Here is a 72,089-nt window from a genome sequence, read left to right on the forward strand (position 1 = left end):
TATAATAGGGGACGACAATATACATAATAAAGGAGACTATGTAATATATATACATGTATGTGTGTGTGGCTATATATATACATATGGGTATATATATATATATATATATATATATACACACACACACACATGTAGCTTTGACACCATGAAAGGAGGGGGGCCCAGACACGGTTCTTGCACAGGGGCCCCAAGCTGTCAGTGTCCGCCCCCTGAACAGTAATATGACACAGGTGTGCACAAGGCACTAAACGTGGGAGTCCAGCAGTAAGTCTGAGAGTAAGCACACCATGTTTAATAAGGAAGTCCAGCTATATTATGAACTAGCTGAAGAGCCCAGTGCTGCCCGGGCATAGTAACTAACTACGGTTAGTTATAACAAATTATTATGATTATATCTATATATATAAAGCTGAGTGTAGAGCCCTGCCCACTCCGCATAGCCACATTCACTATAATATCCCACATCATCCTGTCAGCCAGAGCCACCGGACTACTACCCCTAATATCCCACATCATCCCGTCAGCCAGAGCCACCGGACTACTACCCCTAATATCCCACATTGTCCCGTCAGCCAGAGCCACCGGACTACTACCCCTAATATTCCACATCATCCCGTCAGAGCCACCAGACTACTACCCCTAATATCTCACATCATCCCGTCAGCCAGGGCCACCAGACAACTACCATTAATATCCCACATCATCCCGTCACAGACGCCGGACTAGTCCCCCTAATATCCCACATCATCCCATCAGCCAGAGCCACCGGACTAGTACCACTAAAATCCCACATCATCCCGTCAGCTAGAGCCACCGGACTACTCCCCCTAATATCCCACATCATCCTGTCAGCCAAAGCTACCGGACTACTACCACAAATATCCCACATCATTCTGTCAGCCAGAGCCACCGGACTACTACCACTAATATCCCACATCATCCCATCAGCCAGAACCACTGGACTACTACCCCTAATATTCCACATCATCCCGTCAGCCTGGGGTCAGAACCAGAGCGCTGAGTGGAACGGTCCTAACTTCCATAAGGATCCCTTTAAGAGAGGCCTGAGGTCAGAACCAAAGCGCTGAGTGGATTTGTCCTGACTTCCATACCAATGATCCCTTTAATAGAAGCCTGGGGTGAGAATCAGAGTGCTGAGGGATTTACCCTAACTTCCATACCGGAGATCCCTTTAAGAGAGGCCTGGGGTCAGTACCTAAGCGCAGAGTGGATTTGCCCTCACTTCCATACCGGGGATCCCTTTAAGAGACACTGGGATCAGAACCAGAGCGCTGAGTGGATTTGCCGTGACTTGCCTGGGGTCAAAACCAAAGCCCTGGATGGATTTGCTCTGACTTCCATTCCAATGATCCCTTTAAGAGGAAAGATGTTCCTACAGGATAGCGGATGTGTGATGGGGATATGGGCAGGGAGGGGTGGATTCATTTCTGTCATGTGCTCTCTGCTCCTTTCCGGGGGGCAGACAATGGCTGGGAGCTTATGTTCCCGAAGATGCTAGATTTCTCCCTCCATGTCAGTGTCTGCTGAGGTGTTGTCAAGTGGGAAAACTTGCTCATAGCAACCAATCACAGCTCAGCTGCTTTTAACCAGCTCTAGTGAAATGAGAGATGCTTAGTGATTGGTTGCAAGGAAAACTGTTGCTCATAGCAACCAATCACAGCTCAGCTTCTTTTGAACAGCTCTGGTAAAATGAAAGATGCTTCGTGATTGGTTGGTGATACACACATACATACATACATTCACTTTTATATATAGAGATGAGCACGCACACAGCACTAAAGTGTAGAAGTCCAGCAATCATATGGGTGGAAATTAGAGATGAGCGACTTTGCCTTTTTTAGGGCCGAGTCAGGTTTCATGAAACCCGACTTTCGCAAAATTCGGGACTAACGAATTCGGCCGACTATAGGGAAAAGTCGGAGGCCGACTGAAACATGAAACCCAATGCAAGTCAATGGGGAAGCAAAGTCGGCAAGGAGTGGAGGACAGTAAACACACCTACAGTGCCCATTTCAATGCCAAAAACATCAATTCTTATTACTGAAGCTTGTCAACCTTAATTTACTTCATAATAATAGTTACGCATTGAAAACTGGGGGTTATTTGGCTAAAGTTGTGGGGGAGTAGGGCTGGCTCTAGGTTTTCGTGTGCCCTGGGCCAAAGAGTGTCAGTGCGCCCCTTTAACACATACCACAACTCATGATGCTCCGATACGGCACAGAAATATAGGTATAGTACAATGACAAGTACTTCACTGCTTACATGACATGACTGATCTATTTTAAATTGTACAATAGCTCAAAAAAAGGACAGTATATTACTCCATACAGTATTATGGCAACCAAATTGTGCGCCATACAGAATAATGAGCCCCATATATTTCTCCATACAGAATAATTGGTCACATATAATGTTCCATACAGTATATGATGAGCTCCACATAATGCTAAAGTATATAATGGGCCTCATGGATGATGCTTCAGTGTATGATGGGCCCTAATAATGCTCCATATATAATGGGCTCCATTTCTAATTCTCCAGTGTATAATGGGCCCTCTAAATGCTGCTCCAGTGACTGATCTGCCCCAGTTATAATGCTCCAGTATATGATGGGCCTCTTGGATGATGCTCCAGTGTATGATAGGCCCAAATAATGCTCCATATATAATGGGCCCCATTTCTAATGCTCCAGTGTATAATGTGCCCCATAGATGCTGCTCCAGTGTTTGATCTGCCCCATTTATAATGCTCCAGTATATAATGGGCCTAATGGATGATGCTCCAGTGTATGATGGGCCCAAATAATGCTCCATATATAATGGGCCCCATTTCTAATGTTCCAGTGTATAATGGGCCCCATAAATGCTGCTCCAGTGTCTGATGTCCCCCATTTGGAATGCTTCAGTATATGATGGGCCTCATGGATGATGCTCCAGTGTATGATGGGCCCAAATAATGCTCCATATATAATAGGCCCCATTTCTAATTCTCCACTGTATAATGTGCCCCATAGATGCTGCTCCAGTGTCTGATCTGCCCCATTTATAATGCTCCAGTATATGATGGGCCTCATGGATGATGCTCTAGTGTATGATGGGCCCTAATAATGCTCCATATATAATGGTCTCCATTTCTAATGCTCCACTGTATAATGGACCCCATAAATGCTGCTCCAGTGTCTGATGTCCCCAATCTGGAATGATCCAGTATATGATGGGCCTCATGGATGATGTTCCAGTGTATGATGGGCCCTAATAATGCTCCATATATAATGGGCCCCATTTCTAATGCTCCAGTGTATAATGTGCCCCGTAAATGCTGCTCCAGTGTCTGATGTCCCCCATTTGGAATGCTCCAGTATATGATTGGCCCCATTTTAAATTAACCCAGGCATGGTATGTGAAAAGAGCTCCATGGAGTAATCTGAAGTGTGTGCTGCCGCATCCTTCACTTTTGGTGTGGGTGAAGGACACAAGGAAAGGGGTTGCTCCTGATCAGAAGCCTGCACTGACGACTCAGTGCTTGCATTTTTTTAAACTTCAGAAGAGGAAGCGATAGAGCTGGAGGCTGTTTCAGCAATGTAAGCCAAAAACAGTTACTGATGCTCCGGCTTTAAAAGCAGTCTACCTACTCCCAGAAAAGGGAGCCTTACAGGCCTTCCAAAGCTACACCATGATGCAGGCTCAACACCTCCTGCCTTAGCTGCTATTGTGTTTTTGGCACTACCAGCAGATGCACTACCACCACCATCAGTACCAGGTGGCCCCCCACGCCCATGTCTGCGTCCTCTTCGACCATACTTCCTCATGTTTTGGAAAATGGACCCAAGATACCTGCAGATATATGGTACTGTATGAGAAGCGTACAGCTCTATACAATCTAGGGATAACAGTAAATCTCCGTATATATTTCATGAGTCATACACAGATGCTCACAGGCTCAGTATGGATTACACAATAAAATAAAAAGTTGAAAAAGGGTACAGTATCACCAGATACAAGGTATATATAGTATAGTGTAAACATTATGAATCTCCATATATATATTTCAGGAGGCAGGCACAAACGCTCTCAGGCCCAGTATGGATTACACAAGAATATGAAAAGCTGTAAATGGGTAATGTAACAAAGCGTACAGCTGTATACAGTGTTGTGGTAATCTTAAATCTCCAAATATATTTCCAGAATAACAGACAGACATTCACAGGCTCATTATGGATTACACAAGAATCTAAATAGCAAAAAAGGTTACTGTATCAGAAGCATACAGCTGTATACAGTGTTGGCCAAATTTGAAATCTCAGTATATATTTCTGGAGTCATCCTCAGACGCTCACTCAGTCTGGGTTTGACCATAATAAAAAATGTTTTAAAAAAGGTACTGGATAACAAGATAGCAAGTATATATATTATAGGGTACAATTGAAATCTCCATATACATAGTCCCGTAGTCACTCTCAGACGCTTACCCAGTATGGATTTGACCGTAATACTAAATGTCGAACAAAGGTTCTGTATAATAACATACAAGCTGTATCGAGTATAGGATAAAAATTGGCATCTCCGATTCACCGTATATATAGAAGGCGTAAACCACACATGCCCACTCACTATGGATGATACTGTAATAAAAAATTTTGAACAAAGGTACTGTATCAGCACATACCAGGTGTATCCAGTCTAGGGGTAATTGTAAATTTCCGTCTATACTTCCAGAGTCAGACACAGACATTCACAAGCTCACTATGTATTACACCAGAATTTAAAAAGTAGAAAAAGGGAAAGGTATTCGAAGCGTACAACAGTATACAGTGTTGTGGTACTTTTAAATCTTCGTATATATTTCAATCTCAGTAAGCCAGTCCAGACTCTCCGCTACTGGAAACTACATGGATGCAAGTACAGACAGAAAGTCAAGTGTTAGCCGAAATTTGGGAATTACTCATTGCGGAAAACCTCCCGGTAGATGTTGCAGAGGTGATGCAGACCCTCAATTACTGTGTCTGTGGAGACAGCGAAAACGGTTCTTTGTGAAGAAAGGATTGCTTTATCGCAGTAGCGTGGATCACATCACCGTTACTCGTCTCCATCAAATTGTGATCACAGGGAGAGATGTAGACATGGTCCTCACTGCCTATCATGATGTGTCTGGTCATTTTGGATTGCAAAAGACAGAAGCCACAGGCTGTAGGCGATTCAATTGGATTGGCATGAGAGGAGACATTGAAAATTGGTGGCAGGAATGTCACACGTCTGTCACTATCACAACTGTGAAAGGTGATCATAAAGCACCACTGCATCCACTTGAAAGTTGACGTCCATTACAAATGGTAGCCATTGATCATCTGAAGGTAGAGACCAGCAGGACAGGCCATAGCTACATCTTAACCATCATCGATCAATACACCAAATTTCTAGTGGCCGTCCCTGTGAAGGATTTAACTGGCCAGACTACACAGCGGTGGAGCAGGAAGAGGTAAGTATTGCAACTTGCAAGTGCTGTAGCCATGACCAAGCAGGGGGGGCACACTTGTGGGCGACGGTACTGGCACAGGGCCCCTCATAGTACGCTGGTGTGTCTGACGGTGAGTGGGCCCCCCCACCGTCAGAGACACTGTATTGTCCTATGAGGGGCCCTGTGCCAGTGCCGTCGGCCATCAGTGGGCCCATCCACCTGTTCAGAGCAACGGCACTTGCCTGGGTGCACCAGGTGTTGACCCCAGCCCTTGGGGGGGTGGGCAGCCCAGTTAGGGAGTTTTAAACAATGGCATATGTTGATGTGTAGGCTGGACATTCAGCTGCTGCAAATGGCGAAATTGGGCAATTCCGAGGAAGAGGAGGACAAAAGACAGGCAGTTTTCTGGCAACCTATGTGTCATCAGGTGAAGGTGGGACAAAATCCTTTGAAACCCATGCATGGTTCATTTTAATGAAGGTTAGATCATCATCATTTTGGGTCGACAGCCGGGTCCTTTTTTCTGTCAGGATTGATCCAGCAGCCCTGAAGACTCTTTCAGATAACACACTAGCAGCAAGGCAAGCGAGCTCCAGTAAGGCATAGTGTGCCAATTCAGGCCAGGTGTCCAGTTTAGAGGTCCAATAGTCAAAGGGGAATGACCTGTGAGGGAGAACATCGATATGGGAGGAGAAGTAGTTTGTAACCATAGTTGACAACTGCTTTCTCCTGTCACTTGTAATGGATGCAGTGTTAGCAGTCGTGTGAGCGGTACTTAAGAAATCATACCATTACATGGTCATTAAACCCCTGTCTCCAACGCCACTTCAGCTGTGTGCACCACGAACACCTCTTCCATTGTGCCCACTATGGCTCGTGGGAGAACCAGCACCGCTGCTGTGTGATGGGAAAGCCTCAAACAAATGATTTACCAGCCAGTAGTCGTCATCCATCATTTTGGCAATGCGGGGGTCACTTTTTAGGATCCGCAATGCATAATCGCACATGTGAGCCAATGTTCCAGGTGTCAATAATGCACTGCCACTGCTGGGTGGAGGAGCACTTTCTGGCAAATCCACATCCCTACAGTCACGCACAAACACTGTACCTGACCTTGGAATGCCAACATTTTCTCTTGCCCCCTGAGAAGCATCCTCCTGCCCAAAATAATCATCCCCCTCATCCTCCTCCTCTTCCTCTTCTTCCTCCACCTCATCCAGGACAGTTCCCTGACCAGACAATGGCTAACTGTCAGCAAGGCTTCCCTCCTCCTCCTTCTCCTGTTCCTCCTCCGCTGCAGATCCTTAATGTGCGTCAAACTTTGCATGAGCAGACGCATAAGTGGGATGCTCATGCTTAGGCGTCATCTGCGCTTACCAGCCATGTGCATTCCTCAAAACACTGAAGAACTTTACAGAGGTCTTTCAGCTTCGACCACTGCACACCCGACAATTCCATGTCTTTCGTCAAACTGCCTGCCCGTCTATCCTCCCACAAATGCATTACAGCCTGCCTCTGTTCGCACAGCCTCTCAACCATGTGCAGGGTGGAGTTCCACCTTGTTGCAACGTCTATGATTAGGCGGTGCTTGGGGAGGTGGAGCAATCACTGCAGCTTCTGCATACGACTGGAGTGGATGTTTGAGCGACGGATGTGCGAGCACAGTCTTCGCACCTTATGGAGCAGGGATGTTAACTCTGGATAATTATTAAGGAAGCACTGCACTACCAGGTTCAAAGTGCGAGCCAGGCAAGGTATGTGTGTGAGTTTTGCATGGGCTATGGCTGCCACAAAATTACGGCCGTTATCACTGACTACCTTGCCTGGCTCAAGATGTAGACTGCCCAGCCATGACTCAGTTTGTCGCTGCAAGTAGTCGGCGAGTACCTCCGCGGTGTGTCTGTTGTCGCCCAAAGACATCATCTTTAACACAGCCTGCTGATGCTTACCACTAGCTGTTCCATAGTGGGACACCTTGTGTGCAACACTGCCAGCTGCGGATGGAGTGCTCGTGCGACTGCGCTCTGTGGACGAGCTTTCGCTTATGGAGGAGGAGGAGAAGGAGGGTCGAAAGCCTACAGCCAACTGTTTCCTATACCGTGGGTTAGGCAGCACTGTTCCACCGCCGCTGTCCCCTGTGGAGCCTGCATCCACCACATTAACCCAGTGCGCAGTGATAGACACGTAACGGCCCTGGCCTTGCCTACTGGACCATGCATCTGTTGTGAGGTGCACCTTTCCACTCACTGATTGCTTGAGTGCATGGACAATGCGGTCTTTCACATGCAGGTGGAGGGCTGGGATGGCTTTTCGAGAAAAGAAGTGCCGGCTGGGTAGGTCATAGCGTGGGACTGCTTAGGCTATGAGCTCGCGGAACGCTTCGCTTTCAACCAAACGATAGGGCATTTTCTCTAATTAGATTAGTTTGGCAATGTAGGCGTTCAAACACAGTGTACGCGGATGAGAGGATGAGTACTTTCTTGTCCTACTCAGAGTGTCTGGTAGGGTGAGCTGGACTGGAGAGCTGCATATGGGGGAAGTAGCGGTGGACCGGACGGAGTGAGAGGGGGTTGGCGATAGTATTGGTGGTGATGGCCTAGATTCAGTGTTGTGTTGCAAAACCATTGTGATTCCCTGAGTGCTTTGGCCTTGCAGTGACACCTCAACATTTAGTGATGGTGGTGTGCTTAATGGTGGCGGTGGTCTTACACAGAGGCGTATCTAAGCTTCCTGGCACCCGGGGCAAGAATTTTGTTCGGCGCCCCCCCCCACACACCAAGTACATATGCGACTTCCTCACTTAGCCATGTACCCACGAGCTGCTCTCCCTAATGCTCTCAATGTCTCAATGTTCAGTATAAAACTGAAAGCAGGAAGAGAAGCTCGTTGTCAAGTATGAAAATCGCATATGAGTGAAGTGTCCGTGTGATGACTACTGGAACCTGCAGAGCTGAATCCTGACATTGCAGCTTCTGAATTCTTACAACTAATGCACTGCACACTTTTAGGATTCTACCTTGCTGATGTACAGTCATGTCAGCACAAGCATGTGATTTATATACCTCTGGCCACACTCCGACTAGACGTGCCCGGCCTCGCTCCGTTCATTTTCATTGAGTGAGGCCACACATGTCTAGTCAGCATGTGACCGCATGTATGTAAATTACTGGCATGAGAGAATCCTGACAGTGTGCAGTGAGCACTGTGAGAATTCAGAAGTCTGCAGTCACATAGAATGACTGCAGACTCCGTACAAACCTGAAAAAACCCCTGTAATGCTCCTAACAAATAAAAACATGAGAATAAGTCAGAATCACAAATAACATTTCCATCCAGGTACCTTATAGATGACGTCGTCTCTGGAGTCGTTCTCCTTTTCTTCTTCTTGTCCAGACCTCATGATGAGTTTTCTCATCCACAGCCGTCTCTGTAGACTTCCATCTTCTCCGGTCTTCTGCAGCAAATCTCCACACGATGCCCTTAAAGATAGAAGTGTCATTATAATGCTCCTAAATAAAAATGTCTGCAATATACTGTCGCCTCACACTATTCCCCTCCTTCCTCATACTGTCTCATCTAACATCCCTCTGTTCACCATACTGTCTCTTCATATATTTACCCCCTCACTCTCTATACTGTCTGCTCACACATACCCCTGACTCCCCATACTGTGTCCACATACATTAACCCGTTCGCTCCCCATACTGTCTGCACCCATCCCCCATACTGTTTCCTCATACATAATCTGTGTCCTCAAATCTCCCCACACACATTAAATCCCCCCATCCCCACTCCAAATCCCTCACACACATTAAATACCCCCCCATCCACACTCCAAATCCCTCACACGCATTAAATAACCCCCTATCCCCACTCCCAAATCCCCCCCACACATTATGTACCCCCCACTCCAAATCCCCCACATATTAACCCCATCCCTACTCATTAACTCCCCCAAACAATAACCCCCATCCCCACTCATTAATTCCATCCCCACTCATTAACCCCCCGTCCATACTCCCAAATCCCCCAACACATTATGTACCCCCCCTCCAAATCCCACACACATTAACCCCCATCCCCACTCATTAACCCCTCACACATTAATTCCATCCCCACTCATTAACCCTCCACAAATTAATTCCATCCCCACTCAATAACCCCCATCCCCACTCATTAACTTGCCACACATTAACCGCCATCCCCACTCATTAACCCCACACACATTAACCCCCATCCCCACTGTTTACCCCCCACACAGTAACCCTCATCCCCACTCTTTACCCCCCCACACAGTAACCCCATCCCCACTTATTAACCCCCCCACTACACAGTAACCCCCATCCCCACTCTTTAACCCCCCCACACAGTAACCCCCATCCCCACTCTTTAACCCCCCCACACAGTAACCCTCATCCCCACTCTTTAACCCCCCACACAGTAACCCCCATCCCCACTTATTAACCCCACTACACATTAACCCCATCCCCACTCTTTAACCCCCCACACAGTAACCCCACTACACATTAACCCCATCCCCACTCATTAACCCCTCACACACATTAATCCCCATCCCCACATTAACCTTATCTCCACTCATTAACCCCCCCACGCATTAACCCCATCCCCACATTATCCCCATCTCCACTCATTAACCCCATCCCCACATTATCCCCATCTCCACTCATTAACCCCCATCCCCACACATTAACACCCCCATCTTCGGTGGTTTCTTCAGCTCCACATTGGAGCACACCACTAGCGCTGAGCGTTCACTGTGGACGCCGGGGAGTGACGTCAGCAGCGTGATCACTTGACCTGATCACGCTGCTGACATCGCTCTGGCCCGGCGGTCAGAGCTGCAATTGTACTGGCGTCTATACAGACGCCAGTACAATTGTTCCCTGGGAGCCGGCACGCGCACCTTCTCTGCGTCGGCTGTCAGCTTGACAGCTGATACAGAGAACTGCCGACTCTCAGGCCGGGGGGGGCGGCAGAACGCAGCCGCCAGGGTGGGACACTGCGGACCGCTGCATTAGGCGGCCCGACTGCGCCCCCCTGATGGCTGCGCCCGGGGCAACTGCCCCGGCTGCCCCCCCTAGATACGCCCCTGGTCTTACAGTGGGGGAAGCGATGGAGCGTTGCTGGCTACCTTCAGTCGGAGCAGGTGCACATGTGCTGCCTGAGGTTTTGTAGTCCGTCCACGCTTGCAAGTGCATATTGATTAAATGTCTACGCATGCAACTGGTATTCAAATTTCTCAGTTGATTACCTCGGCTAAAGGTCCTTCCGCAATTCTTACAGGTAACCTTTGCCTCATCAGTAGGATTTTGGACAAAAAAGTGCCACACTGCACTCTTCCTACTATGGTATACATTTTCTGGCCTTGCACGCTGTGTTAAGTTGACGGTCTGGCCAAGCTGTCCTGCAACTCTTTTAGTTTTTGGTCCACGTTTTATGACAGCTACGGGCCTGCCAGATAACCGCTGCTGCGAAGTCAATGCCTGCTGCGGATCCTTCTCCTTATCTGAACTATTGCCAGCGCCACCCTCCTCCCCCAATGGATGCCAATCTCGGTCAAGAACTGGGTCATCCATCACCTCCTCTTCAAAGTCATCTGCACCTTCCTCTTTACCTTCCTCTGTGTCACCGTGTAAGGTTGTATAGTATGCGGGAATGGGCACCTGAGTTTCATCAGGGTCAGATTCTGGCTCAGTAGACTGCGAGGGCAATGTAGTGCTCTGGGTCAATGTACCAGCAGAATCATCTAGCAGTGGCTGTGCATCAGTGCACTCCATGTCAGATTTATCTTGGACTGGGGAATTCAGGATTTGACTGGATAACCCTGGCATGGTATGTGAAAAGAGCTCCATAGAGTAATCTGAAGTGTGGGCTGCCGCATCCTTAACTTTTGGTGGGGGTGAAGAATACAAGGAAAGGTGTTTATCCTGACCAGAACCCTGCACTGATGACTCCGTGCTTGCAGCTTTCAAACGTTCAGAAGAGGAAGCAATAGAGCTGGTGGCTGTTTCGGCAATGTACGCCAAAACCTGTTCCTGATGCTCCGGCTTTAAAAGCGGTTTTCCTACTCCAAGAAAAAGGAACCTTACTGCCTTCTTGGGCCAGACGATGACGCAGGCTCCACACCTCCTGCCTTAGCTGCTATTGTGCTTTTGCCAGAACGAGCCGGTGCACCAACACCATCAGTACCAGCCGCGCCCCCCTGCCCACGTCCATGGCCTCTTCCACCATGCTTCCTCATGTTTGGGAAAATGTACCAAAAATACCAGCAGAGAGATGGTACTGTATGAGGAACGTCCAGTTGTGTAAGGTGTATTAAAAAAATTAAATCTACGTATATATTTTGTTAGTCACTGACGCTCTCCCATTATGTATTTGACCATAATCAACAAGCAGATATACGGAACTGTATCACAAGTGTACAGCTGTATACGCTTTTTGTGTAACTAACAATCTCCATATATGTATTTACGGAGTGTCACACACAGACGCTGACTCTGTATAGATGTGACTGTAATGCGAACGGCAGATATACAATACTGTTTGAGAATCGGACAGCTCTATATGGTGTCTGTATGGAAAATTGTCAGTCTCCGTCTATTTTTATACGGAGTGACACACGCTGTCTCTGTATAGTTTTGACCGTAATCAACAGCAGATATACGAAAGTGTTTGAAAAGCGGACAGCTGTCTAAGGTGTATGTCTAGAAAAATGGAAAATCTCCTCGATTTGTTTTTCCAGAGTCACACACAGATAGCTTGTATTTTTCCGTGATACCAGCCGGTACACGGTAGTGTGTGAGGAGCGTACACCGCTATACAGTGTCTGTATGGAAAATTGTCAATCTCCGTCTATTTTTATACGGAGTGACACACGCTGTCTCTGTATAGTTTTGACCGTCATCAAACAGCAAATATACGAAACTGTTTGAATAGTGGACAGCTCTATAAGGTGTAGGTCTGGAAAAATGGAAAATCTCCTCGGCTTGTTTTTCCAGAGTCACACACAGATAGCTTGTATTTGTCCGTGATACCAGCCAGTACATGGTAGTGTGTGATGAGCGTACACCGCTATACGGTGTGTGAAAAAATGAACGCTCGATAACTCACCAGAACAAAATAATAAAAGTTGGAGTGCTTTGAAAAAAGCAGTTTGAACACCAGTGAGCACACAGCAATGCAGCTATCAGGTAGCCTTAAAAGGCAGCCTAATCACCACCAGCGCTGCTACACACAACAAAAATCCTACCCTTTCACTGCACACTAACTGTACAGTGAAAATCGCTATCAGCAGAAGCAATTTTTTTTTCTTCTTCCCTGCCTAAAGCTCTCCCTTATTCAGAATCAGCAGCAGCACCTCTCCCTATTCTAAGATCGGCAGAAGATGGCAGTCGGCGGTCACGGCCTTTTACAGCCACTGTGACGCCACACAAAGCCAGCCAATCACTTCAATGCCCTTCACTAAGATGGAGGTGGCCGCTGCCATATCATCGCGTTGCCCACAGTGTGCATCCTCCATCATTGGCTGAGAAAAGGCGCTGGAAGCATTATTTGAAAGGCGACTTTGGCGCTCGGCGACCTCAAGGCTGACCTCTTGCTATGGTCGGGTTTCGATCGGCGAAACCCGACTTTAGCGAAAGTCTGCGATTTTTAAATTTGACCGACCCGTTTCGCTCAACTCTAGTGGAAATGTACACGGCACTTAAATGTAGAAGACCAGCATTATACGGGAGTTGCATTAACAGGAGAAGGTCACTATATGTACCTTTTTGGGCTGAAAGTCCTGCACAAGTCCAGCACCATAGGCCTAGAGGAGATGGTGATGTCTGGATTCTTTACAGGCCACAGCAGATCTAGAGGCAAATAGTGCCACACCAGAAGTCCAGACAGTAGTTAAGCACAGACAGCATCAGGGAGACGTACAGAGGACTGAAGACAGCATAACGTGGAGAGGCAGAGCACCGAGTAATGAGCAGCAGCAGCAGCAGGGAGTCCTCCAAGAGACAGGCAGGAGCTCAGGAGCCAACAGCAACAAAATACGCAGGCAAAGAGGACCACATGACCCAGACTTAAATAATCAGAACAGACAGGAAGTTCCATGACAAGGCAAGATACAAGACTTCAGTTTGGATAAAGGCGACCAGGCACAAAGGAAAGTCCAGAATCCCTACACAAGGAATGCAACACTTGTAGCCCATGTCCTGGAGATGTTTGTGTGTGGTGGCTCTTGAAGCAATGACTCCAGCAGCAGTCCACTCCTTGTGAATCTCCCCCAAATTTTTGAATGGCCTTTTCTTAACAGTCCTTTCAAGGCTGTGGTTATCCCTGTTGCTTGTGCACCTTTTTCTACCACACTTTTTCCTTACACCCAGCTCTCTGTTGATATGCTTGGATACAGCACTCTGTAAACAGCCAATTTCTTTAGTGTGATAAAACACTCCGGGATCGCCTTTGCTGGGGTCAAAGGTCACGTGCGTTCAGCATGAAACTCAGGCGCAGAGCTGGGATTCGGGTATAACTGACACTGGGTCAGGTTTATTAACGGTGAAAGCAATGCATAAAGAAATAAAACATAAAACAAATCCTTGTCTGTCCGGAACTAACTAAACAAGGTACAACCTAACTACCAACTGGCGGGATTCTCCCGTCCAGCCAAACCACAGTTGCAGTGGGCACTGCTTTCACTCTCGTGTGTCTCTCACACAGACAGGCTCTCTGTGTTCCCAGGCTGAGACACTCACACAACCACCTGGCATCCTTTTATATCCGCTTCCCATTATTCATTAGTAACCAGGTGCGATACTGACCAGACTAGGCCACATAGGAAAGATATCTGGGCGAGAAATACCTGCCCTCATCCACTATTCCCACATGATTCTCACATATCCCCCCCCTCTGCTCAGATCACTCCGGTCGAGCAATGACACCCGCCAAACAGTGCACTCGGGACAGGGCATCTGCATTCCCCATCTGTACCCCGGGGCGGTGCTCCACCGTAAAAGTGTAGGCCTGCAGGGCAAGGAACCACCGGGTCACCGGCTATTCCGTTCCTTGTGCAAGTGCATCCACTTGAGAGGGGCATGGTCAGTGATCAGCCTGAACTTTCAGCCCACCAGGTAATATTTGAGGGCCTCTAGAGCCCACTTAATGGCGAGGCACTCTTTTTCTACGACCGCATACCTTTGCTCGTGTTTATTCAGCTTCCTGCTGAGATAGAGGACTGGGTGTTCCACTCCGTCCCTCACTTGTGAGAGTACGGCCCCAATACCAGTATCAGAGGCATCCGTTTGTACCACAAACTCGCTGCAGAAGTCCGGAGTCACCAGTACTGGTTGAGAGCAAAGTGCCCGTTTTAGGCTATGGAAGGCTTCTTCAGCCGCTAAACTCCATTTAATCATGACGGAGTCTTTCCCTTTGGTAAGATCCGTCAGGGGGGTAGCGATGGCTGCAAAATTGGGTATGAACCGGCGATAATAGCCGGCGATCCCCAGAAAGGCTTGCACCTGCTTCTTGTTGACAGGTTGCGGCCAGTCCTGAACCGTCTGAATCTTATCGAGCTGGGGTTTAACAATACCCCTCCCAATTACATACCCCAAATACCGGGCTTCTTCTAGCCCGATGTGACATTTCTTGGGGTTCGCGGTTAGACCTGCCTCCCACAGGTCGTCAATCACAGCTTGTACTTTCTGGAGATGAGTCTCCCAGTCCAAGCTGTAAATGACAATGTCATCCAAATAGGCCGAAGCATACTGCCTATGTGGCCTCAGGACTCGATCCATCAGTCTCTGGAAGGTCGCCGGTGCCCCGTGCAATCCAAACGGCATATACACATACTGAAATAAACCTTCCGGCGTAGAAAATGCCGTCTTTTCTCTGGCAGCCTCCGCCAGAGGGATCTGCCAATACCCCTTTGTTAGGTCTAGGGTCGTAATATACCGGGTTTTTCCTAACCGATCTATTAACTCGTCGACCCGGGGCATAGGGTAGGCATCAAATTTTGAGACTGCATTCAGTTTCCTGAAGTCATTGCAGAACCGAATGGTGCCGTGCGGTTTAGGAATTAGCACAATCAGGCTGGACCAAGCACTGTGCGATTCCTCAATGACTCCTAACTCTAACATTGCCTTCACTTCTCGGGAAACGGCTTCACGGCGCGCTTCCGGGATTCGGTAGGGTTTTACGTGAACTGTGACACCAGGTTCCGTTACGATGTCATGTTTCATTAGCGTAGTCTGCCCGGGTTTTTCTGAGAAAAACTTTTGGTTGTGAAGTAGAAACTGCCTGACCTCAGTCTTTTGCCGCTCAGAGAGAGTCTCTGCAACCCGTACCTCCGGTACGGTATGCGAGCAGACGGGACGGGCCAGCTCCGCTGACAAGGCAGACCGATCTTTCCAGGGTTTTATCAGATTTACATGCTAAATCTGTTCAGGTTTCCGTTTACCTGCCTGGTATACTTTGTAGTTTACTTCACCAACTCTTTCCTTGATCTTACAGGGGCCCTGCCACTTTGCCAGGAACTTACTGTCCACCGTGGGGACCAGGATCAACACCCTATCTCCGGGTGCAAACGTACGGATCTTGGCGCCCCTATCATTGATTCTTTTTTGGGCTCCTTGAGCCTGCATCATGTGTTCTTTGACGATAGGCATAACAGCCGCAATACGGTCCTGCATTTGTGTGACGTGATCTATCACCGTTTTAAATGGAGTGACCTGACCCTCCCAGGTTTCTTTTGCAACGTCTAACAGTCCGCGAGGACGTCGGGCGTACAATAACTCGAAAGGCGAGAATCCCGTGGAAGACTGGGGAACTTCCCTGATGGCAAAAAGCAAATATGGAAGTAAATAGTCCCAGTTCTTCCCATCCTTGTCTATCACCTTTCTCAGCATCTGCTTCAGAGTTTTATTGAACCGTTCGACCAACCCGTCTGTTTGAGGGTGATACACGGATGTGCGTAACGGTTCGATTTGCAACAATCGGCAGAGTTCCTTCATTACCCTGGACATAAAGGGAGTCCCTGGTCGGTGAGTATCTGTTTTGGTATACCGACCCGACTAAACACATGCACCAGTTCCTTGGCAATCGTCTTGGTGGCCGTGTTACGCAAAGGGATGGCCTCCGGGTAACGCGTGGCATAATCCAAGATGACCAGGATATGTTGGTGTCCACGTGCAGACCGTGGAAGGGGCCCAACTAAATCCATCCCAATCCTCTCAAACGGGGCTTCAATAATAGGTAGGGGTACCAAAGGGCTACAGAACAGGGGCTTAGGTGCAGAGGCTTGGCAGTCAGGACAAGACTCACAATATACACGAATATCGTGATGCATGCCTGGCCAAACAAAACAGTGTAAAATCCTTTTGGTGGTTTTCTGGACTCCCAGGTGACCTCCCATCACATGTCCATGGGCCAGGTCCAGCACCTGCCGCCGGTAGGGTTTTGGCACAACTAATAGTTGCACCGTGTCTTCCCCCTTTTTCTCTATCTGATAGAGTAAATCATTCTCCAGAACCATGTAAGGATATGCCAGCCTAGAGCCAGGTTCTACGGGTACCCCATTTATCACTTTTACATTTGTCCTAGCCTGAGAAAGGGTAGGATCCTTTATTTGCTCGCTTTGGAAGTCATCTTTCTGATCTTCTAAATCCGGCAAACGGGGAGGTGGACGGCTGTCGGCCTCCTCCTCTTCCCCGGTCTCCTCCGTATCACCCGCCATGACTGAAAACGGGAACTTCAGGTCATTTCCAGCAGACTCTTCCCCCGAGTCTTCCGGGAGACCTCTTCCAGGGGTTCGGGACCCACACGCGCCCTGGAAGAAGAATCATGTACACTATTACCCTGGGGTATCAACTGATTCTCCCACAATTGCCAGAAGTGGGGAAAATCCCGGCCCAGGATAACATCATGCATAACGCCGGGATGAGTCCCACTTTATGTTGCACAGACCCATAGGAAGTAGTAATGCATATGACCGTGGTGAGGTACGAACAGGTGTCTCCATGCACACACGTTACAGAAAATTTGTCTGATGGTCCAGTCGGGGCTGACACCAGACTGGCCTTCACCAGAGTCACCACACTTCCCGAGTCTAACAATGCCACCACATTTTTTCCATCAACAGTTAAATCACACAAGAGTTTTTCCACATCCTTTTGACCAGCATTCACACTCACTACCCGTGCAACCATAGACATGCGTTTTTTAGAGTCTGTGACGTCGCACTGCATGGGTTCAGTAGTGAGCGGGCAGTTTGCAACAATGTGTCCCATCTCTTGGCAGCGGAAACACCTAACGGGCCCCTTGCTTAGACCATAGTTTGTTACTCTCAGCCTCGCATTGCGGGCAGTCCCGGTTTCCTCCCCCACTGTATTAGGGATTTTTCCTTCTCCCCTACTCCCTGGAACAGTCTTACCGGTTCCACATGGAGATGATGAAAAACGAGGAGGGGTAGCGTCGTCTTGGAGTCCTTCCGCCACGGAGTAACGTTCAACCAGATCCACCAGTTGATCTGCCGTCGTAGGATTTCCATGGCTTACCCACTTCCTCAGGGCTGGCGGTAGAGCTCTCAGGTACTTGTCCATGATGACTCTCTGGATTATCTCTGGCGCTGTCAGCACCTCGGGTTGTAGCCACTTCTTCGTCACGTGGATCAGGTCGAACATCTGTGACCGCGGTGGTTTATCCGGCTGATAAGTCCATTGATGCACTCTCTGTGTACGGACAGCGGTCGTCACTCCCAGCCGGGCCAAGATCTCGGCTTTCAGTTTGTCAAAGTCCTGTGCAGCTTCAGGCTCTAAGTCATAATAAGCCTTTTGGGCCTCACCGGAAAGAAACGGGGCAATCAGGCCGGCCCATCGTGCCTTCGGCCATTTTTCTCGCACCGCCGTCCGTTCAAACGTGGTCAGGTATGCCTCGACATCATCTTCGGTCGTCATCTTCTGCCAGTACCGACTCACGTGAATCACTCTCGACTCTGCTTCCAGGTTAACCTCAGGTAAGCTTTCCAGGCGCTGCGCCACCTGCTGGAGAAGCGAACGATCGGTAGCTGTCATGTCCACCAACTCCTTCAGCTGGGCCATCATCACCCGATTAGTTTCTTGCTGGACGGCGGTGGACAGTACCAGCGCTTTCACCATGTCCTCCATGCTCATGCTTCCAACGTGATGCCCGCATTCTCCACCACAATGTGATAAAACACTCCGGGATCGCCTTTGCTGGGGTCAAAGGTCACGTGCGTTCAGCATGAAACTCAGGCGCAGAGCTGGGATTCGGGTATAACTGACACTGGGTCAGGTTTATTAACGGTGAAAGCAATGCATAAAGAAATAAAACATAAAACAAATCCTTGCCTGTCCAGCACTAACTAAACAAGGTACAACCTAACTACCAACTGGTGGGCTTCTCCCGTCCAGCCAAACCACAGTTGCAGTGGGCACTGCTTTCACTCACATGTGTCTCTCTCTGTGTTCCCAGGCTGAGACACTCACACAACCACCTGGCATCCTTTTATATCTGCCTCCCATTTTTCATTAGTAACCAGGTGCGATACTGACCAGACTAGGCCACATAGGAAAGATATCTGGGCGAGATATACCTGCCCTCATCCACTATTCCCACATGATTTTTGTCATGATCCAGGACGGGATTTCGCTTTGACCCGTCCTGGTTAGACTATGGGTTAATTGTGCTGCCTCTCTCTGGCAGCAGGAGGCTATTTAGTGCTCACTGGACCTGGGTCTGGTGTCAGTTATACTCCTGCCCTCGGCTGAGTTAAGTGACCTCTTGTATACGTGTGCCTTGTGCCTGATATCTTGCTTGCTTGTTCGGTTGTGATCTGGTTCTGTCCCTGTTACGAGTTCTGCCTGACCCTCTTGTACTGCGCTACCTCTCGTGTATGACTCTCTGCTTGTGACCCGATTTCTCTCTGCTCGTCCCCTTGGTACCACGTCGCCCTCTTGTGTATGACCTTTGGCTTTGTCTGACTACCCGTCTGTTTGTCCCTCCTGTACCTCGTTTGCCCGTACTGCTGTGACCTCTGTTTTGCCTGACTCTGAGTTGTTGTATGGTGCCCTGTCCTATCTGAATACAGGACGCTAAGCCCCGCCCCCTTGCAGTCACATGACCATAGGTCCCGTGCAGACTATTCAGTTTCAGTGTCCGCAGGTCCTATGCCTCTTAACTTTCCAGCGCTGACTGGACCCTGACACTATTAGCCTGAAGCACGCATGGTCACCTCTGCTGCCCTGCTCCACAGGTATCTGTTAGCACTGCTTCTGTACTCAGGACACGCGCACTGGCTCTATGAACAAGTGCAGTGCGGTGTCTCTGACATTTTGCACATTAGCAATGACCTTTTGTGGCTTACCCTCCTTGTGGAGTGTGTCAATGACTGCCTTCTTGACATCTGTCAAGTCGTCAGTCTTCTCCATGATTGTGGAGCCTACTGAAACAGACTAAGAGACCTTTTTATATGCTTAGGAGTAGAGTTGAGCGAAACGGGTCGAAAAATTTCAAAAGTCGCCGACTTTTGGCAAAGTCGGGTTTCATGAAACGAAACCCGACCCTAGGATGAGGTCGGCCACGAGGTCGGCGACTTACGCGCCAAAGTCGCATTTCAAAAGTTTGTTTTGCGCTCTTTTTCAGCCAATCAGGATCCACGGACACTGTGGGCAACGTGATGACATAGGCAGGGGTCACCACCATCTTTCAGAAGGGCATGCAAGTGATTGGCTTGCTTTGGTGGGCGTCACAGGGGGTATAAAAGGGCGTGCACGCCGACCGCCATCTTACTTCTGCCGATCTCAGTATAGGGAGAGGTTGCTGCTGATTCTGTAGGGAGAGCGTTAGGCAGGGAGGAAGACAAAAAAAACTGCTTCTGCTGCTAGCGATTTGGCCTGCACAACACACCAGTCACTGTGTGTGCAGTGCAAGGGGAGGCTATATAGTGGTGTATCAGTGGTGTTGGTTGTTGGGCTGCCTTCTAAGGCTTCCTGACATTTCTTCATTGCTGTTTACCCACTGCTCCGCAAACTGCTTTTTTAAAAGCAATCCCAATTTTTTTTTTTTGTCCTGAGAAGAAAAAAAAACTGCTTCTGCTGCTAGCAATTTGGCATGCACAACACACCAGTCACTGTGTGTGCAGTGCAAGGGGAGGCTATATTGTGGTGTATCAGTGGTGTTGGTTGTTGGGCTGTATTTTAAGGCTTCATGACAGGCTGGCATTGCTGTTTACCCACTGCTCTGCAAACTGCTTTTTTAAAAGCAATCCAATCTCCCTTATCCTCTAGTCACTTTTGTCACAGCTGTGCCATCGAGCCTGTGACATAGCGCTCAGATATCAGTGGGCCTCACACAATCCAAAAGTGTCCAGTGTCCAAAAGTGTGTGCAGAGATTCAAAATCTCCCTTATCCTCTAGTCACTTTGGTCACAGCTGTGCCATCGAGCCTGTCACATAGCGCTCAGATATTCATTGGGCCTCACACAATCCAAAAGTGTCCAGTGTCCAAAAGTGTGTGCAGAGATTCAAAATCTCCCTTATCCTCTAGTCACTTTGGTCACAGCTGTGCCATCGAGCCTGTCACATAGCGCTCAGATATCAGTGGGCCTCACACAATCCAAAAGTGTCCAGTGTCCAAAAGTGTGTGCAGAGATTCAAAATCTCCCTTATCCTCTAGTCACTTTGGTCACAGCTGTGCCATCGAGCCTGTCACATAGCGCTCAGATATCAGTGGGCCTCACACAATCCAAAAGTGTCCAGTGTCCAAAAGTGTGTGCAGAGATTTAAAATCTCCCTTATCCTCTAGTCACTTTGGTCACAGCTGTGCCATCGAGCCTGTCACATAGCGCTCAGATATCAGTGGGCCTCACACAATCCAAAAGTGTCCAGTGTCCAAAAGTGTGTGCAGAGATTCAAAATCTCCCTTATCCTCTAGTCACTTTGGTCACAGCTGTGCCATCGAGCCTGTCACATAGCGCTCAGATATTCATTGGGCCTCACACAATCCAAAAGTGTCCAGTGTCCAAAAGTGTGTGCAGAGATTCAAAATCTCCCTTATCCTCTAGTCACTTTGGTCACAGCTGTGCCACCGAGCCTGTCACATAGCGCTCAGATATCAGTGGGCCTCACACAATCCAAAAGTGTCCAGTGTCCATAAGTGTGTGCAGAGATTCAAAATCTCCCTTATCCTCTAGTCACTTTGGTCACAGCTGTGCCATCGAGCCTGTCACATAGCGCTCAGATATCAGTGGGCCTCACACAATCCAAAAGTGTCCAGTGTCCAAAAGTGTGTGCAGAGATTCAAAATCTCCCTTATCCTCTAGTCACTTTGGTCACAGCTGTGCCATCGAGCCTGTCACATAGCGCTCAGATATCAGTGGGCCTCACACAATCCAAAAGTGTCCAGTGTCCAAAAGTGTGTGCAGAGATTCAAAATCTCCCTTATCCTCTAGTCACTTTGGTCACAGCTGTGCCATCGAGCCTGTCACATAGCGCTCAGATATCAGTGGGCCTCACACAATCCAAAAGTGTCCAGTGTCCAAAAGTGTGTGCAGAGATTCAAAATCTCCCTTATCCTCTAGTCACTTTGGTCACAGCTGTGCCATCGAGCCTGTCACATAGCGCTCAGATGTCAGTGGGCCTCACACAATCCAAAAGTGTCCAGTGTCCAAAAGTGTGTGCAGAGATTCAAAATCTCCCTTATCCTCTAGTCACTTTGGTCACAGCTGTGCCATCGAGCCTGTCACATAGCGCTCAGATATTCATTGGGCCTCACACAATCCAAAAGTGTCCAGTGTCCAAAAGTGTGTGCAGAGATTCAAAATCTCCCTTATCCTCTAGTCACTTTGGTCACAGCTGTGCCACCGAGCCTGTCACATAGCGCTCAGATATCAGTGGGCCTCACACAATCCAAAAGTGTCCAGTGTCCAAAAGTGTGTGCAGAGATTCAAAATCTCCCTTATCCTCTAGTCACTTTGGTCACAGCTGTGCCATCGAGCCTGTCACATAGCGCTCAGATATCAGTGGGCCTCACACAATCCAAAAGTGTCCAGTGTCCAAAAGTGTGTGCAGAGATTCAAAATCTCCCTTATCCTCTAGTCACCTTGGTCACAGCTGTGCCATCGAGCCTGTCACATAGCGCTCAGATATCAGTGGGCCTCACACAATCCAAAAGTGTCCAGTGTCCAAAAGTGTGTGCAGAGATTCAAAATCTCCCTTATCCTCTAGTCACTTTGGTCACAGCTGTGCCATCGAGCCTGTCACATAGCGCTCAGATATTCATTGGGCCTCACACAATCCAAAAGTGTCCAGTGTCCAAAAGTGTGTGCAGAGATTCAAAATCTCCCTTATCCTCTAGTCACTTTGGTCACAGCTGTGCCATCGAGCCTGTCACATAGCGCTCAGATATCAGTGGGCCTCACACAATCCAAAAGTGTCCAGTGTCCAAAAGTGTGTGCAGAGATTCAAAATCTCCCATATCCTCTAGTCACTTTGGTCACAGCTGTGCCATCGAGCCTGTCACATAGCGCTCAGATATTCATTGGGCCTCACACAATCCAAAAGTGTCCAGTGTCCAAAAGTGTGTGCAGAGATTCAAAATCTCCCTTATCCTCTAGTCACTTTGGTCACAGCTATGCCATCGAGCCTGTCACATAGCGCTCAGATATCAGTGGGCCTCACACAATCCAAAAGTGTCCAGTGTCCAAAAGTGTGTGCAGAGATTCAAAATCTCCCTTATCCTCTAGTCACTTTGGTCACAGCTGTGCCATCGAGCCTGTCACATAGCGCTCAGATATTCATTGGGCCTCACACAATCCAAAAGTGTCCAGTGTCCAAAAGTGTGTGCAGAGATTCAAAATCTCCCTTATCCTCTAGTCACTTTGGTCACAGCTGTGCCATCGAGCCTGTCACATAGCGCTCAGATATCAGTGGGCCTCACACAATCCAAAAGTGTCCAGTGTCCAAAAGTGTGTGCAGAGATTCAAAATCTCCCTTATCCTCTAGTCACTTTGGTCACAGCTGTGCCATCGAGCCTGTCACATAGCGCTCAGATATCAGTGGGCCTCACACAATCCAAAAGTATCCAGTGTCCAAAAGTGTGTGCAGAGATTCAAAATCTCCCTTATCCTCTAGTCACTTTGGTCACAGCTGTGCCATCGAGCCTGTCACATAGCGCTCAGATATTCATTGGGCCTCACACAATCCAAAAGTGTCCAGTGTCCAAAAGTGTGTGCAGAGATTCAAAATCTCCCTTATCCTCTAGTCACTTAGGTCACAGCTGTGCCATCGAGCCTGTCACATAGCGCTCAGATATCAGTGGGCCTTACACAATCCAAAAGTGTCCAGTGTCCAAAAGTGTGTGCAGAGATTCAAAATCTCCCTTATCCTCTAGTCACTTTGGTCACAGCTGTGCCATCGAGCCTGTCACATAGCGCTCAGATATCAGTGGGCCTCACACAATCCAAAAGTGTCCAGTGTCCAAAAGTGTGTGCAGAGATTCAAAATCTCCCTTATCCTCTAGTCACTTTGGTCACAGCTGTGCCATCGAGCCTGTCACATAGCGCTCAGATATTCATTGGGCCTCACACAATCCAAAAGTGTCCAGTGTCCAAAAGTGTGTGCAGAGATTCAAAATCTCCCTTATCCTCTAGTCACTTTGGTCACAGCTGTGCCATCGAGCCTGTCACATAGCGCTCAGATATCAGTGGGCCTCACACAATCCAAAAGTGTCCAGTGTCCACAAGTGTCTGCAGAAATTCAAAATCTCCCATGTCCTATAGACACCTTGTACCTTGTTTTACATTACCATATAGTTTGTTGGATTTTGTCTACATTTCTACCAAAAATGAGGAAGGCTGGTGGAAGAGGCCGTGGAATTGGGCGGGGGTTGGCAGCTGGTAACGATGGTGTTGGTGGTGGATCTGATGGTAGTGGCAAGAGCAAAATAGGACCGAATGCAGGAGGTGCTGACCCTGCGTCATCATCTGGCTACATAAGGCCTCGAACGCTTAGTTTTCTAGGAGTTGGCAAACCGCTTTTAAAGCCAGAGCATCAGGAAAAAGTTTTGTCTTACATTGCTGACTCAGCCTTCAGCTCTATCGCCTCCTCTTCTTCAGTTGTAAAAAGTAAAAGCACTGAGTCGTCATTGGAGGCTCATGTCATGAACCACACCTTTCCTTGTGTCCTTCACCCCAACCAAGATTGAAGGATGACGCAGGCCATACTACTGATTACTCCATGGAGCTGTTTTCACATACCATGCCTGGATTATCAAGTGAAATGGTGAATTACCCAGGCCAAGATGAATCTGACATGGAGTGCACTGATGCACAGCCGCTGATGGATGATTCTGCTGGTACATTCACTCAGAGCACTACATTGTCCTCGCAGTGTACAGAGCCAGATTCTGACCCTGATGAGACTCAGGTGCCCCTTCCCGCACACTATACCACCATACACGGTGACACAGAGGAAGGTGCACATGACATAGAAGAGGAGGTGATGGATGACCCAGTTGTTGACCCAGATTGGCATCCATTGGGGGAAGAGGGTGCTGCTTCCAATAGCTCAGATGAGGAGCATCCACAGCAGACATCGACATCGCAACAGCTGTTATCTGGCAGGCCCGGAGCACTCCAAAGACAGGTTCCAAACATCAAAAGAGTTGCTGGACAGCTTGTCCAGAGGGTCAAAAGATCACAGCGTGCTAGGCCGCAAAATGTCTGCCAAAGTAGGAAGAGTGCAGTGTGGCACTTTTTTGACCAAAATCCTCATGATCAGGCCAAGGTTATCTGTAAGAAGTGCGCAAAGACCTTTAGCCGAGGGAAAAATCTGAAAAATATGAATACCAGTTGCATGCTTAGACATTTAACCAGCATGCACTTGCAAGCGTGGACACAACACCAAACCTCAAGTGCCACATGTGCAACTGATCACAACGAAGGTAGTCAGCAACGCTACATTGTTTCCCCCACTGTAAGCCCACCGGTTAGCACAGCAGCAAATGTTGAGGTGTCGTTGCAAGGCCACAGCAGTCAGGGAATCCCACTGTTATATCAACGAAAGACTGATTCTAGGCCATCAGAAAGAACACCAACTCCATCACCATCATCAACCCTCTCTCAGTCCGCCCTGTCCACCGCTACTTCCACCATATGCAGCTCTCAAGTCCAGCTCACCCTCCCAGACACTATGAGTAGGTCAAGAAAGTACTCAGTCTCTCATCCGAGTACACTGGGTTTGAACGCCCACATTGCCAAACTAATCTCGTTTGAGATGATGCCCTTTCGGTTGGTGGAAAGCACAGCTTTCCGCGAACTCATGGCCTATGCAGTACCACGCTATGACCTACCCAGTCGCCACTTCTTCTCTCGCAAAGCCATCCCAGCCCTCCACCATCATGTGAAAGACCGCATTGTCCATGCACTCAAGCAGTCAGTGAGCGGAAAGGTGCACCTCACAACTGATGCATGGTCCAGTCGGCATGGCCAGGGCCGTTACGTGTCCATCACTGCGCACTGGGTTAATGTTGTGGATGCAGGGTCCACAGGGGACAGCGGTGGTGGGACAGTGCTGCCTAGCCCACGGTATAGGAAACAGTTGGCTGTAGGCGTTCGACCCTCCTCCTCCTCCTCCTCCTCCTCCAGAAGCGAAAGCTCGCCCACAGAGCGCAGTCGTACGAGCACTCCATCTGCAGCTGCCACTGTTGCACACGATGTGTCCCCCTATCGAGCAGCTAGTGGAAAGCGTCAGCAGGCTGTGTTGCAGATGATGTGTTTGGGCGACAGGATAAAACTGAAAAGGAAAGAGCGCAATAGGGTCTTATCTGGGTGGAAGATAGAATAAATTCAAATGGAATCTACTCACCTTTCCACGAACGAACAAACGCATGTAAATCAATGTCAGCCTGCTGCACGCCCGAGGTTCACAACCGTGACCGCCAATATAGTTCCTTTTGGATAAATATTTAGGCTTATTGTGCGCTGCTGAGATCAGGATAAAGTCACCACATGAGAATCTTTTTAACTCTTTATTCCCAACGCGTTTCAAAGTGAAAAACCACTACTTCTTCAGGGGATGACATATAGTGGATAGATACAGCCATCTCTGGTTAAATACATTCATAATTTGAATTTAGGCGCCAAAAACCACATGGGATGAGGAGACGGATGTCAAAGTTCAAGGGTTAATGGAGCGAAAAAACAGTTTAACAATTATTCCTTTTGTTTAACAATAAAATTTCTTAATTTCTATTTGCAGATAAAATATCGAAATAAAAAAAGAAAAAAGAAAAAAGGAAAAGAAAAAATGTATTCTTAAAAAAGGGGTTATATCGGGAATGGATCGAACTCACGGAAAAATTATATATATATCTCGTAGTCCAGAGTCTATACCACTCGAACAGAGTGGATTTTATTTGAAAAAGCAAGAAAAACGGGGAAGAGTATAAAGATATGTTTATAATAAAAATGTGATTAAAATTTATTTTATTAAAAATATGAACGTGTTAAAATGTGTATGAAAATAGTATAAAAATTGTATATAATAAAATTGTGTTGGATAAATAATTGTTTAAAAAGAATTTTTTCAATAGGGACTAAGGAATATAATTCTGATGAAGGATGACAAAAATGATTGATTAGTGCATAGTTAAAGAAGGGGACCCCCAAATAGGAATCCAGACACACCCCACGGGAACAAGTTCTCATCCCAAAGGAAAAAGACTCAAAAAATCATAACAACTTTTTGTAAGAGAAAGGGGAATTATTAAAATCCAATTAATAAATCAGTAAAAGCGCTCCAATGGAAAACAGGATAAATACACACAGAATTCACTCCAAATGTATTCCAAAAAATTGTTAGAGGACGAAAATATTTTAAAAGAGGAAAATTAAAGGAAGACTTCTGTGATTTCGTTTAGACCGTTAGGCTTCAGGGTATTTAGTCTATAAATCCAAAAAATCTCCTTACGGTTTAATTGTCCCATTCTGTCAGGGTGATCACTGGGTATGTGTTCGATAGGGCTGATTTTTAACCCATTATAGTTTTTCCCATGCTTATCCAGGCATTTTGCTCTGAAGCTCTAAACAAAATCACAGAAGTCTTCCTTTAATTTTCCTCTTTTAAAATATTTTCGTCCTCTAACAATTTTTTGGAATACATTTGGAGTGAATTCTGTGTGTATTTATCCTGTTTTCCATTGGAGCGCTTTTACTGATTTATTAATTGGATTTTAATAATTCCCCTTTCTCTTACAAAAAAATGTTTTGAGGCTTTTTCCTTTGGGATGAGAACTTGTTCCCGTGGGGTGTGTTTGGATTCCTTTTTGTGGGTCCCCTTCTTTAACTATGCACCAATCAATCATTTTTGTCATCCTTCATCAGAAATATATTCCTTAGTCGCTATTGAAAAAATTCTTTTTAAACAATTATTTATCCAACACAATTTTATTATATACAATTTTTATACTATTTTCATACACATTTTAACACGTTCATATTTTTAATAAAAGAAATTTTAATCACATTTTTATTATAAACATATCTTTATACTCATCCCCGTTTTTCTTCCTTTTTCAAACAAAATCCGCTCTGTTCGAGTGGTATAGACTCTGGACTACGAGATATATATATAATTTTTCCGTGAGTTCGATCCATTCCCGATATAACCCCTTTTTTTAGAATACATTTTTTCTTTTCCTTTTTTCTTTTTTCTTTTTTTATTTCGATATTTTATCTGCAAATAGAAATTAAGAAATTTTATTGTTAAACAATAGGAATAATTGTTAAACTGTTTTTTCGCTCCATTAACCCTTGAACTTTGACATCCGTCTCCTCATCCCATGTGGTTTTTGGCGCCTAAATTCAAATTATGAATGTATTTAACCAGAGATGGCTGTATCTATCCACTATATGTCATCCCCTGAAGAAGAAGTGGTTTTTCACTTTGAAACGCGTTGGGAATAAAGAGTTAAAAAGATTCTCATGTGGTGACTTTATCCTGATCTCAGCAGCGCACAATAAGCCTAAATATTTATCCAAAAGGAACTGTGTTTGGGCGACAGACACACCGCCGAGGTGCTGGCCGAGTACTTGAAGCGACAAACTGAGTCATGGCTGGGCAGTGTACATCTTGAGGCAGGCAAGGTAGTTAGTGATAACGGCCGTAATTTTGTGGCAGCCATAGCCCTTTCAAAACTCAGCCACATACCTTGCTTGGCTCACACCTTGAACCTGGTGGTGCAGTGCTTCCTCAAAAATTATCCGGAGTTAACAGCCCTGCTCCAGAAGGTGCGAAGACTGTGCGCGCACATCCGCCGGTCGCCTGTACACTCCGTTCGTATGCAGAAGCTGCAGCGATTGCTCCACCTTCCCAACCACCGCCTCATTATCGACATTGCAACAAGGTGGAACTCCACCCTGCACATGGTGGATCGGCTGTGCGAGCAGACGCAGGCCATAATGCATTTGTGGGAGGATACACGGCCAGGCACTTTGAGAGCAGACATGGAGTTGACAGGTGTGCAGTGGTCGAAGCTGAAAGACCTCTGTAAAGTCCTTCAGTGTTTTGAGGAATGCACACGGCTGGTAAGCGCAGACGACGCCATCCTAAGCATGAGCATCCCACTTATGCGTCTGCTCATGCAAACTTTGACGCACCTTAAGGAGCAGGCGTCTGCAGCCAATGTTGATGAGGAGGAAGAGGAGGAGGGAATCCTTGATGACATTCAGCCATTGTCTGCTCAGTGACCTCTCCTGGACGAGGTGGAGGAAGAAGAGGAGGAGGAGGATGATGATGGGGATGATTACTTAGGGGAGGAGGATGCATCTCGTGGGGCAAGTGAAAATGTTGGCGTGGCAAGGTCTGGTACAGGGTTTGTGCGTGACTGGAGGGATGTGGATTTGCCAGAAAGTGCTCCTCCACCCAGCACTCGCAGTGCATCATTGACACCGGGAACATTGGACCACATGTCAGATTATGCCTTGCGGATCCTAAAAAGGGACCCCCGCATTGCCAAAATGATGAACGATGACGACTACTGGTTGGCCAGCATCCTGGATCCACGCTATAAAGGCAAATTACAAAACATCATGCCACAGGAGAACCTTGACCTAATATTGGCTAATAAACAAGCAACTCTGGTAAATCGGTTGCTTGAGGCATTCCCAGCACACAGCAGCGGTGATGGTTCTCACACGAGCTGTACGGGCCGGGGGCAGCTTGGCAGAGGTGTTCGTGGTGCACACAGCAGAAGTGGCGTTGGAGACAGGGGCTTCATGACAATGTTGTGGACTGATTTTTCAAATACCGATAACACAACTGGTAATACTGCATCGATGGAAAGTGACAGGAGACAGCAGTTGTCAACTATGGTTACAAACTACTTTTCCTCCCATATCGATGTTCTCCCACACAGGTCATTCCCCTTTGACTATTGGGCCGCTAAACTGGACACCTGGCCTGAATTGGCCCAATATGCCTTACAGGAGCTCGCTTGCCCAGCTGCAAGTGTGCTATCGGAAAGAGTCTTCAGTGCAGCTGGACCAATCCTGACAGAAAAAAGGACCTGTCTGTCAACCCAAAATGTGGATGATCTAACCTTCATTAAAATGAACCACGCATGGGTTTCCAAGGATTTTGTCCCACCTTCCCCTGATGACACATAGGGTGACAGAAAAATGGCTTGCTTTGGTCCACCTCTTCCTGGTACTTCACCTATTTCGCCTTTTGCATCAGCTGAATGTCCAACATCAACATATGCCACTTTCTAAAACTCCCTAACTGTGCTGCCTCCCCCCCATGGCCGGGGTCACCACCTAGCGCACGACACCGTGCGAGTGCCGTTGCCCTGGACAGGTGGGTAGGCCGACTCTTGGGCGCGGACACTGGCACAGGGTCCCTCATAGGGCCGTCAAATCCATACTGTGCCTGACACCGTCTGAGCCTGCCTCCTGATGTATAGACATATATTTTGAATGTGTACGCTATCCATACATGTTATCTGGGGATACGGTACCCTTTCTAACCTTTGTGCAATCACGTGCAATCCATACTGGGCCTAACACCGTCTGAGCCTGCCTCCTGAGACATATATTTTGAATGTGTACGCTATCCATACATGTTATCTGGGGAAACGGTACCCTTTCTAACCTTTGTGCAATCACGTGCAATCCATACTGGGCCTGACACCATCTGAGCCTGCCTCCTGAGACATATATTTTGAATGTGTACGCTATCCATACATGTTATCTGGGGATACGGTACCCTTTCTAACCTTTGTGCAATCACGTGCAATCCATACTGGGCCTAACACCGTCTGAGCCTGCCTCCTGAGACATATATTTTGAATGTGTACGCTATCCATACATGTTATCTGGGGAAACGGTACCCTTTCTAACCTTTGTGCAATCACGTGCAATCCATACTGGGCCTGACACCGTCTGAGCCTGCCTCCTGAGACATATATTTTGAATGTGTACGCTATCCATACATGTTATCTGGGGATACGGTACCCTTTCTAACCTTTGTGCAATCACGTGCAATCCATACTGGGCCTAACACCGTCTGAGCCTGCCTCCTGAGACATATATTTTGAATGTGTACGCTATCCATACATGTTATCTGGGGAAACGGTACCCTTTCTAACCTTTGTGCAATCACGTGCAATCCATACTGGGCCTGACACCGTCTGAGCCTGCCTCCTGAGACATATATTTTGAATGTGTACGCTATCCATACATGTTATCTGGGGATACGGTACCCTTTCTAACCTTTGTGCAATCACGTGCAATCCATACTGGGCCTAACACCGTCTGAGCCTGCCTCCTGAGACATATATTTTGAATGTGTACGCTATCCATACATGTTATCTGGGGATACGGTACCCTTTCTAACCTTTGTGCAATCACGTGCAATCCATACTGGGCCTAACACCGTCTGAGCCTGCCTCCTGAAACATATATTTTGAATGTGTACGCTATCCATACATGTTATCTGGGGAAACGGTACCCTTTCTAACCTTTGTGCAATCACGTGCAATCCATACTGGGCCTGACACCGTCTGAGCCTGCCTCCTGAGACATATATTTTGAATGTGTACGCTATCCATACATGTTATCTGGGGATACGGTACCCTTTCTAACCTTTGTGCAATCACGTGCAATCCATACTGGGCCTAACACCGTCTGAGCCTGCCTCCTGAGACATATATTTTGAATGTGTACGCTATCCATACATGTTATCCGGGGATACGGTACCCTTTCTAACCTTTGTGCAATCACGTGCAATCCATACTAGGCCTAACACCGTCTGAGCCTGCCTCCTGAGACATATATTTTGAATATGTACGCTATCCATACATGTTATCTGGGGATACGGTACCCTTTCTAACCTTTGTGCAATCACGTGCAATCCATACTGGGCCTAACACCGTCTGAGCCTGCCTCCTGAGACATATATTTTGAATGTGTACGCTATCCATACATGTTATCTGGGGATACGGTACCCTTTCTAACCTTTGTGCAATCACGTGCAATCCATACTGGGCCTAACACCGTCTGAGCCTGCCTCCTGAGACATATATTTTGAATGTGTACGCTATCCATACATGTTATCTGGGGATACGGTACCCTTTCTAACCTTTGTGCAATCACGTGCAATCCATACTGGGCCTAACACCGTCTGAGCCTGCCTCCTGAGACATATATTTTGAATGTGTACGCTATCCATACATGTTATCTGGGGATACGGTACCCTTTCTAACCTTTGTGCAATCACGTGCAATCCATACTGGGCCTAACACCGTCTGAGCCTGCCTCCTGAGACATATATTTTGAATGTGTACGCTATCCATACATGTTATCTGGGGAAACGGTACCCTTTCTAACCTTTGTGCAATCACGTGCAATCCAAACTGGGCCTGACACCATCTGAGCCTGCCTCCTGAGACATAAATTTTTAATGTGTACGCTATCCATACATGTTATCTGGGGATACGGTACCCTTTCTCACCTTTGTGCAATCACGTGTAATCCATACTGGGCGTGAGAACGGCTGGCGAGCTGTTAAGCAAGCTACAGCACCTGTGGTTTGCACACGTAAGTTTTTCATTTTTTCAGGAATGACGGTTAGGCCTAATTCCGGAACTGCGGTTGACCTGCACTTACTGGGAAATCATTGTTCGCGGGTAATAATTGTAATCAGTGATCCCCATCACTAACGTTGTTCAGCGGGTTATCTGCACCTGTAAGCGACAAACGCTGGCCTTTTCAGTGTAGCGCACATGCAGCCACGGACATGTAAGGGCATGACACACCAGTTATTGGCCAATCTCATGTGCCAGAGCCTCACGTGTCCCTCTAGTAAGCCAGACTCGGACCGCGGGGCATGACGGAGTCTCGTTCGTTAACGGAATTAAGCTTGCAATGTGTGCATCTGTTCTGTAGCTGGCATGGTTGAGGTTTCCCAGGTGGAGTCGAATTTAACCGTAGGCTCCACTCCTGGTGGTGCCCTTCTGGACATTCCTTTAAGGTTCAGCTTTGCAACCATACTGCCCACGTAAAACAAACACTTTGCCTTCATGAACGCTGTTTGGAGGGTCATGACTCGTGGGAATAACGCCGCCCAATCAGTTAACCTGCTAGAGAGATCCTTCATTGCTCCCAAGCATGACATCACACTCCCTAGGAAGAAGGTAATGCCACTGTGGCGACCGTACTCCTGGGGGCGACACAAGTGCACTGATGCCCAGCCACTGCTCGATGAATCTGCTGGTACATTGACCCAGACCACTACATTCCCCTCGCATGCTACACGACCTGAATCTGACCCTGATGAAACTCAGGTTACCCTTCCCATATACAGTTCCATCTTACACGGTGACAAAGAGGAAGCTGCAGATGAAAGTGCAGGTTCGGCCCACCCGCCATCAGACACACCACCGTACTATCAGGGGCCCTGTGCTAGTGCCATCGCCAACGAGTGGGCCCCCCCTGCTTGCTCAGGATCACAGCACTTGCAAAGTTGAAATACTGTGCAGTGAGATGGAAGATGGGGACGACAAGGAGTCCAGACAAGTACAGGGATTCCCTAGCGAGGAGACTTATTTGATTGTTTTCAATGTTGGGACAGCAATTTTTTGGGAGCACTATACTCTGGAGAATGATAGATGGGGCCCACCATACACTGAAACATTCCAAAGGTGGACATCAGACACTGGAGCAGCATTTACAGGGCCCATTATACACTAGAGCATTAGAAATGGGGCCCATTATGTTTGGAGCATTATTTGGGCCCATAAGACAGTGGAGCTTCATCCATGGGGACCAACATATACTGTAGCATTATGTGGAGCTCATTATATGGGACCAATGATTCTGTATGGAGAAATAGATGGGCCTCTTCATGAGATGTAAAAAGTGAGGTATTTTTCATTGTACTATACCGCTATTTCTCTGCCGTATCGGAGCATGATGAGTTGTGGTATGTGTTAAAGGGGCGCTCTTTCGCCCAGGGCACATGAAAACCTGCAGCCAGCCCTCCCCCCCACAACTTTAGCCAAATAACCCCCATTTTTCAGTGCGTAACTTGTATTATGAAGTTAATTAAGGTTGACAAGCTTAAGTAAGAAGAATTGATGCTTTTGGCATTCAAATGGGCACTGTTGGTGTGTTTCCTGTCCTCCTCTCACTGCCGACTTTTATTCCCCATTGACTTACATTGGGTTTCGTGTTTCGGGACGACCCCGACTTTTCCCTATAATCGGACGATCTTGCTCGACCCGACTTTTGGAAAAGTCGGGTTTCACGAAACGAAACGCGACACTAAAAAACCAAAAGTCGCTCAACTCTACTTAGGAGCCTTTGCAGGTGTTTTTTGTTAATTATTCTAATTTACTGAGATAATGACTTTTGGGCTTTCATTGGCTGTAAGCCATAATCATCAACATTAACAGAAATAAACACGAGAAATAGGTCACTCTGCTTGTAATGACTCTATATAATGTATGAGTTTCACTTTTTGTATTGAAGAACTGAAATAAATTAACTTTTTGATGATATTCTAATTATGTGAGAAGCAGCTGTATATATTTATTTTTATATTGTTCACTTTCCTCTGTGTACATCTTTAATAAATTAGATGCATTTTGTATCTCCGGCTCTGTGCTGTATTTATAGGTTGGAGAAGTAGGAGAAGATGTAAAAGATGTTGAAGCTTAAGGAGGAGAAGAAGGAGATGATGAAAATCAAACCAAACTCTGCTGAAACTCAGTTTACAAATCACTGATAAAATTCGCTCCGTTTTTCTCATACATGAAAAAACCCTCATGTCTGAAAGAGCCCTCAGTTATTGATTATGATTTTCTTATTTTTTATACATATGAGATGTTTTTTTGCTTTTTATTTTATTATTCCTATTCTGTAAATAACAATATGACTAATCACAGCCATAAACGACTAATCTACAATACGTCCCCAGTATCAATACTGTCACATCCGTCCTGATGCTGAGTTTCCGCGGACATCATGTTCGATACATGTGTACATTTGATCTCGCTCCATTTTTTCATGACTTTTTTTTTACAAAAAAAATCCTATGTCATTTACCAGTTTTATTAATGCCATTTCCGTGAAATAAGGTTATCCGCAGCCAATTTGGAAGGGAATAAGTAGGTGGCATCGCTCCATGCATGTTGTCATTTGTTTGTGCACATTTTGAATAATTTGCCTCTGACAGAAAAGTAACGTTCAAAGTTTTTGATGATTTTATTATTGGTTCACCTTAGTGCACGATGTAAACTTGGACAATTTTCCAGCAAGCAATCTGAAATGTATCCGGCAACAGATTGGATGTTAATTATTCTACATGTAAGGTTCCAGGCTTTTTTTTTTTATTCCGTTTTTTTGGAGTAGATCCTTCTCTATCATTTGTTTTCCACAAACTTTCCTTTAGTCTCTAGTTGGACACCTAAAAAAAAAAATAAATAAGTATTCCATGCTGTGTACCTGCAGCATTATTAATTTATTTTTTGTATACTTTTATTTAACATTATAGGTGTGACTAGATAGAGGCATTTCCCACCGAAGTCCACATCTGGGAATCTTCTCAATGAGCGGCACCGTTGCTTTTAGATAAGATATTGCATTGAGTAAACAAAATATATTAAAGAGCTATACGGGTTCCCTTTAATACTTTCCCATCATCTGCCATACATTTACGACGCATTTTGGGTGCGGGTGTATGGAGAAGGCTTCAGCCGGCACTTGCCTCTAACAGGTGAGATCAGATCTAGCTCAAATCGCTTCTGACAATTTCTTAATGTGGCACCTGTAGGACTTCTTGCAACGCCACTGGTCCTGTTTACACAGTGTATTGTGCTGCCGAAACACAGACGTAAAAATTATTTCACCTGATGAACAAGCATTTTGATCTTTCATCGGGTAATTGGTGTCATGATCTACGCCGGGGTTTGCTTCTTGTTATTTTCTCGCTGGTCTGGTCGTGCAGGAGTTATCCTTCTCTGCCTCGTTTTGGTTTCTGTGGGGATATTTCAGTCTGCTGTGGCCTGCAGACCAATGTCAGTGATAGTTCATACTCCCAGGCTAAAGCAGCTGACCCTTTGATACCGTGTCTTGTCCTCTGCCCATTTACTCTGATCCTGTGACTTCCCTTTTCTGACACTCCGCTCGCCTTAGTGTTCGCTCCCTGTGCTTGGACCTCTTGGTATTTGACCCGGCTTGTCTTCTGACCTGTTTGACTGTCTCATGTCTCTGTTATCTCTGCTCCCATCTGGTTCTGACTTCTGGCTTGTATTTGACTACGTGTATTGCTGTGAACTCGGTACTACATTCCCTCTCGCTTTCTGACTCGGCTTGTCTGACCTCTCTTTTGCCACCAGGTGGTGCCTGTGCTTCTGCTCAGTGGTGCTACGCTGTGTGTGCAATCTCTTTTCCCTCACCAGCATCCCCTGGTGGAGGTTGTGCTGTACTGCACACTGCAGCACCATTACAATTGGCAGCCAGGATTCTGTTCCAGACTGCTTTCCTAGCTCTCTGCATAGGTAGCAACTGAGATGACAAAGTGTTCAGTATGATCATTATACTGAGGCCTTTATCATCTTACTTGCTGCCTATGCAGAATGCAGCAGCCAATGATAAAGTTGGGCTTCCTATAGGTGCTTCCGTTTGGCAGGCAACAATTGTCTTAAGCTGATGGTTTCTGGATGCTCTCCTAGTAGAAAGTGGTGCTTGCCAGTGCTCAATTAGGATTCCCTAGGCGCTGTTCCTGAACTCCTGCATTATATTTACCATAAAAAAGCCTGAAATTTTGTTCCCTTATAGAATTTGGCCCCAGGGCTAAAGACCCCTGTCACTCCACAAAGGCTATGCAACTGGACATGGGGGGACCTTCAATAACTCCCCAGCTGTCATGATAAAACATGATAGTGTCAGAAGCGACCCCCAAATCCCTGAAATGCAGCTGACCTATTGACAGTGGCATCAAGAGCTAAAAGTGTTAAATAGTTTTGCTCTAATTGCGGTGATTATTCTGTAAAACATGTTCAGCTTCTGAGCCTCGATACTGTGTGTGAACACATACGCTGTAAATGCATGGGGGATATTGCCAAGGGGTAAAATGGTTCTCTTAGACTTGATGAGGCTGGTATACTTACATTGAGAATAGCTGTAAAATCCTGATATTAAAATAAGCTTTATTTGAATTCAGTCCAAGTACTGTATATCCACTCTCCACCCACATAGATGGACTGACAGCTACAGCTTATACTGAGCTTGTACTGAGATTTCATTAGTAGCAAGCAGGAGTGACATTGAGGAAATGTCAATCAGTCTAGGTGGACGGAGACACAGCAGCAATACTATGGAGGAGGGACACTGAGGATTTGAAGATTTGTTAATCAGGCTAGGTGGATGGAGACTCAGCAGCAACAGGGAAGAGTGACACTGAGGATCTGTCATTCAGGATAGGTGGGTGAAGATTCATCAGCAGGGAGGAGGGACACTGAGGAGCTGTCAATCAGGCTAGGTGGATGGAGACACAGCAAAAGTACCATGGAGGAGGGACACTGAGGAGCTGTCTAGCAGACTAGGTGGATGCAGAATTAGCAGCAGCAGGGAAGTGTGATACTGAGGAGCTGTCAATCAGGCTAGGTGGTGGAGACTCAGCAGCAGCAGGGAAGAGTGACACTGAGGGGGCTGTCAATCAGGCTAGGTGGGTGAAGACTCAGCAGCAGGGAGGAGGGACACTGAGGAGCTGTCAATCAGGCTAGGTGGACGTAGACTCAGCAGCAGCAGGGAGGAGAGAAACTGAAATGTAAATCAGACTATATGGGCAGGGACTCAGGAGCAGCAGGGTGAAGTGACACTAAGGAGTTGTCAATCAGACTAGATGTGTAGAGACTCAGGAGCAGCATGGAGGAGGAACATTAAGATGACAATGAGGCTATATGGGCAGGGATTCAGGAGCAGAAGGGAAAAGTGACACTGAGTAGTTGTCAATCAAGTTAGGTGGGTGTAGACTCAACAGCAGCAGGAAGGAGGGACACTGAGATGTCAATCAGCCTATATGGGCAGGGAAACAGGAGCAGCAGGGAGGAGAGACACTGGGGAGCTGTCAATCAGGCTAGGTGGATGAAGACTAAGCAGCAGCAGGGAGGAGGGACTCTGAGATGTCAATCAGCCTATATGGGCAGGGAAACAGGAGCAGCAGGGAGGAGTGACACTGGGGAGCTGTCAATCAGGCTAGGTGGATGAAGACTAAGCAGCAGCAGGGAGGAGGGACTCTGAGATGTCAATCAGGTTATATGGGCAGGGAATCAGGAGCAGCCGGGGGGGAGTGACACTGGGGAGATGTCAATCAAGCTAGGTGGATGAAGACTCAGCAGCAGCAGGGAGAAGGGACACTGAGATGTCAATCAGGCAGTATGGTAGCCTTCGGGAGCAGCAGGGATGAGTGACACTGGGGAGCTGTGAATCAGGCTAGGTGGGCAGGGATTAACTGTAAAAAAATAATAATGCTGGCAGTCTGATATGGTTATCAAAGTAAGTACAGCAGTCACATCAGATCTAAGAAATCTACTTAATAATGTGTGAAGTTTATATTGTGAAATCCAGTGACAGATCTACTTTCGATGCTGGGTATAACCCTTTAACCATGATGTTACCATTTTCTGAAAACAGGACAGGACTTTGAATCTTTGACACATGATGATTACATGTTAGTTACCTTAGGGCTGCAATCACACGTGACTTTGGCGCATTTTCTGTAGTTATTGAAAATTGCAGTAAAAAGGTTGCATTTTTTCATCACACAGCCGCAACATGTGAACACCTCCTAAGTTTCAGTACCTTCTTACTGTATGTCCACAGGTAAAATATTTCAAGGGAAAAAGGAATCAGACCGAACTTAGATGATGACTTTTGATCAACAGATCACTTTTGGAAGTGCATTGAGCAGCAAGGTGGTGTGCTGGTAAAAGGGGAAAAAAAAACAAAAAACTCTTTTAAATCTTCTTCCTGAGCGAGTGTGAACGAGCTGAGTGTGACCTGAGCGTAAGTGCGAACTGTGGTAAGTGTGTGACTTGAAATTCAGTGACTTTAGATTCAGGGAGTTTCCAAGAGAGGTCTTACTGAATTGCTGTTATATTAATTCTTTTTTTTTTTTAAATTTATTTTTGCTTATCTTATTGTCTGGTGCAATCCCCATTAGGATGAGCTCCACTATTGCCAATGCCATCCAGTGCACATCTTGCCGCATGTATGAAATCCTTGAACAGCCGGTCGAGGGTGCATACTGCTGTGCAAGATGTGAGCACGTTGTGCATTTGGAAGCCCAGATACTGGATCTAAATGTGCAGCTGGCAACACTGAGATCCATAGACAATATGGAAAGGAGTCTTCTGCTCACTGAGCAGATGCTCAATGGGATAGATGAGGGGGGGATGCTAGGTTGGAGCTGCAGGAAAATGAAGCAGCTAGCTGGGTGACAGTTAGAAGGCGGGGTAGAGGGAAGAGCGCCAGGGAGGCTAGTCCTGATCTGGCACACCCCAATAAGTTTGCTAAGTTGGCAGATGAGGGGAGTGTTAGTGCAGGAGTAGCACTGCTGCAGCAAGGCATGTCCTCTGAAAGCCGGAGGAGTGTCTGCCCCAGTAAGGGGGGAAATAGGAGAGCAGGGCAGGCCAGACAGGTTCTGGTAGTGGGAGACTCAATTATTAGGGGAACAGATAGGGCAATCTGTCACAAAGACAGGGATCGTCGAACGGTGTGCTGCCTACCTGGCGCTCGAGTCCGACACATCGCTGAGCGGGTTGACAGATTACTGGGAGGGGCTGGAGAGGATCCAGCGGTCATGGTGCACATTGGCACAAATGACAAAGTTAGAGGTAGGTGGAAGGTCCTTAAAGATGATTTCAGGGAATTAGGCTGTAAGCTTAAAGCAAGGACCTCCAAGGTGGTATTTTCGGAAATACTTCCTGTACCACGTGCCACACCAGAGAGGCAACGGGAGATTAGGGAGGTTAATAAGTGGCTCAGGAATTGGTGTAGGAAGGAGGGGTTTGGGTTCCTGCAGAACTGGGCCGACTTCTCAGTTGGCTACAGGTTCTACGCTAGGGACGGGCTGCACCTCAATGGGGAGGGTGCCGCTGTGCTGGGGGAGAAAATGGCTAGAAGGTTGGAGGAGTGTTTAAACTAGGGACGGGGGGGAGGGTATTCCTTTTATAGGAGGGGAAGACAGTGCAGATAGAGACCTGGGCACAAATAATGACATTGGGGGTGGAGGTGGCATGGGGGGTGGGGTTAGAACAGTTAATAATTTAAGAAAGAATAGAGGTACAGAGAGATACATAAAGTGCATGTATACTAATGCCAGAAGTCTCGCCAACAAAATGGAGGAATTGGAGTTAATGTTGTTGGAACATAATTATGACATGGTGGGGATATCTGAGACATGGCTGGATGAGAGCCACGACTGGGCAGTTAATTTACAGGGCTATAGTCTGTTCAGAAATGACCGTACACATAAGCGAGGGGGAGGCGTGTGTTTATATGTAAAATCATCCTTAAAACCCATCCTGCGTGATAATATATATGAATCTAATGAAAATGTAGAGTCGCTGTGGGTAGAGATAAGGGGACGGGGGAAAAATAATAAATTACTGATAGGGGTTTGTTATAAATCTCCAAAAATAATGGAAGCTACAGAGAATATCCTCATAAAGCAAATAGATGAAGCAGCGACTCAAGGAGAAGTCATTATTATGGGGGACTTCAACTACCCTGAAATACATTGGGGAACCGAAACGTGCAGTTCCAGCAAAGGTAATAGGTTTCTGACAACGATGAGAGACAATTACCTTTCACAACTGGTTCAGGACCCAACAAGAGGGGGGGCACTGCTAGACCTAATATTAACCAACAGGCCAGACCGCATATCAAATGTAAGGGTTGAGGGACACTTGGGTAATAGTGATCACAAATTAATAAGTTTTCATGTATCCTTTAATAAGACGTGTAGTAGAGGGGTTACAAGGACACTAAACTTCAGGAAGGCAAATTTCCACCGGATGAGAGATGATCTTGGTGCAATTAACTGGGACGATATCCTGAGACATAAAAACACACAAAGAAAATGGGAGACATTTATTAGCATCCTGAATAGGACCTGTGCACAATATATACCGTATGGGAATAAACATGCGAGAAATAGGAGGAAACCACTATGGCTAAATAGAGCTGTAAGGGGCGCAATAAGGGACAAAAATAAAGCATTTAGAGAATTAAAGCAAGTAGGTAGTGATGAGGCATTAAATAATACAGAAGATTAAATAAATTCTGTAAAAAGCAAATCAAGACAGCAAAGATTGAGACAGAGAGACTCATTGCCAGAGAAAGTAAAAATAATCCCAAAATATTCTTTAACTACATAAATAGTAAGAAGCTAAAAAATGATAGTGTTGGTCCCCTTAAAAATAGTCTGGGTGAAATGGTGGATGAGGATGAGGAAAAAGCCAATATGCTAAATAACTTTTTTTCAACAGTATTTACACAAGAAAATCCCATGACGGATAACATGATCAGGGATAAAAATTCTCCATTAAATGTCACCTGCTTAACCCAGCAGGAAGTACGGCGGCGTCTACAAATCACTAAAATTGACAAATCCCCGGGCCCGGATGGGATACACCCCCGAGTACTGCAGGAATTAAGCACAGTCATAGATAGACCACTATTTTTAATCTTTAAAGATTCCATAATAACAGGGTCTGTACCACAGGACTGGCGTATAGCAAATGTGGTGCCAATATTCAAAAAGGGGACAAAAACTGAACTTGGAAATTATAGGCCAGTAAGTTTAACCTCAACTGTGGGTAAAATCCTGGAGGGTTTTCTAAGAGATACTATACTGGAGTATCTGGAGAAGAATAACCTTATGACCCAATATCAACATGGGTTTACAAGAGACCGTTCCTGTCAGACTAATCTGATAAGTTTTATGAAGAGGTAAGTTCCGGACTGGACCAAGGGAATGCAGTGGACGTGGTGTACATGGACTTTTCAAAAGCTTTTGATAAGGTGCCACACAAAAGGTTGATACATAAAATGAGAACAATGGGGATAGGGGAAAGTATGTGTAGGTGGGTTAAGAGCTGGCTCAGGGATAGGAAACAAAGGGTGGTTATTAATGGAGCACACTCGGACTGGGTCACGGTTAGCAGTGGGGTACCACACGGGTCAGTTTTGGGCTCACTTCTTTTTAACATATTTATTAATGACCTTGTAGGGGGCATAGAGAGTAGAATTTCAATATTTGCAGATGACACTAAACTCTGCAGGGTAATTAATACAGAGGAGGACAATTTTATATTACAGGAGGATTTATGTAAACTAGAAGCTTGGGCTGATAAATGGCAAATGAGCTTTAATGGGGATAAATGTAAGGTCATGCACTTGGGTAGAACGAACAAGTTGTATAATTATGTGCTTAATTGTAAAACACTGGGCAAAACAGTCACTGAAAAAGACCTGGGTGTATGGGTGGACGACAAACTCACATTTAGTGGCCAGAGTCAAGCAGCTGCTGCAAAGGCAAATAAAATAATGGGATGCATTAAAAGAGGCATAGATGCTCATGAGGAGAACATAATTTTACCTCTATATAAGTCACTAGTGCGACCACACTTAGAATACTGTGTACAGTTCTGGTCTCCGGTGTATAAGAAAGACATAGCTGAACTGGAGCGGGTGCAGAGAAGAGCGACCAAGGTTATTAGGGAACTAGGGGGTCTGCAATACCAAGACAGGTTATTACACTTGGGGTTATTTAGTTTGGAGAATCGAAGGCTTAGGGGTGATCTTATTACAATGTATAAATATATGCGGGGACAATACAAAGACCTTTCTAATGATCTTTTTACTCTTAGACCTGTGACGGGGACAAGGGGGCATCCTCTACGTCTGGAGGAAAGAAGGTTTAAGCATACTCACAGACGCGGATTCTTTACTGTAAGAGCAGTGAGACTATGGAACTCTCTGCCATATCATGTTGTAATGAGTGATTCACTACTAAAATTTAAGAAGGGACTGGATACCTTTCTTGAAAAGTATAATATTACAGGGTATATACACTAGTCTCCTTAATATTGCGTTGATCCAGGGAGCTAGTCTGATTGCCGTATGTGGAGTCGGGAAGGAATTTTTTTCCCCAATGTGAAGCTTACTGTTTGCCACATGGGGTTTTTTTGCCTTCCTCTGGATCAACATGTTAGGGCAAGTTAGGATAGGATATGGGTTGAACTAGATGGACTTAAAGTCTCCCTTCAACCTTAATAACTATGTTACTATGTTACTATGTTAGAAGTAGGCATTATTCCATCGGCGACGCAGGTGCATTGCTTTCAGGGCAGAGCACGGCAGAGCATCGCGCTGCTCACAGCTCCGCTATGTGCATGAGGCCTTTGTCATTGTGTTTATGGAATAGCAGAACACTCTCGTTTTCTATTTTGTATGTATCTGTGCACCTGACAATATGGATATTCTGCCAATTTAATAATATTTCTCCCAGGAAAGCCTGTATTTGGGGAACGCATAGAGAACTGTCCAGCATCTGCAAGTCCCATAATTCAGCACTGAGCAGAATATCCTCCTGATAGCAGACGTTGCCAGCATCATTCCCACCTGAGCCGTTCCGGCCCACTAATAGACAGCGCTGACAGTCACTGTTGGATTGAGTGTTGATATCTTAAGTGCTATGTTGTAACAAGTGCTGGGCTGCACTAATAAAGTGTTTAGTGGTTGTAAGTGAAGTCTAAGCTATTCCTATGGGGAACTTCCTGCTCAGTAACGCTGTTTATTCTTCAAAATATTACATGGACCCCTGCAAATGTTTGTATATGTTACTAATAGTCCCTGCGTTGTCCCATTAGGTTTTTGTTAGAAACGCAGAGGCTTATGAAAACAAAAGTAAAATATGAACAATGAGTAAAGTTATCATTAGTTGGAGCTGACAGTGTATGAGAATAAATAGGATATCCTGTCCTCTGTCTGGGTTATGCTTTCTGCCAATGCAGAATTTTTTCAATCCATTAAAGGAGTCTTCTCAAGGAGGGCCAGGACAAGGGGCAGGCAGGGTAGGCACTCGACCAGGGCGCAGCTTTCTGCCTCCCCAAGGGGGGTGCGGTTGGGGGAAAAAAAACGTGCCATGGCTGAATGTCTGCGGTCCATGATTAAGCCCTTTCAGGGTGAAACGCGTAGGAAAGTGCTCCCCTCCATATGCCTCTTTATGTTGTTTTTACTTGATGGTATGAAGATTTTATATTTTCAATAAAGCAATTGTTATTTTATCTCCTGGAGACGCTGGAAAATCTTTTTCTATGTTGTGCAATGTCTGCGGTCACCCAGAATCTTCCTCCAGCCGCAGACATTCAGCACAGTGATGGCCGGTGCACAGTGTCTTAAAAAAATGCATGCCCCCAGTGCTAACAACTCATTCAGGGAGAAGAAGTACACGCTCCAGTGATAACAACTCACACAAGGAGAAGTACACTCCCCCAATGATAACAACTCATACAGGGAGAAGTATAATCCCCCAGTGATAACAAATCACACAGGGAGAAGAAGTAAAAGCCCTCAGTGACTCAGTGATAACCCACACAGGGAGAAGTACACGTCCCAGTGCTAACAACTCATACAGGGAAAAGAAGTACACACCTCCAGTGATAACAACTCACACATGGAGAAGAAGTACATGCCTCCACTCATAACAACTCACACATGGAGACGTACACTTCCTCAGTGATAACAACTCACACGGAGAAGAAGTACACGGCCCCAGTAATAACAACTCATATAGGGAAAGAAGTACACACCGATAACAACTCATACAGGGAGTAGAGGTACACGTCCCCAGTGATAACATCTCATACAGACAGAAGAAGTACACGCTCCCAGTGATAACTCATACAGGGAGAAGTGCACGTCCCCAGTGATAACAACTCATACAGGGAGAAGAAGTACACGCCTCCAGTAATAACTCACACGGGGGAAGAAGTACATACCCTTATTGATAACAGCTCATACAGGAAGAAGTACAAGCTCCCAGTGATAAATCATTCAGGGAGAAGCACACTCCCGTGATGACACCCACTTGGTTCTAACTAAATTTATCTTGATAGGTGCCAAATACTTCAATTGTTAATATCTCCACAATGAGGGGTGAAATTAAAAAAACAACGTGTGTAGAAGTTCCAGCTTTAAAGAGAATCTGTCACCACATTTGACCTATTGTCAGGGTCCCTGTTGTCCTACAGTTTGACTACTAGTGGCTGCTATTGTTCACCTTGATAATTGTGCTGCAATTCCTGTTCTGCCCTCTGAATAGGGCAATGTGTTTGTATTATGTGCTAGGTTAGTTATAGCACCATCTAGTGGTGGCTGAACCATTTATAGCGGTGTCTTTGATAACATTTTTCAGTCTGTGACTTTAACAGAAGCAATGCACATGGGATTGAAGCAATGCTTTGTAGGAAGGAAGCAATGTATTCTGGGACAAAGAAGGGCCATTTTGCTTCTGTGTATATCATAGGATGCATCTTTCCTCCATGTTAACTCTCCAACTCGAGTTCGTTATCCGGGTGAAGCATTTCTGGTAAGCTTAATCTTTCTTACAATGCAGTGTGTGCAGAGAGTTTATCAGAGATGTAATTAGACACCAGTGTTTTTTTCTATGTAGGTTGCATCACACTGAATGCTTCTGTATTTGTGTTAGCTGTGATCATCTGCCCAATACTTGCATGTCATTTGTATTCTTTACAGTTTTACCACATGTTCTTTACTCTTCACCAATAAACAAGTTAGACTACAGAGAACAGTCTGCTTATTTTGGAAGACAGAGCTGTGGTTTATGCTGTATGCTGGAGTGCACACCGTGTCAGTGTGCCTGAAGGCAGAACAATTCCCCTCCTTACCACTTGAGGCTGCTGTTGTGTTCTGCAATTGCCTTTTACTAAGATGGCAGATTCTGAACCTGTGGATTCTGGAATCCATCTTGTTTCCTGTATGGGCCTACTTAAATGATAATAATAAACCTGAGGCTGCAAAAAACGCTAATTTATTATGCTGTTTTTATTAAAGTCATCAGTCACACAGAGCCCAACGTTTTGGCCGCACTGGCCTTTAACAAGGGTATTGTATCTAAACAGAATATAATAATAACGTCAAGCATTAGTGTTAACACTAAGAAACTTGAATCCAAAAATTAATCATCGAGTTGTCAACTGATATTAATGCCAAAATTACGAAAGTAAATACATACATTGACATCACATAAATATTAACAAAACTGAGGTATAATATACAGAATAGAGTATCCATCATTGGCAACAGTTGCTCTAAACGAAGAAATCATCATATCAAAAGAAACTACAACCTAAAGCAGCTTTCTGGCATCACAGAAAGTAGTGCACAGATCATATGTCAAATACCTGTGTGGCTATGTGCTGAAGATTCAGTGCTCTATAAAGAGGGCAAAGAGGAAAAGGCAGATATAAGATAAGGTGTCACCGAAAAAAACTGCAAGTTATATCAGGCTAAGAGACACAGATCAATATGACCTTAAAGTAAACCAACCTGTGACAGGAACATGCGGTAAAACAAGACTGCGCCGCTGTATGATAATGGAGTGAACGTATTTTCAAAAGGTGCGTCTATTTATGCCCCTTTGATGAGGTAAATGAAATACAGCTGAATGCTATCGATCGCGCTGAAGCCGCGCATGCTCCGACCGTCCGGGAGGATGGAAGTGGGGCATATCCAAACCGGAAGTGAGGCAGCTATGTGTAATAAGCAGCGCTGAAGCCCGTCCAAAAGGACGGAAGTGGGGCATACCGCAAATGGAAGTGAAGCTAAAACGCTGAAGAGAAGAGTGGAGCATGTAACAACTAATGCGCACGCGCTGACCGTATATAAGGGTGGACATTGGGTCAGACGCCTCCATATTAAAAGTAATCAAAAGACATAAAAAATGTACATAATAACAGTGTGCCTGCTCTAAACATAACAAGGACAATGGTGGAATGTGTAATGTGGAAAAAAAAGGAAGAAAGCAAAAAAAGGGGGAGAAAAAAAGAAATAAAGAGGCAAGCCATTGCTGACATCCAATCACCTAGTGGAGTAAATATCAATAAGCCAAAAGGTGAATGCCATATTTCTGCGATTAGGTCTGTTGAAAAAAGAGAAAATATTATACTTAATTAATATAAATACAAGTCAGACACCATTATAAAGAAATATATAAATAAATTCATTGACAATAAAGAAATATAAATAAATTCATTGACAATATATCCATTACAAATTATAATAAAACATAACAAACCTATCATAAGTAAAAAGAAAGGGCACAATCACCCCATCCCATAAAGATGATCAAAAAATGATCAAAAGAAGACCTCATACTCCCGATTCAGGCCGAAAGGCTCCAACGTTTGAAGCACAAATATCAAATATGCCTCTCTTTCTTTTAATCTCTGTATTCTATTGCCCCCTCGTCTAGCCAAAGGTACACTTTCTATAATTTGGTAACGAAGCTGAGAAATGTTGTGATTATGAGAAATAAAATGAGCTGGAATGGGTAATAGAGTTTTCTTACAACGAATTGTAGACTTATGCTGTGAGATACGGTCTCGGATATGCTGGGTTGTCTCTCCAACATATCCGAGACCGCACGGACATTTAATCAAATATACTACGTAAGATGAATCACAGCTATGATAATCCTTAATTGGAAAAATCTTCCCTGATCTAGGATGAATAAATGTCTCACCCTTTGTGATATTCGAACATTGTAAACAACGTAAGCATGGAAATGTACCTTTTCACTGTGGTCTAAGTAACATTTGTCTACTCGAATCACGTAAGCTGCCGATGTCAGCCCTTACCAAAAGATTGCGTAAATTTGGAGATTTTTTAGCGTCTTTTAGCGTGCGACAGCCGCCAAACATAAAAACCACCTTAAATAGTAAATCAAACCCCCTGTTATCACCCCCTTAGTTAGGGAAAAATAATAAAATTAAAAGAAAATGTATTTATTTCCATTTTCCCATTAGGGTTAGGGTTAGGGCTAGGGTTAGGTCCAGGGCTAGGGTTAGGGTTAGGGTTAGGGCTAGGGCTAGGGTTAGGGTTAGGGCTAGGGTTAGGGCTAGGGTTAGGGCTGAGATTAGGGTTAGGGGTGTGTTGGCGTTAGGGTTGGAGTTAGAATTGGGGGGTTTCCACTGTTTGGGCACATCAGGGGCTCTCCAAATGCAACATGGCGTCTGATCTCAATTCCAGCCAATTCTGAGTTGAAAAAGTCAAATGGTGCTCCTTCCCTTCCAAGCTCTGCCATGCGCCCAAACAGTGTTTTACCCCCACATGTAGGGTATCAGCCTACTCAGGACAAATTGAAAAACAACTTTTGGGGTCCAATTTCTCCTGTTACCCTTAGGAAAATAAAAAATTGGGGGCAAGAATATCATTTTTGTGGAAAAAAATGATTTTTTTATTTTCACGTCCGAGCGTTATAAACTTCTGTGAAGCACTTGGGGGTTCAAAGTGCTCACCACACATCTAGATAAGTTCCGTGGGGGGTCTAGTGTCCAAAATGGGGTCACTTGTGGGGAGTTTCAATAGTTTAGGTACATCAGGGGCTCTCCAAACGCACATGACACCCGCAGACCATTCCATCAAAGTCTGCATTCCAAAACGTCACTACTTCCCTTCCGAGCCCCGACGTGTGTCCATACAGTAGTTTTCTCCCACATATGGGGTGTCAGCGTACTCAGGACAAATTGGACAACAACTTTTGGGGTTCAATTTCTCCTGTTACCCTTGGGAAAATAAAAAAATTGGGGACTAATTGATCATGTTTGTGGAAAAAATACGATTTTTTTATTTTCATGCCCTGGCATTATAAACTTCTGTGAAGCCCTTGGGGGTTTAAAAGTGCTCACCTCACATCTAGATAAGTTCCTTAGGGGGTCTAGTTTCCAAAATGGGGTCATTTGTGGGGGGTTTCCACTGTTTAGGTACATTAGGGGCTCTCCAAAGACAACATGACACCCGCAGACCATTCCATCAAAGTCTGCATTCCAAAACGTCACTACTTCCCTTCCGAGCCCCGACGTGTGCCCATACAGTAGTTTTCTCCCACATATGGGGTATCAGCATACTCAGGACAAATTGGACAACAACTGTTGGGGTCCAATTTCTCCTGGTACCCTTGGGAAAATAAAAAAAATGGTGACTAAAAGATCATGCTTGTGGAAAAAATACAAATTTTTTATTTTCACGCCCGGGCGTTATAAACTTCTGTGAAGCACTGGGGGGTTCAAAGTGCTCACCACACATCTAGATAAGTTCCTTGGGGGGTCTAGTTTACAAAATGGTGTCATTTGTGGGGGGTTTCCACTGTTTTGGTACATCAGGGGTTTTCCAATCGCGACATGGTGTCCGATCTCAATTCCAGCCAAAAACGTCAAATGGCGCTGCTTCCCTTCCGAGCTCTGCCATGCGCCCAAATAGTGGTTTACCCCCACATGTGGGGTATCAGCGTACTCAGGACAAATTGCACAATAACTTTTAGGGTCCTGTTACCCTTGGGAAAATAAAAATTGGGGGTGAAAAGATCATTTTTGTGGAAAAAATATGATTTTTTTAATTGTACCGCTGTATGTTATAAACTTCTGTGAAGCCCTTGTGGGTTCAAAGTTCTCACCACATATCTAGATAAGTTCCTTGGGGGGTCTAGTTTCCAAAATGGGGTCACTTGTAGGGGGTTTCCACTGTTTAGGTACATCAGGGACTCTCCAAACGTGACATGGCGTCCGATCTGAATTCCAGCCAATTTTGCATTGAAAAAGTCAAACGGCGCTCCTTCCATTCTGAGCTCTGCCATGCGCCGAAACAGTCGTTCCCCCCCACATATCAGGTATCAGCGTACTCAGGACAAATTGCACAATAACTTTTGCAGTCCAATTTGTCCTGTTACCCTTGGTAAAATAAAAAAAATTGAACCTGAAGTATTTTTTTTGTGAAAAAAAGTTAGATGTTCATTTTTTTTTTAAATATTCAAAAAAATTCCTGTGACGCACCTAAAGGGTTAATAAACTTCTTGAATGTGGTTTTGAGCACCTTGAGGGGTGCAGTTTTTAGAATGGTGTCACTTTTGGGTATTTTCTATCATATAGACCCCTCAAAGTGGCTTCAAATGTGATGTGGTCTGTAAAAATTAAATGGTGTTGCAAAAATGAGAAATCGCTGGTCAATTTTTAACCCTTATAACTTCCTAACAAAAAAAAATTTTGCTTCCAAAATTGTGCTGATGTAAAGTAAACATGTGGGAAATGTTAGTTATCAAGTTTTTTGTGTGCCGTATCTCTGTGATTTAAGGGCATAAAAATTCAAATTTGGAAAATTGCGACATTTTCAAAATTTTCGCCAAATTTCCGTTTTTTTCACAAATAAACGCAAGTTATTTGAATGAAATTTTACCACTATCATGAAGTACAATATGTCACGAGAAAACAATGTCAGAATCACTGGGATCCATAGAAGCGTTCTAGAGTTATGACCTCATAAAGGGGCAGTGGTCAGAATTGTAAAAATTGGCCCGGTCATGAACGTGCAAACCACCCTTGGGGGTGAAGGTATTAAATAAAAAAGTTAAAGCTCTCAGAATAAAGCGATGCAAAAATAATTCTTTTTTCAATAAAATAGTTTTTATTGTGTAAAAGCGCCAAAGTATTAAAGAAAAGATATAAAAGAGGTGTTGCTGTAATCGTACTGACCTGAAGAATAACACTGTCTTATCAATTTTGCCACACGTGGAATGGCTTAAAATAAAAACAAAAAAACTATTACTGAATTGCTTGTCTTTGTTCATTCTGCCTCCCAAACATCGAAATAGAAAGCGATCAAAAAAGAGTATGTGATCGAAAATGGTACCAATAAAAATGTCAACCTGTCCCACAAAAAACAAGCCATAACATGACTCTGTAGGCAAAAATATGGAAAAATTATAGCTTTCAAATTATGGCCGTGCAAAAACTAGTTTTTACAATAAAACGAGGCTTTTAATGTGTGACAGCAGCCAAACATAACAACCTGATATAAATCTGGTATCGCTGTAAATCGCACTGACCCGAAGAATAAAGTCATCTAGTCAGTTGTACCGCACGTGGAACAGCAAAAAAATAAATAAATAAGTTCTTCATCTGCTCTTGATTTTTTCATTCTGTCTCCCAAAGATTGCAGTAAGGCTCGGTGCACATTTATCCTGTGCTCTGTGCTAAGCGTTTACACCGCGGTTGACATGTATATCTCTAAAATGCATGTTTAACATGGAACCCCAGAGGAACATTCCTGTAATAAAGCAGATGGAGACACTGTGGACGCTGTCTGGTCTGTGATCCGGCAGTGTCTGTCTTTTTAGGCGTGCATAAAATCAGGGTCTGCCACAGTTTTGTGCACTTCTGAAAAGAAGGACAACACTGGACATAGGACAGACGGAGTTAAGAGTACCTCTGCTGCCTTAGTATAGTGAATTGATCACTTTGAATCACGTCACTCAGATATTTAGATGGAAACCCCAACTTGGACCCAAAGAGTGGTCGTAAATGGCTGCACATCCAGTTGGAAGAATGTCTCAAGTGGGGTACCACAGGGCTCTGTCCTGGGCCCTGTATTGTTCAACATCTTTATCAACGATTTAGATGAAGGAATTGAGGGTAAATTGATTAAATTTGCCGATGACACAAAGCTAGGAGGGATAGCTAATACTAGAGAAGAGAGCGATAGGATTCAAAAAGATATAAATAAACTGCAGCAGTGGGCAGCAACTAACAGAATGGTTTTTAACAGGGAAAAATGCAAAGTACTACATCTGGGCAATAAAAATGAAAAAAGCATATACAGAATGGGAGGAATAGGGCTAAGCAACAGCACATGTGAAAAAGACTTGGGTAGAGTAATAGATCACAGACTGAATATGAGTCAACAGTGTGATGCAGCAGCAAAAAGGCAAATGCAATTCTAGGATGTATTAACAGAAGCATACAGTCTAGATCACGTGAAGTCATTATTGCCCTCTACTCCTCTTTGGTCAGACCTCATCTGGAATATTGTGTCCAGTTTTGGGCACCACATTTTAAAAAAGAAATCAACAAACTGGAGCAAGTTCAGAAAAGAGCGACCAGAATGGTGACCGGTCTGCAAACCCTGTCTTATGAGGAAAAGTTGCAGGATTTGGGAATGTTTAGTTTGCAAAAGAGAAGACTGAGAGGAGACTTAATAGCTGTCTACAAATATCTAAAGGGCTGTCACATTGCAGAAGGATAGAAGGATCATCTTTATTCTCATTTGCATAAGGAAAGACTAGAAGCAATGGGATGAAACTGAATGGGAGGAGACACAGATTAGATATTAGAAAAAACTTTTTGACAGTTAGAGTGATCAATGAGTGGAACAGGCTGCCACGAGAAGTGGTGAGTTCTCCTTCAATGGAAGTCTTCAAACAGAGGCTGGACAGGCATCTGACTGGGATGATTTAGCGAATCCTGCTTTGAGCAGGGGGTTGGACCAGATGGCCCAGGAGGTCCCTTCCAACGCTACGATTCTATGATTCTATGATTCTATAAGTGCTCAGCGTGGAGTGCCGGATAAATATGATAACACTTTGTAAAATGTTCCCAATAAAAGCAACTCAGTACTTAAAAATTGCAAGTCCCCACTCACATCTGTCAGCTGTAAATGGAAATATTGGGGGCTTCCACTTTACTGGTAGTACAAAGGCTCTAGAAAACCGCTATGGCTTCTCGCACCCCAAAAGAAATCCAGTGAATTATGTGATCCGAAATTCAAATGCCCTTCTCCCTTCTGAGCCCCAGTGTGCCTAAATCACATTTAGCAACCACATGTTTGGCAATTCTGTAGTGATGAGAGACCACCTAATTTACGAGTACTTGTCTCCAGAAGCATGAGCTGAGCATAACATACTGGTCACTACAGCGTACTGAGCACTACAGCTTACTGTGCACCACAACGTACTGGGCACTACAATGGCAGTTTGCAGTTTACTGAGTAATATCCACTGCTTCTTGTTTCTGCAAAACACCGTTGGAGTCAAAATCATCATTACAGCTGTAGATAAATTCCCAAACAGGTATAATTTACAAAATGGGGTCATTTGAGTGGGGGCTATCTGGGGGGAATATTCTAGGAAAATTTGGAATCCAAGAGGCAAATAGCGCTCCACCCTTCTGGAGTTATTCAGCAGAAATTGTGGGACACATTTTGGTACGATTTTTACCTATTTCTCCTTGTGAAAATGTAAAATCTGGGACTAAAACCTAATTTTTGTTGTAAAAATGTAGTTATTTTTTCTTCACTGCCCAATGGTATAAAACTCTGTGACACACCTGTGGTGTTAATATGATCACTGCAAGCCTAGATTGATTAATCAAGAGGTGTAATTTCTAAAATGGAGTCACTTATGAGTAGTGTTGAGCATTCCGATACCGCAAGTATCGGGTATCGGCCGATACTTGCTGTATCGGAATTCCGTTACCGACTTCCGATATTTTTTCAATATCGGAAGTCGGCATCGGAATCGGAAGTTCAAAGTTGATTGACAGCCTGACGTCATCATGATGCGCGGTGTGTGCGCATCATGATGCGCCGTCATTTCGGGCCTTCCGGGGGTCTCTGCCGGCCTGCCGGGGGGCTGTGCCGGCCTGCCGGGGGGCTGTGTGGACTGCCCGGGGTCTGTACCGGCCTGCCAGGGGGCTGTGCCGGCCTGCTGGTGGTCTGTGCACCCTGTGGGGGTCTGTACCGGCCTGCCGGGGGGCTGTGCCGGCCTGCCGGTGGTCTGTGCACCCTGTGGGGGTCTGTACCAGCCTGCCGGGGGGCTGTGCCGGCCTGCCGGTGGTCTGTGCACCCTGTGGGGGGCTGTGCCGGCCTGCCGGGGGGCTGTGCCGGCCTGCCGGGGGGCTGTGCTGATGTCCGGGGGTCTGTGCAAGCATCGTCCGATGGGACTACAAGTCCCATCTGGCGATGCCTGCTACCATGACAGTGATTGACACATTAGCCAATGATGGGACAGTAGTAGTCCCATCATCCGGCTAATGTGTTAAATGTTAAAAAAAAAAAAAAAAAATACTACATACATACTACATGCATGCTACATACATACTACATGCTACATACATACTACATACATACTACATACATACTACATACATAACACATATATACTACATACATACTACATACATACTACATACATACTACATACATACTACATATATACTACATGCATGCTACATACATACTACATGCTACATACATACTACATATATACTACATACATACTACATACATACTACATACATACTACATGCATGCTACATACATACTACATGCTACATACATACTACATATATACTACATGCATGCTACATACATACTACATGCTACATACATACTACATATATACTACATACATACTACATACATACTACATGCATGCTACATACATACTACATGCTACATACATACTACATATATACTACATGCATGCTACATACATACTACATGCTACATACATACTACATATATACTACATACATACTACATATATACTACATGCATGCTACATACATACTACATGCTACATACATACTACATATATGCTACATACATACTACATATATACTACATGCATGCTACATACATACTGCATGCTACATACATACTACATGCTACATACATACCACATATATACTACATACATACTACATGCATGCTACATGCTACATACATACCACATACATACTACATACATACTACATACATACTACATACATACTACATATATACTACATGCATGCTACATACATACTGCATGCTACATACATACTACATGCTACATACATACCACATACATACTACATACATACTACATGCTACATACATACTACATATATACTACATGCATGCTACATACATACTACATGCTACATACATACTACATATATACTACATGCATGCTACATACATACTGCATGCTACATGCATGCTACATACATACTACATACATACTACATGCTACATACATACCACATATATACTACATACATACTACATACAATACATTCATACAATACATACATAGACATACAGTACATATAACATAGAGTAACATACTTACCAATACTTGTCACATTGTTCCCCGAAGCCATTGTCTTTTACGGAATAAATATTAACATAACAAACCACAAAAATACTCACCCACGATCCGAAGCAGTCCACGAGTGTGTCCCACGACGATCTTGGGTAGAGAACTGCAGCATCAGCTGTTGCTGCCGTTCTCTACGGGCTGCAGGAATCCAATGACGGAAGGTAGGTATCCTTCCGCACTGTATTCCTCCGCCACTTAAAAAAAAAAAAAGTCCCTAGTCTCACTTTATGCCATTGCTGCGTGGGAATTTCCCACGCAGCAATGGCATAAAGTGAGACTAGGGACTTTTTTTTTTTTAAGTGGCGGAGGAATACAGTGCGGAAGGATACCTACCTTCCGTCATTGGATTCCTGCAGCCCGTAGAGAACGGCAGCAACAGCTGATGCTGCAGTTCTCTACCCAAGATCGTCGTGGGACACACTCGTGGACTGCTTCGGATCGTGGGTGAGTATTTTTGTGGTTTGTTATGTTAATATTTATTCCGTAAAAGACAATGGCTTCGGGGAACAATGTGACAAGTATTGGTAAGTATGTTACTCTATGTTATATGTACTGTATGTCTATGTATGTATTGTATGAATGTATTGTATGTAGTATGTATGTAGTATATATGTGGTATGTATGTAGCATGTAGTATGTATGTAGTATGTATGTAGCATGCATGTAGTATATATGTAGTATGTATGTAGCATGTAGTATGTATGTAGCATGCATGTAGTATATATGTAGTATGTATGTAGCATGTAGTATGTATGTAGCATGCATGTAGTATATATGTAGTATGTATGTAGCATGTAGTATGCATGTAGTATGTATGTAGTATGTATGTGGTATGTATGTAGCATGTAGCATGCATGTAGTATGTATGTAGTATATATGTGGTATGTATGTAGCATGTAGTATGTATGTAGCATGCAGTATGTATGTAGCATGCATGTAGTATATATGTAGTATGTATGTAGCATATATGTAGTATGTATGTAGCATGTAGTATGTATGTAGCATGCATGTAGTATATATGTAGTATGTATGTAGTATATATGTAGCATGTAGTATGTATGTAGCATGCATGTAGTATATATGTAGTATGTATGTAGCATGTAGTATGTATGTAGCATGCATGTAGTATGTATGTAGTATGTATGTAGTATATATGTAGTATGTATGTAGCATGTAGTATGTATGTAGCATGCATGTAGTATATATGTAGTATGTATGTAGCATGTAGTATGTATGTAGCATGCATGTAGTATGTATGTAGTATTTTTTTTTTTTTTTTTTTAACATTTAACACATTAGCCGGATGATGGGACTACTACTGTCCCATCATTGGCTAATGTGTCAAACACTGTCATGGTAGCAGGCATCGCCAGATGGGACTTGCAGTCCCATCGGACGATGCTTGCACAGACCCCCGGACATCAGCACAGCCCCCCGGCAGGCCGGCACAGCCCCCCGGCAGGCCGGCACAGCCCCCCACAGGGTGCACAGACCACCGGCAGGCCGGCACAGCCCCCCGGCAGGCCGGCACAGCCCACCGGAGCCTGCACAGCCCCCCTGGCAGGCCGGCACAGCCCCCCGGCAGGCCGGCACAGACCACCGGAGCCTGCACAGACCCCCTGGCAGGCCGGCACAGCCCCCCGAAAGGCCCGTACAGACCCCAGAGAGGCTGTACAAGGGAAAAACAGGATTTTTCTTATTCCGATACCGGAAGTCCCATAGACTTGAATGGGACTTCCGGTATCGGAATCGGCGATACCGATACTTTTTTTTAAGATCGGCCGATCCATTCCGATCCGATACTTTGAAGTATCGGACGGTATCGCTCAACTCTACTTATGAGGCATTCTGCTATTCCGGCACCTCAAGGGCACTCCCAGGGGGTCATGGCACCCACAAACATACAGTAACAGTAAAATCTGCACTATACAGTAGTATGTCGTGCGTTCCATTCTGCACAGTGCCTCAAAAGTAGTTTTTGACCACATATAGCATATCGGCGTACTCAGGAGAAATTGATCAACACATTTTGGGGTCCATTTACTCCTACTATCCTTGTGAAAATAAAAAATGGGTCTAAAACAACAGTTCTGTGAAATCTTTTTTTTTTCATTTTTACAGATCAATGTTGTAAAATTCTGCAAAGCACCTGGGGGTTCAATGTGTTCCTCACATGTCTAGATAAATTCCTTGAGGGTCTACTTTGCAAAATGGGGTCATTTGTGGAGGTTTTCCACTGTTTAGGCACACCAGGGGCTCTCCAAACACGACATAATACTTGCATACAATTCCGTCAAAGTCTGAGTTCCAAAACATCACTTTCTTTCTGAGCCCTGCCATGCACCTAAACAGTAGTTTTCCCCGAACAAAGGGGGTTATTGGCGTATTCAGTAGAAATTGCACAACCTGTGGCACTGTAGCTAGTCTCTGGACATGTACGTTGGAGAAAAATTGATGAAAAGTTGCAGTGCAGGATAGTTCGGATGGTGGTTTTGCAGCCCCAATCAAGTTCCATAGAAATTCAAGCTGTCCTTCAGGCTCAGGGTGCATAAGTGTCAGCGCAAACTAACCATTGACATTTGAATGAAATTAACCGCTATGGCAGGAGACTCAGGAGAACCCCACTACTCACACAGAGACATAAAAAACTAGACTACAGTTTGACAAAATGTACTTGAGTGAGCCAAATCCTTTTGGACAGATGGGACCAAGATAGAGCTTTTTTTTAAAGCTCTCATCATTCTGCTGTTTGCTAAAAATGGAATGAGTCTTACAAAGGAAAGAACACAGTACCACAGTTACATTTGTTGGATGTTCAAAGATGTTTTGAGTTGTTTTGCTGCCTCTGGCACTGGGTGCCTTGACTGTGTGCAAGATAACCAAAGGATTTTAGGTCACAATATAGTTTCCAGTGTCAGAAAGCTGGGTTTCCATCCTAGGTCACGAGTCTTCCAGCAGGACAATGACCCCAAACATACTTCTAGAAGCATCCAGAAATGAATAGAAAACAAAGCGCTGGAGAGTTGTGAAGTGGTCAGCAATGAGTCCAGATCTAATTTCCATTGAACACCTAAGAGAGATATTAAAATTGCTGTTGGGAGAAGGCAGTTTGCAAAAGAAGAGTGGTCCAAAATTCCAGTTGAGAGGTGTAAGAAGCTTGTTGATGTTTATAAGGAGTGATTAATTGGAGGTATTTATTCAATTGGAACCAAATATAAAGTTGAGGGTACCAACAATTTTGCCTGGCTCTTTTTTGGGGTTTTGTGTAAAACGATGTCCAATTTGCCTTTTTTTCCTCTGTTTTTTTGTGTTGTTCCAACACACAAATTTTAAACTGCAATAATTTTCTGGGAGAAATACTTGGCTTTGTTGAACAATTTCTAGGGTGCCATGATTGTAAATATATATATATATATATATATATATATATATATATATAGACATGTAGGTTCATCTCACAAAATTAGAATATCATCAAAAAGTTAATTGATTTCAGTTCTTCAATACAAGAAGTGAAACTCATCTATTATATAGAGTCATTACAAACTGACTGTATTGTATCACTGACTGTGATGTATTTCACGTGTTTATTTCTGTTAATGTTGAGGATTATGGCTTACAGCCAATGAAAACCCAAAAGTCATTATCTCAGTAAATTAGAATACTTTATAATACTTTATAATTGTGTTCCCCAACTCCAGTCCTCAAGGCCCACCAACAGGTCATGTTTTCAGGATTTCCTTAGTATTGCCAAGGTGATAATCACATCACCTGTGCAATACAAAGGAAATCCTGAAAACATGACCTGTTGGTAGGCCTTGAGGACTGGAGTTGGGGAACACTGCTTTATAACACCAGCTTGAAAAATGATTTTAAGATCCAAAATGTTGGCCTACTGAAATGTATATTCAGTAAATGCACTCAATACTTGGTCGGGGTTCCTTTGGCATCAATTACTGCATCAATGCGGTGTGGCATGCTGAGGTGTTATGGAAGCCCAGGTTGCTTTGATAGCAGCCTTCAGCTCGTCTGCATTGTTGGGTCTGGTGTCTCTCATCTTCCTCTTGACAATACCCCATAGATTCTCTATGGGGTTAAGGTCAGGCGAGTTTCCTGGCAAATCAAGCAAAGTGATACTGTTGTTTTTAAACCATGTATTGGTACTTTTGGCAGTGTTGACAGGTGCCAAGTCCTGCTAGAGAATGAAATTCCCAACTCCAAAAATCTTGTCGGCAGAGGGAAGCATGAAGTGCTTTAAAATTTTCTGGCCGACGGCTGCGCTGACTTTGGTCTTCATGTACCTTGAAGGGGAGGTGCATTTCACTGAGGTTATTAGCTTCAGTGATTTGAAACTCAGAAGTTTCCTCCAGCACACTGTGTGTTGAGAGGGGCTAATCACCCATTTTAAGGGGCTGGGATTTTGTGGACAACCCTAGAGCGGGTGGGTGGATGTCCTCCTTACCTCCACCCCAGGGTGTTGTCTGGGAGTTTAAGTAGTCGACCTTCTGAGGCATTCAGCATTCGGTAGGCCTGGAGAGTGGAACTCCAGTGCTAGGTGTCGTGATGGCAAAGCTGAACCTGTGTGACTGTTTTTTTTTTCTGAACGCGAGCATCCCCGCAACCACACAGACTGTGCTATATGTTTTGCGTTGTTTGTTCCTTAGGCCAGGAAGACCTTGTTTATTTTTGATAACTTTGCACTGGCTTATCCAGCACTCCCAATAAACCAGTGAAAATCTTAAAGATACAGTGTTCCATTGTCTACGTTAGTGTGCAGCCGAGTGAGCTGTTCTACCACAGCATATACAGTTGTGGCCAAAAGTATTGACACCTCTGCAATTCTGTCAGATAATACTCAGTTTCTTCCTGAAAATGATTGCAAACACAAATTCTTTGGTATTATTATCTTCATTTAATTTGTCTTAAATGAAAAAACACAAAAGAGAATGAAGCAAAAAGCAAAACATTGATCATTTCACACAAAGCTCCAAAAATGGGCCAGACAAAAGTATCGGCACCCTCAGCCTAATACTTGGTTGCACAACCTTTAGCCAAAATAACTGTGACCAACCGCTTCCGGTAACCATCAATGAGTTTCTTACAATGCTCTGCTGGAATTTTAGACCATTCTTCTTTGGCAAACTGCTCCAGGTCCCTGATATTTGAAGGGTGCCTTCTCCAAACTGTCATTTTTAGATCTCTCCACAGGTGTTCTATGGGATTCAGGTCTGGACTCATTGCTGGCCACCTTAGAAGTCTCCAGTGCTTTCTCTCAAACCATTTTCTAGTGCTTTTTGAAGTGTGTTTTGGGTCATTATCCTGCTGGAAGACCCATGACCTCTGAGGGAGACCCAGCTTTCTCACACTGGGCCCTACATTATGCTGCAAAATTTGTTGGTAGTCTTCAGACTTCATAATACCAAGCACACGGTCAAGCAGTCCAGTGCCAGAGGCAGCAAAGCAACCCCAAAACATCAGTGAACCTCCGCCATGTTTGACTGTAGGGACCGTGTTCTTTTCTTTGAATGCCTCTTTTTTTCTCCTGTAAACTCTATGTTGTTGCCTTTGCCCAAAAAGCTCTACTTTTGTCTCATCTGACCAGAGAACATTCTTCCAAAATGTTTTAGGCTTTTTCAGGTAAGTTTTGGCAAACTCCAGCCTGGCTTTTTTATGTCTCGGGGTAAGAAGTGGGGTCTTCCTGGGTCTCCTACCATACAGTCCCTTTTCATTCAGACGCCGACGGATAGTACGGGTTGACACTGTTGTACCCTTGGACTGCAGGGCAGCTTGAACTTGTTTGGATGTTAGTCGAGGTTCTTTATCCAACATCCACACAATCTTGCGTTGAAATCTCTTGTCAATTTTTCTTTTCCGTCCACATCTAGGGAGGTTAGCCACAGTGCCATGGGCTTTAAACTTCTTGATGAAACTGCGCACGGTAGACACAGGAACATTCTGGTCTTTGCAGACGGACTTGTAGCCTTGAGATTGCTCATGCTTCCTCACAATTTGGTTTCTCAAGTCCTCAGACAGTTCATTGGTCTTCTTTCTTTTGTCCATGCTCAATGTGGTACACACAAGGACACAGGACAGAGGTTGAGTCAACTTTAATCCATGTCAACTGGCTGCAAGTGTGATCTAGTTATTGCCAACACCTGTTAGGTGCCACAGGTAAGTTACAGGTGCTGTTAATTACACAAATTAGAGAAGCATCACATTATTTTTCGAACAGTGCCAATACCTTTGTCCACCCTCTTTTTTATGTTTGGTGTGGAATTATATCCAATTTGGCTTTAGGACAATTCTTTTTTCATTTAAGACAAATTAAATGAAGATAATAATAACAAAGAATTTGTGTTTGCAATCATTTTCAGGAAGAAACTGAGTATTATCTGACAGAATTGCAGGGGTGTCAATACTTTTGGCCACCACTGTGTATATATATATATATATATATATATATATATATTTACAGTGTGCAGATTCCCTCCTTCAACAGGTGCCTATAGGGAAACCAATCTTGGGCTCCTTCATTGTTTACTGGCAGTCTCAGGGTATAAAAATGTGAAAATTCACAAAAAAAGTATAAATTATCAACAAAACTACAATCATTTTTAACAACTGTATTATAATGTAGAAACAAAGTTTTTTAGAAGTTAAGTTAAAAAAGACACCAAATGCCCCCCTTGCCCAATAAATGCAAATGTTAACACTTTAACCCCATGAACCCGACGCATATGAGCCAAGAGCACACAATAAAAGGAAAATGTGACTTTAGAGAGTTTGTAAAAGATGAAGTCACTGCTGTGAAATCTCACTCTCTGCTGCGCTTTCCAGCTACCTCACTCCTCACTCTTCCCAACAGGCCAGTTAAGTTATCTGAAGGAGCCTCACACCTGAACGTATTTACATTGCAATCTCAGGATCCCCGTGCCAAACATCTGCCAGGCCCAGACAGTTGCCCTGCGTGGAAGAGTGCATGAGTTGAGTGTGATTTCTCAATATTTTAACCTTTCCAATGACTGTATTTCCTCCCTTTAAAAGAAAAAATATAATATTGTGCCATAATCTGGCATCTTTACTGGATCCCTCCCAAATAAATGATGACTTAGTAGAATGTTTTGTTTGTTTTTTTTGGGGCGGGGGAATTTTTTTTTTACTTTTAAGTCAGCAGGAAGTGTGTCAAGCTCTTTCCAGATGCAAATTAGATCATGAAAGGGTTGAAAAAAAAAAGGTTAAAAAACCCTTTTAATATAAGGATGATATCATATTCGAAGTTTATTAACACAAAACAGAGATGTGGTCAGGTGGAGACTTAATTACGGAAAGAAATGTGTACGAGTTAATGGAGTTGAGACAGTTAAACCACATCGGCCGGGGCTTGGGTTACACACACACACAATGACTCACACGTGAAATGAAAGAGGTGGATAATTGGGAGGATGAAATGAAATGCTTCAATGGAATCTCATCATAAAAGTACCATTTTATCCTCTTACAAGAGATGGGAAAATATAGTGTGACTTCCCCATTGTATAACAATGCCTCTAATTTAGTAAATTCATGCCAGCCGTCCTTTGGATTCTGAGCTGGTGGTAACTAGTTGCACATTGAGTTTTATGGTTTTTCGATGTCTTGTCTTGATTGTTCGTCTTCATCTGCTCGAGATAATGCAGCGCAATTAAGAATGAAATGAGGGCTTCTTCTTTGACCGTGAAGTTAGAGCTCAGAATATCATGTAATATAACAATGTACAATCTATTCTATGGATTAGATAAGCCTTTTTCTAATGAGAGGAAATGTGTGACTTGTTTGGGAGATCCATATACTTAGATCGATGTTCAATCATCCAGGAAAGCCAAGAAAGTGACAAGGTCAAAGCAAGGTGGGCAACATGGTGGATGATGTATGTTCTTCCCATGTTTGCGCGGGTTTCATCCTACACTCCAAAGGCACACTAATAAGGAATTTAGATTGTGAGCCGCAATGGGAACACTAATGATGATATCTATTAAGAGCTGTGATAATAAGAATAGCACCGTGTAAGGCTAATTTCACACTAGCGTTTATTCAACGCAGCGCACGGCGCCGATAAGCCCCGCCCCCTCCGGCTCCCTGCCCGCCCCATCCGGTCATCGCCGCCTACTATCGCACATGGACGCTTGCGATCTGCGCACCCTATCTTTAGCATAGGGTGCGCAGATCGTGCGCTGGCCGTGCGCTAGTATGAATTTGGCGTGCGTTGCGCACTTTTGAAGGTGCGCCGTGTGCGCCGAAATGCAACATGCTGCATTTGGCGCGCACGGGCGCACCTTCAAAAGTGCGCAGCGCACGCCAAAATCCTACTAGCGCATGGCCAGCGCACCCTATGCTAAAGATAGGGTGCGCAGATCGCAAGCGTCCATGTGCGATAGTAGGCGGCGATGACAAATTCCTAACAAATTTTTTTGTTAGGAAGGGTAAAAAGATGACCAGTGATTTCTCATTTTTACAACTAAATTTGCAAAACCATTTTTTTGGGGACCACCTCACATTTGAAGTCATTCTGAGGGACTTCGATGACAGAAAATACCCAAAAGTGACACCTTTCTAAAAACTGCACCCCTCAAGGTGCTCAAAACCACATTCAAGAAGCTTATTAACCCTTCTGGTGCTTCACAGAATTTTTGGAATGTGGAAGGAAAATATAAACATTTACTTTTCTTTCAAAAATAATTCCTTTAGACCTAATTTTTTTTCCTTTCGCAAGGTTAACAAGAGAAAATGGACTATGCAATTTGTTGTTCAATTTCTCCTGAGTATGCCGATACCCCATACATGGAGGAAAACCATGGGTGCTCAGAAGGGAAGGAGCTTTTGAATGTAAAATTTGCTGCACTAATTAGTGGTTGCCATGTCGTGTTTGAAGAGCCCCTGATGTGCCTAAACAGTGGACACAAGTGACACAATTTTGGAAACTAGTCTGTTAGGGAACATACCTAGATGTGTATTGAGCACCTTGAACCCACACGTGCTTCACAGAAGTTTATAACGTTAAGCTGTGAAAATAAGCAAAACAAATTTTTCCTGCAAAAATCGTTTCAGCTCCAAATTTTGTATTTTCACAAGGGTAACAGCAGAAAATGGACCACAAAAATTGTTGTGCAATTTCTCCTGAGTACGCCAATACCCCATATGTCATCGAAGACTACTTTAAGGCACAGTGCAAAGCTCAGAAGGGAAGTAGCGCTGTATTACAGTGCATATTTTGTTGCACTTGTTTGAGGGTGTCATGTTACATTAGCAGAGCCCCTGAGGTGCCAACACAGCAGAACCCCCCTTAAGTGACCCCATTTTACAAACTAAACCTCTCATTGAATTCATCTAGGGGTGCAGTGATTATATTGACACCACAGGTGTGTCACACACTTTTATACCATTGTGCAGTGAAGATAAAATATTTTACATTTTTACCATTAAGATTGTGTGTTAGCCCCAAGTTTTACATTTTCATTCTGGGAAATGGGTAAAAATGACACCAAAATTTGTCCCACAATTTCTACTGAACGTGACAATGCCCCATATGTGGCTGTATAGTACTACTTAGCCATACAAATATGCAAATAAAGTCTGTGGAGCCTCATTTAAGAGTCTCAAACACGGGACTAGCCAGATCTTCCTCCAGGGAAGGACCCAGCCAAGGAGTGGCTCCTTTCGGAAACCACCATTACCACCATATTAAGTGGCCCTTTAAGTCAATATCCAGCTCTTTACGAGTTTACAGATATGACAAGGGAAATACCAAGGCCAGGTATCCATACAGACAGACTCGGGAGGGACGGAGCACTATTTGTCTCCTGGAGTGCAGATTTTCCTAGAAAAGTTTGTGGATTCCATATAAAAAATCCCCTAAGTGCTAGAAAAGCAGAATCCCCCCTCAATTGACCCCATTTTGGAAATGATACCCATTTAGGAATTTATCTACAGGTGTAGTGACGATTTTTAGTCAATGGGTGTTTTCCAGAAACAAGCAGTAGTGGATGTTGCTGAGTGAAAATTGCAAACTGCTGTTGTAGTGACCAGCACATTTCTGACTGATGTGACAGATGAAACCCCCAATGGATCCATTCACTATAATGAGGATGCAGAGTAAGGGCTCATTCCCACTTGCGATGAAATCGGACAAATGCAATCCGATAAAAAAATCAGATTCAATTCGGACCAATATTACTCTATGATTGTGTCTTCATCTGCTTATTTTTTCCAGCTCGAATCGGATCACGATAGGACTGGAAAAAAAATCGCAGCATTTTCTCATGGTGATCTGCTAGCAATACACTGAGCATGACCTGCGGTCACCTCACCACTGGCATTTTCCCACGGTACAGAGGTCACCCCAGTTCAGGCTGTGAGGGAGCACAGACTCAGTGATGTCACCGCTAGTCACTGAGTCTGTGTTCGCAGCATCTCCTCATTCACCCAGTGGTTTCCAGCCGGGGCCGTCTCATCTTGACACCATCCTGGTTGAAAACTGTGTATACCCCAGATATGGATTACTGTGTGGGACACAACGACGGACAGGTATGGTATATTGTTGGTTTATTATTTTACTTTTATTACAGGACATCAAGGGCTTTGCAGGAAGTCGGCAGGGTTGTACAAAATAAGGAATCCGGCACTCCAAAATGCAGACAAAAGAAACGTCGTTTTATTTACAGCTTATTATTCCACACGGTATATAATCTCTTTGTACAAAAAGATTATATACCGTGTGGAATAATAAGCTGTGAATAAAACAAAGTTTTTTTTGTCTGCATTTGGGAGTGCCGGATTCTTTATTTTGTATTTTATTGGGAGTGGTATCCTTCTCTGTGCATCCTACATCCAAATCCAATCCGGAGTGACGTGTCCTTTTTTTTTTTTTTTGGTAGGCATGGTTGTAAGTATGGTTTAATTCAGAATATGAAAGGAGTCTTCTGTGTCTATTTCAATTAAAGGATTTTTTACTGGGTGTCTGTTTTATTTACAACTAGCTGAAGAGCCCGGCGCTGCCCGGGCATAGTAGCTAACTACGGTTAGTTGTAACAAATTATAATGATTATATATATATATATATACACTCACTGGCCACTTTATTAGGTACACCATGCTAGTAACGGGTTGGACCCCCTTTTGCCTTCAGAACTGCCTCAATTCTTCGTGGCAGAGATTCAACAAGGTGCTGGAAGCATTCCTCAGAGATTTTGGACCATATTGACATGATGGCATCACACAGTTGGCGCAGATTTGTCGGCTGCACATCCCTGATGCGAATCTCCCGTTCCACCACATCCCAAAGATGCTCTATTGGATTGAGATCTGGTGACTGAGGAGGCCATTTGAGTACAGTGAACTCATTGTCATGTTCAAGAAACCAATCTGAGATGATTCGAGCTTTATGACATGGCGCATTATCCTGCTGAAAGTAGCCATCAGATGCCTGTTCTTAGCTGAGAGGAGTGGTACCCAGTGTGGTCTTCTGCTGCTGTAGCCCATCTGCCTCAAAGTTCGACGCACTGTGCGTTCAGAGATGCTCTTCTGCCTACCTTGGTTGTAACGGGTGGCAATTTGAGTCACTGTTGCCTTTCTATCAGCTCGAACCAGTCTGCCCATTCTCCTCTGACCTCTGGCATCAACAAGGCATTTCCGGCCACAGAACTGCCGCTCACTGGATTTTTTTTCTTTTTCGGACCATTCTCTGTAAACCCTAGAGATGGTTGTGCGTGAAAATCCCAGTAGATCAGCAGTTTCTGAAATACTCAGACCAGCCCTTCTGGCACCAACAATCTTGCCACGTTCAAAGGCACTCAAATCACCTTTCTTCCCCATACTGATGCTCGGTTTGAACTGCAGGAGATTGTCTTGACCATGTCTACATGCCTAAATGCACTGAGTTGCCGCCATGTGATTGGCTGATTAGAAATTAAGTCTTAACACCCAGTTGGACAGGTGTACCTAATAAAGTGGCCAGTGAGTGTATATATATATATATATATATATATATATATAAAGATGAGTGTATAGCACCACCCACTCCGCATAGCCACACTCACTATAATATCCCACATCATCCTGTCAGCCAGAGCTACCAGATTACTCTCCCTAATATCCCACATCATCCTGTCAGCCAGAGCTACCGGACTACTACCCCTAATATCCCACATCATCCCCTCAGCCAGAGCCTCTGCACTACTACCCCTAATATCCCACATCATCCCGTCAGCCAGACACACCGGACTACTACCCCTAATATCCCACATAATCCCATCAGCCAGAGCCACCGGACCTAATATCCCACACCATCCCGTCACAGCCGCCGGACTACTACCACTAATATCCCACATCATCCCGCCACAGCTGCCGGACTACTACCACTAATATCACACATCATCCCGTCAGAGCCACCGGACTACTCCCCTAATATCCCACATCATTCCGTCACAGCCACCGGACTACTACCCCTAATATTCCACATCATTCCATCAGCCAGAGCCACTAGACTACTACCCCTAATATCCCACATCATCCCGTCAGCCAGAGCCACCAAACTACTACCACTAATATCCCACATCATCCCGTCAGATCCATCGGATTACTACCCCTAATATTCCACATCATCCCGTCAGAGCCACCGGACTACTACCTTTAATATCCCACATCATCCCATCATAGCCACCGGACTTCTACCCCTAATATCTCAGATCATCCCATCACAGCCGCTGGACTACTACCCCTAATATCTCACATCATCCCGTCAGCCAGAGCCACCGGACTACTACCACTAATATCCCACATCATCCCGTCAGAGCCACAGGACTACTACCCCTAATATCCCACATCATCCCGTCAGCCAGAGCCATCGGACTACTACCCCTAATATCCCACATCATCCCGTCAGCCAGAGCCACCGGACTACTACCATTAATATCCCACATCATCCCGTCAGAGCCACGTGACTACTACCCCTAATATCCCACATCATCTCGTCAGAGCCACGTGACTACTACCCCTAATATCCCACATCATCCTGTCAGCCAGAGCCATCGGACTACTACCCCTAATATCCCACATCCTAACATCCATACTGGGGATCCCTTTAAGAGAGGCCTGGAGTCAAAACCAAAGCGCTGGATGGATTTGCCCTGACTTCTATACCAATGATCCCTTTAAGAGGGAAGATGTGCCTATGGGATGTGAGGATGTGTGATGGGTATATGGGAAGGAGGGGGATTCCTTTCTGTCATGTGCTTTCTGCTCATTTCTGGGGGGCAGACAATTGCTGGGAGCTTATGTTCCCGGGGATGCTAGATTTCTCCCACCATGGCAGTGTCTGCTGAGGTGTTGTTGTGGAGTGAGTAAACTATTGCGCATAGCAACCAATCACAGCTCAGCTTCTTTGCTTAGTGATTGGTTGCAAGGAAAACTGTTGCTCATAGCAACCAATCACAGCTCAGCTTCTTTTAAACAGTTCTAGTGAAATGAAAGATGCTGTCAGGTCGGCGGTCACGGCTGCACCCGCTCCCGCCCCTCCTCCAGCGGCGACCGCCGCCTCCTCCTCCTACCGGCGTCCTCGCCGCGGCGCGATCCCATGCTCTGCCTCCCCTCCTGTGACGGCACCGCGCTCCTTCCTTAGGGCGCGCGCGCGCACCAGCGTTCCCTCTTCCGCCTACGGGGGGTGGCGCCGGGGGCGGCACGTACCGCCCGCTTCCGGACCCTAGGGTATTTCTGGCGCGCTCTCTATTGAGAGGACGCCTGAGTGTTTCTGTGCGTTTCGCTTTGGCCCCCTTCAGGTTCCTATAGTGCCGCCTGTTTCCTGTCTGTCTCCCCCTTGGCTTCCAGTCCCCGCTCTTCATCCTTGTTCCCAGTGTTCGTTCCCTGCATGCCCGCTCTGTTCTCCCTTCTGGTAACCCCTTGTGTGCTTCCTCCCGGTCCTCTCCCCTCTAGTACCTGCTCCCTGTCTGTCTACCCATCCAGTAGTCCTGTTTGGTCCTCTACCTCTCAGTCCTGTACTCCTGCCTACGGGCGCCTCTTATCCTTGAGCCGCCCCTCCTGGTACCGGCTGTCGCGGTTCTGTCCTCGGTGGTCTTGCCCCAAACGATCCCTGTATAGGGGTCGGTCTTCACCTGGAGTGCTCGATCCCCGGGGCTCCAGATCCGCGACCCAGAGGGTCCACTCTCGGACGTCCTTTCCCGAAAAACGTCATAGTACACTCAGGCCATGGACCCCGCTGGTGCCACGGCTGCCACGCAGAAGGAACTGTTGTTCCTGCGTGAAAATCAGGCCCGAATCATGGCTTTTATGAAGTCCATGGACACCCGTTTGTCCGCTATGCAGACCTCTGACCCCGGGCATGCTCCCCTCCTAGCCAGCCTGCAGCAGGAGCTCGCGCAGCAGCGCGATGCCCAGTCCCACGTTTTGGCATATATGGCGTCCATCGATGACCGACTGCTTGCCTTGCAGTCCGCTGCAGTCGTCTCTAACCCTCCCAGGGACGCCGTCTCCTCTCCGCCCCCCCGCCTGGGTAAGCCTCCCAGATATGGTGGAGATCCTAAACTTTGTCGGGGCTTTTTAAACCAGTGCAGACTGCACTTCGAGCTGTTGCCCCAACAATATCCCACGGATCGCGCCAAGGTGGCGTTCATAGTATCCCACCTCGAGGGAGAAGCCCTGTCCTGGGTGAACCCTCTTTGGGAGAGGGATGATCCCGTCGTAGTGAATATCCAGAACTTCCTGGAAACATTTCGTAGGGTGTTTGACGAACCCGGCCGCTTGGCTTCTACCACAGAAGCTCTCTTTAATCTCCGCCAAGGGTCGCTTACGGTGGGGCAGTACGCCACCCGTTTTCGGACCTTGTCGTCTGAACTCGGATGGAATAATGAGGCACTTGTGGGTGCCTTCTGGAGAGGCCTTTCTAGCAAGATTAAAGACGAGCTAGCCGGTCGGGATACCCCCACCTCTCTGGAGGACCTTATAGTCCTGGCTACACGCATAGACCTCCGTTTTTTGGAGCGCTCGCGGGAATCGGTTAGAGAACGCAGACCCTTCAGGCTATATCAAGCGCCCATTCTACGCTCTGCTGCTCCTTCTACTAGCAGCGTCCCCGAGCCCATGCAGGTTGATCGGGTCAGGTTGACTGAGCAGCGTCGCAGAGAGAGGATGACTAACGGGCTCTGCCTGTACTGTGGTGGGGCTAATCATTTCATCCGCACTTGTCCTGAGAGGCCGGGAAACGCCTCCACCTAGGTCAGGTAAGAGAGGTCTCCCTAGGTGATCATAATTCCTCTCTGCCTCTTACCCTTTCAGCCTTAATTATTTCAGGACGGGAGCGCAGATCTGTGGAGGCGTATGTGGACTCGGGTGCGGCTGGCAATTTCATTCGGCAGCAAGAGGTGGACCAACTTCAGATTCCGGTGGTTATCCTAAAAGACCCACGGGCTATCACCTCCGTCGATGGAACACCCCTTCCCGGGCTCGTTACCAGGATCACGACCGAAGTGGACTTACAAATTGGAGCGCTTCATTTTGAAAAGATAGCCTTCTATGTGCTGCCTAAATTGTCTCACGCTGTCCTCCTCGGATTACCCTGGCTTCGGCTGCACGAGCCAGTTGTCGACTGGCGCTCAGGGGAGATCCTCCGCTGGGGTCAATCCTGCCACACTCGTTGTTTGCAATCCGTCCTCCATCCTCGTCTCCTGCCTACGCCGACCAATCTCACGGGTCTCCCCGTACCGTACTACGCGTACGCCGATGTTTTCAGTAAAAAAGATGCGGAGTCTCTGCCTCCGCATCGGGCCTATGACTGCCCTATTAACTTGCTTCCTGGAGCCACTCCGCCCAGGGGGAGGACGTATCCCCTATCTCCAGCAGAGACCTCGGCCATGACTGAATACATCCGGGAGAACTTGGCGAAGGGGTTCATCCGAAAGTCCTCGTCCCCAGCTGGTGCAGGCTTCTTCTTTGTTCGGAAGAAAGACGGATCTCTTAGACCATGTATCGACTACCGGGGCCTGAACAATATCACAGTTAAGAATCGATACCCACTTCCACTCATCCCAGAACTCTTTGACCGGCTGAGAGGGGCTCGAATCTTCACGAAGCTGGACCTGCGGGGAGCCTACAATTTGATCCGGATTCGCGCAGGCGACGAATGGAAGACGGCCTTCAATACCCGTGATGGTCATTACGAGTATTTAGTCATGCCGTTTGGTCTCTGCAATGCTCCAGCTGTCTTCCAGGAGTTCGTTAATGAGGTGTTTCGGGACCTTCTGTACACTTGCGTAATAGTGTATTTAGACGATATCCTCATCTTCTCGCCTGACCTTCCCTCCCATCGGAGAAGCGTACGCATGGTCCTGCACCGTCTCCGGGAGAATCACCTCTACGCCAAGATTGAGAAGTGTCTCTTCGAGCAGACCTCGTTACCCTTCTTGGGGCATGTCATCACAGTTTCCGGTCTGAAGATGGATCCCGAGAAACTCTCGGCGGTACTCAAGTGGCCCCGTCCTGTCGGAATCAAAGCCATCCAGCGTTTCCTCGGATTCGCAAATTATTACCGACAGTTCGTGCCGCATTTTTCCTCGTTGACCAAACCTATCTCGGCCTTGACCCGCAAAGGAACTAAGCCTGATCACTGGCCCTCCGAGGCGGAAGATGCCTTTCTGGCGCTGAAACGCTCCTTTGCAGCAGCACCGGTCCTACATCGGCCGGTGGCCAGTAGGCCTTTTGTTCTTGAAGTAGACGCCTCCTCCACCGGAGCTGGGGCGGTCCTCTTCCAGCGAGTTCCCCCTGGACGTC

Source organism: Dendrobates tinctorius, unplaced genomic scaffold, assembly GCF_039654945.1.
Source record: "Dendrobates tinctorius isolate UK_male_01 unplaced genomic scaffold, ASM3965494v1 ptg000021l, whole genome shotgun sequence".
Lineage (NCBI taxonomy): Eukaryota > Metazoa > Chordata > Amphibia > Anura > Dendrobatidae > Dendrobates > Dendrobates tinctorius.